Here is a 72,089-nt window from a genome sequence, read left to right on the forward strand (position 1 = left end):
CCTGGCAGTTCGGGCTGGACTGTTCCCATTGGGCAAAGGGTCAAGACTGATTTGCATATAGCTGGGTCCATACTGGAATGGCATGATGAGAAAAAAAACGATGGAATTAGGCCCAGATCTCTGTACTGGGGTGAATGTATGACATTGTTCTGCATTCTGTCCATCAATAGTTCCTTTCGCATTTGTCACCCCGAGTGGGAGGGGTATGCTCAGATGTGGGTCCCATGCTCTCCATGCCACTGGAATCAAGCTAACCAGGCTGAAGAGGGGTGAAACCCCGAAACCGGTCCTAGGTTTCTTGTTTCCAGTCCAGGGAGGACCTGGCCTGGCAGTTCGGGCTGGACTGTTCCCATTGGGCACAGAGTCAAGCTTGATTTGCATATGGCTGGGTCCAAACTGGAGTGGCATGGCGAGCAAAAAAACGATGGAATTAGGCCCACATCTCTGTACTGGGGTGAATGTATGACATTGTTCTGCATTCTGTCCATCAATAGTTCTTTTTGCATTTGTCACCCCGAGTGGGACGGGTATGCTCAGACGTGGGTCCCATGCTCTCCATGCCACTGGAATCAAGCTAACCAGGCTGAAGAGGGGTGAAACCCCAAAACCGGTCCTAGGTTGCTTGTTTCCAGTCCAGGGAGGACCTGACCTGGCAGTTCAGGCTGGACTGTTCCCATTGGGCACAGGGTCAAGACTGATTTGCATATGGCTGGGTCCAAACTGGAATGGCATGGTGAGCAAAAATACGATGGAATTAGGCCCAGATCTCTGTACTGGGGTGAATGTATGACATTGTTCTGCATTCTGTCCATCAATAGTTCTTTTTGCATTTGTCACCCCGAGTGGGACGGGTATGCTCAAACGTGAGTCCTGTGCTCTCCATGCCACTGGAATCAAGTTACCCTGGCTGAAGAGGGGTGAAACACCGAAACCGGTCCTAGGATGCTTGTTTCCAGTCCATGGAGGATCTGGCCTGGCAGTTTGGGCTGGACTGTTCCCATTGGGCCCAGGGTCAAGACTGATTTGCATATGGCTGGGTCCAAACTGAAATGGCATGGTGAGCAAAAATACGATTGAATTAGGCCCAGATCTCTGTACTGGGGTGAATGTATGACATTGTTCTGCATTATGTCCATCAATAGTTCCTTTCGCATTTGTCACCCCGAGTGGGACAGGTATGCTCAGACGTGAGTCCCATGCTCTTCATGCCACTGGAATCAAGCTACCCTGGCTGAAGAGGGGTAAAACCCCGAAACCAGTCCAAGGAGGCTTGTTTCCAGTCCAGGGAGGACCTGGCCTGTCAGTTTCGGCTGTACTTTTTCCATTGGGTACAGGGTCAAGACTGATTTGCATATTGCTGGGTCCAAATTGAAATGGCATAGTGAGCAAAAAAAGGATGGAATTAGGCCCAGATCTCTGTACTGGGGTGAATGTATGACATTGTTCTGCATTATGCCCATCAATAGTTCTTTTTGCATTTGTCACCCCGAGTGGGACAGGTATGCTCAGACCTGAGTCCCGTGCTCTCCAAACCACTGGAATCAAGCTACCCTGGCTGAAGAGGGGTGAAACCCCAAAACCAGTCCTAGGATGCTTCTTTCCAGTCCAGGGAGGACCTGGCCTGGCAGTTCGGGCTGGACTGTTCCCATTGGGCAAAGGGTCAAGACTGATTTGCATATAGCTGGGTCCATACTGGAATGGCATGATGAGAAAAAAAACGATGGAATTAGGCCCACATCTCTGTACTGGGGTGAATGTATGACATTGTTCTGCATTCTGTCCATCAATAGTTCTTTTTGCATTTGTCACCCCGAGTGGGACGGGTATGCTCAGACGTGGGTCCCATGCTCTCCATGCCACTGGAATCAAGCTAACCAGGCTGAAGAGGGGTGAAACCCCGAAACCGGTCCTAGGTTGCTTGTTTCCAGTCCAGGGAGGATCTGACCTGGCAGTTCAGGCTGGACTGTTCCCATTGGGCACAGGGTCAAGACTGATTTGCATATGGCTGGGTCCAAACTGGAATGGCATGGTGAGCAAAAATACGATGGAATTAGGCCCAGATCTCTGTACTGGGGTGAATGTATGACATTGTTCTGCATTCTGTCCATCAATAGTTCTTTTTGCATTTGTCACCGCGAGTGGGACGGGTATGCTCAAACGTGAGTCCCGTGCTCTCCATGCCACTGGAATCAAGCTACCCTGGCTGAAGAGGGCTGAAACCCCGAAACCGGTCCTAGGATGCTTGTTTCCAGTCCAGGGAGGACCTGGCCTGGCAGTTCGGGCTGGACTGTTCCCATTGGGACAGGGTCAAGACAGATTTGCATATGGCTGTCTCCAAATTGGAATGGCATGGTGAGCAAAAAACCGATTGAATTAGGCCCTGATCTCTGTACTGGGGTGAATGTATGACAGTGTTCTGCATTCTGTCCATCAATAGTTCTTTTTGCATTTGTCACCCCGAGTGGGACGGGTATGCTCAGACGTGAGTCCCGTGCTCTCCATGCCACTGGAATTAAGCTACCCTGGCTGAAGAGGGGTGAAACCCCGAAACCGGTCCTAGGATGCTTGTTTCCAGTCCAGGGAGGACCTGGCCTGGCAGTTCGGGCTGGACTGTTCCCATTGGGCACAGGGTCAAGACTGATTGCATATGGCTTGGTCCAAACTGGAATGGAATGGTGAGCAAAAAAACGATGGAATTAGGCCCAGAACTCTGTACTGGGGTGAATGTATGACATTGTTCTGCATTCTGTCCATCAATAGTTCTTTTTGCATTTGTCACCCCGAGTAGGACGGGTATGCTCAGACGTGAGTCCCGTGCTCTCCATGCCACTGGAATCAAGCTACCCTGGCTGAAGAGGGGTGAAACCCCGAAACAGGTCTTAGGATGCTTGTTTCCAGTCCAGGAAGGACCTGGCCTAGCAGTTCGGGCTGGACTGTTCCCATTGGGCACAGGGTCAAGACTGATTTGCATATAGCTGGGTCCAAACTGGAGTGGCATGGCGAGCAAAAAAACGATGGAATTAGGCCCAGATCTCTGTACTGGGGTGAATGTATGATATTGTTCTGCATTCTGTCCATCAATAGTTCTTTTTGCATTTGTCACCCCGAGTGGGACGGGTATGCTCAGACGGGAGTCCCATGCTCTCCATGCCACTGGAATCAAGTTACCCTGGCTGAAGAGGGGTGAAACACCGAAACCGGTCCTAGGATGCTTGTTTCCAGTCCAGGGAGGATCTGGCCTGGCAGTTTGGGCTGGACTGTTCCCATTGGGCCCAGGGTCAAGACTGATTTGCATATGGCTGGGTCCAAACTGAAATGGCATGGTGAGCAAAAATACGATTGAATTAGGCCCAGATCTCTGTACTGGGGTGAATGTATGACATTGTTCTGCATTATGTCCATCAATAGTTCCTTTCGCATTTGTCACCCCGAGTGGGACAGGTATGCTCAGACGTGAGTCCCATGCTCTCCATGCCACTGGAATCAAGCTACCCTGGCTGAAGAGGGGTGAAACCCCGAAACCAGTCCAAGGAGGCTTGTTTCCAGTCCAGGGAGGACCTGGCCTGTCAGTTTTGGCTGTACTTTTTCCATTGGGTACAGGGTCAAGACTGATTTGCATATTGCTGGGTCCAAACTGAAATGGCATAGTGAGCAAAAAAAGGATGGAATTAGGCCCAGATCTCTGTACTGGGGTGAATGTATGACATTGTTCTGCATTATGCCCATCAATAGTTCTTTTTGCATTTGTCACCCCGAGTGGGACAGGTATGCTCAGACCTGAGTCCCGTGCTCTCCAAACCACTGGAATCAAGCTACCCTGGCTGAAGAGGGGTGAAACCCCAAAACCAGTCCTAGGATGCTTCTTTCCAGTCCAGGGAGGACGTGGCCTGGCAGTTCGGGCTGGACTGTTCCCATTGGGCAAAGGGTCAAGACTGATTTGCATATAGCTGGGTCCATACTGGAATGGCATGATGAGAAAAAAAACGATGGAATTAGGCCCAGATCTCTGTACTGGGGTGAATGTATGACATTGTTCTGCATTCTGTCCATCAATAGTTCCTTTCGCATTTGTCACCCCGAGTGGGGCAGGTATGCTCAGACGTGAGCCCCATGCTCTCCATGCCACTGGAATCAAGCTACCCTGGCTGAAGAGGGGTGAAACCCCGAAACCCGTCCAAGGAGGCTTGTTTCCAGTCCAGGGAGGACCTGGCCTGGCAGTTCGGGCTGGACTGTTCCCATTGGGCAAAGGGTCAAGACTGATTTGTATATAGCTGGGTCCAAACTGAAATGGCATGGTGAGCAAAAATACGATTGAATTAGGCCCAGATCTCTGTACTGGGGTGAATGTATGACATTGTTCTGCATTATGTCCATCAATAGTTCCTTTCGCATTTGTCACCCCGAGTGGGACAGGTATGCTCAGACGTGAGTCCCATGCTCTCCATGCCACTGGAAACAAGCTACCCAGGCTGAAGAGGGGTGAAACCCCAAAACCAGTCCTAGGAAGCTTGTTTCCAGTCCAGGGAGGACCTGGCCTGGCAGTTTGGGCTGGACTGTTCCCATTGGGCACAGGGTCAAGACTGATTTGCATTTGGCTGTGTACAAACTGGAATGGCATAGTGAGAAAAAAACAGGATGGAATTAGGCCCAGATCTGTGCACTGGGTTGAATGTATGACATTGTTCTGCATTATGTCCATCAATAGTTCTTTTTGCATTTGTCACCCCGAGTGGGACAGGTATGCTCAAACGTGAGTCCCGTGCTCTCCATGCCACTGGAATCAAGCTACCCTGGCTGAAGAGGGGTGAAACCCCGAAACCGGTCCTAGGATGCTTGTTTCCAGTCCAGGGAGGACCTGGCCTGGCAGTTCGGGCTGGACTGTTCCCATTGGGCACAGGGTCAAGACTGATTTGCATATGGCTGAGTCCAAACTGGAATGGCATGGTGAGCAAAAAAACGATGGAATTAGGCCCAGATCTCTGTACTGGGGTGAATGTATGACATTGTTCTGCATTCTGTCCATCAATAGTTCTTTTTGCAATTCTCACCCCGAGTGGGACGGGTATGCTCAGACGTGAGTCCCGTGCTCTCCATGCCACTGGAATCCAGCTACCCTGGCTGAAGAGGGGTGAAACCCCGAAACCGGTCCTAGGATGCTTGTTTCCAGTCCAGGGAGGACCTGGCCTGGCAGTTCAGGCTGAACTGTTCCCATTGGGCACAGGGTCAAGACTGATTTGCATATGGCTGGGTCCAAACTGGAATGGCATGGTGAGCAAAAATACGATGGAATTAGGCCCAGATCTCTGTACTGGGGTGAATGTATGACATTGTTCTGCATTATGTCCATCAATAGTTCCTTTTGCATTTGTCACCCCGAGTGGGACAGGTATGCTCAGACGTGAGTCCCATGCTCTCCATGCCACTGGAATCAAGCTACCCTGGCAGAAGAGGGGTGAAACCCCGAAACCGGTCCAAGGATGCTTGTTTCCAGTCCAGGGAGGACCTGGCCTGGCAGTTTCGGCTGGACTGTTCCCATTGGGCACAGGGTCAAGACTGATTTGCATTTGGCTGTGTACAAACTGAAATGGCATAGTGAGCAAAAAAAGGATGGAATTAGGCCCAGATCTCTGTACTGGGGTGAATGTATGACATTGTTCTGCATTATGCCCATCAATAGTTCCTTTTGCATTTGTCACCCCGAGTGGGACGGGTATGCTCAGACTTGAGTCCCATGCTCTCCATGCCAATGGAATCAAGCTAACCAGGCTGAAGAGGGGTGAAACCCCGAAACCGGTCCTAGGATGCTTGTTTCCAGTCCAGGGAGGATATGGCCTGGCAGTTCGGGCTGTACTTTTTCCATTGGGCACAGGGTCAACACTGATTTGCATATGGCTGGGTCCAAACTGGAATGGCATGTTGAGCAAAAAAACGATGGAAATAGGCCCAGATCTCTGTACTGGGGTTAATGTATGAGATTGTTCTGCATTCTGTCCGTCAATAGTTCTTTTTGCATTTGTCATCCCGAGTGGGACGGGTATGCTTAGACGGGAGTCCCGTGCTCTCCATGCCACTGGAATCAAGCTAGCCTGGCTGAAGAGGGGTGAAACCCCGATACCGGTCCTAGGATGATTGTTTCCAGTCCAGGGAGGACCTGGCCTGTCAGTTTCGGCTTTACTTTTTCCATTGGGTACAGGGTCAAGACTGATTTGCATATGGCTGGGTCCAAACTGAAATGGCATAGTGAGCAAAAAAAGGATGGGATTAGGCCCAGATCTCTGTACTGGGTTGAATGTATGACATTGTTCTGCATTATGCCCATCAATAGTTCTTTTTGCATTTGTCACCCCGAGTGGGACAGGTATGCTCAGACGTGAGTCCCGTGCTCTCCAAACCACTGGAATCAAGCTACCCTGGCTGAAGAGGGGTGAAACCCCAAAACCAGTCCTAGGATGCTTCTTTCCAGTCCAGGGAGGACCTGGCCTGGCAGTTCGGGCTGGACTGTTCCCATTGGGCAAAGGGTCAAGACTGATTTGCATATAGCTGGGTCCATACTGGAATGGCATGATGAGAAAAAAAACGATGGAATTAGGCCCAGATCTCTGTACTGGGGTGAATGTATGACATTGTTCTGCATTCTGTCCATCAATAGTTCTTTTTGCATTTGTCACCCCGAGTGGGACGGGTATGCTCAGACGTGAGTCCCGTGCTCTCCATGCCACTGGAAACAAGCTACATAGGCTGAAGAGGGGTGAAACCCCAAAACCAGTCCTAGGAAGCTTGTTTCCAGTCCAGGGAGGACCTGGCCTGGCAGTTTGGGCTGGACTGTTCCCATTGGGCACAGGGTCAAGACTGATTTGCATTTGGCTGTGTACAAACTGGAATGGCATAGTGAGAAAAAAACAGGATGGAATTAGGCCCAGATCTGTGTACTGGGGTGAATGTATGACATTGTTCTGCATTATGTCCATCAATAGTTCTTTTTGCATTTGTCACCCCGAGTGGGACAGGTATGCTCAAACGTGAGTCCCGTGCTCTCCATGCCACTGGAATCAAGCTACCCTGGCTGAAGAGGGGTGAAACCCCGAAACTGGTCCTAGGATGCTTGTTTCCAGTCCAGGGAGGACCTGGCCTGGCAGTTCGGGCTGGACTGTTCCCATTGGGCACAGGGTCAAGACTGATTTGCATATGGCTGAGTCCAAACTGGAATGGCATGGTGAGCAAAAAAACGATGGAATTAGGCCCAGATCTCTGTACTGGGATGAATGTATGACATTGTTCTGCATTCTGTCCATCAATAGTTCTTTTTGCAATTCTCACCCCGAGTGGGACAGGTATGCTCAGATGTGAGTCCCGTGCTCTCCATGCCACTGGAATCCAGCTACCCTGGCTGAAGAGGGGTGAAACCCCGAAATCGGTCCTAGGATGCTTGTTTCCAGTCCAGGGAGGACCTGGCCTGGCAGTTCAGGCTCAACTGTTCCCATTGGGCACAGGGTCAAGACTGATTTGCATATGGCTGGGTCCAAACTGGAATGGCATGGTGAGCAAAAATACGATGGAATTAGGCCCAGATCTCTGTACTGGGGTGAATGTATGACATTGTTCTGCATTATGTCCATCAATAGTTCCTTTTGCATTTGTCACCCCGAGTGGGACAGGTATGCTCAGACGTGAGTCCCATGCTCTCCATGCCACTGGAATCAAGCTACCCTGGCAGAAGAGGGGTGAAACCCCGAAACCGGTCCAAGGATGCTTGTTTCCAGTCCAGGGAGGACCTGGCCTGGCAGTTTCGGCTGGACTGTTCCCATTGGGCACAGGGTCAAGACTGATTTGCATTTGGCTGTGTACAAACTGAAATGGCATAGTGAGCAAAAAAAGGATGGAATTAGGCCCAGATCTCTGTACTGGGGTGAATGTATGACATTGTTCTGCATTATGCCCATCAATAGTTCCTTTTGCATTTGTCACCCCGAGTGGGACGGGTATGCTCAGACTTGAGTCCCATGCTCTCCATGCCACTGGAATCAAGCTAACCAGGCTGAAGAGGGGTGAAACCCCGAAACCGGTCCTAGGATGCTTGTTTCCAATCCAGGGAGGATATGGCCTGGCAGTTCGGGCTGTACTTTTTCCATTGGGCACAGGGTCAACACTGATTTGCATATGGCTGGGTCCAAACTGGAATGGCATGTTGAGCAAAAAAACGATGGAAATAGGCCCAGATCTCTGTACTGGGGTTAATGTATGACATTGTTCTGCATTCTGTCCGTCAATAGTTCTTTTTGCATTTGTCACCCCGAGTGGGACGGGTATGCTCAGACGGGAGTCCTGTGCTCTCCATGCCACTGGAATCAAGCTAGCCTGGCTGAAGAGAGGTGAAACCCCGATACCGGTCCTAGGATGATTGTTTCCAGTCCAGGGAGGACCTGACCTGGCAGTTCAGGCTGGACTGTTACCATTGGGCACAGGGTCAAGACTGATTTGCATATGGCTGGTTCCAAACTGGAATGGCATGGTGAGCAAAAATACGATGGAATTAGGCCCAGATCTCTGTACTGGGGTGAATGTATGACATTGTTCTGCATTATGTCCATCAATAGTTCCTTTTGCATTTGTCACCCCGAGTGGGACAGGTATGCTCAGACGTGAGTCCCATGCTCTCCATGCCACTGGAATCAAGCTACCCTGGCTGAAGAGGGGTGAAACACCGAACCCGGTCCACGGATGCTTGTTTCCAGTCCAGGGAAGACCTGGCATGGCAGTTTGGGCTGGACTGTTCCCATTGGGCACATGGTCAAGACTGATTTGCATTTGGCTGTGTACAAACTGGAATGGCATAGTGAGCAAAAAAAGGATGGAATTAGGCCCAGATCTGTGTACTGGGGTGAATGTATGACATTGTTCTGCATTGTGTCCATCAATAGTTCTTTTTGCATTTGTCACCCCGAGTGGGACGGGTATGCTCAAACTGAGTCCCATGCTCTCCATGCCACTGGAATCAAGCTACCCTGGCTGAAGAGGGGTGAAACCCCGAAACCGATCCTAGGATGCTTGTTTCCAGTCCGGGGGGGACCTGGCCTGGCAGACCGGGCTGGACTTTTCCCATTGGGCACAGGGTCAAGACTGATTTGCTTATGGCTGGGTCCAAATTGGAATGGCATGGTGAGCAAAAAAATGATGGAATTAGGCCCAGATCTCTGTACTGGGGTGAATGTATGACATTGTTCTGCATTCTGTCCATCAATAGTTCTTTTTGCATTTGTCACCCCGAGTGGGACGGGTATGCTCAGACGTGAGTCCCGTGCTCTCCATGACACTGGAATCAAGCTACCCTGGCTGAAGAGGGGTGAAACCCCGAAACCGGTCCTAGGATGCTTGTTTCCAGTCCGGGGGGGACCTGGCCTGGCAGATCGGGCTGGACTGTTCCCATTGGGCACAGGGTCAAGACTGATTTGCATATGGCTGGGTCCAAACTGGAATGGCATGGTGAGCAAAAAAACGATGGAATTAGGCCCAGATCTCTGTACTGGGGTGAATTTATGACATTGTTCTGCATTATGTCCATCAATAGTTCTTTTTGCATTTGTCACCCCGAGTGGGATGGGTATGCTCAGACGTGAGTCCCATGCTCTCCATGCCACTGGAATCAAGCTAACCAGGCTGAAGAGGGGTGAAACCCCGAAACCGGTCCTAGGTTTCTTGTTTCCAGTCCAGGGAGGACCTGGCCTGGCAGTTCGGGCTGGACTGTTCCCATTGGGCACAGAGTCAAGCTTGATTTGCATATGGCTGGGTCCAAACTGGAGTGGCATGGCGAGCAAAAAAACGATGGAATTAGGCCCACATCTCTGTACTGGGGTGAATGTATAACATTGTTCTGCATTCTGTCCATCAATAGTTCTTTTTGCATTTGTCACCCCGAGTGGGACGGGTATGCTCAGACGTGGGTCCCATGCTCTCCATGCCACTGGAATCAAGCTAACCAGGCTGAAGTGGGGTGAAACCCCGAAACCGGTCCTAGGTTGCTTGTTTCCAGTCCAGGGAGGACCTGACCTGGCAGTTCAGGCTGGACTGTTCCCATTGGGCACAGGGTCAAGACTGATTTGCATATGGCTGGGTCCAAACTGGAATGGCATGGTGAGCAAAAATACGATGGAATTAGGCCCAGATCTCTGTACTGGGGTGAATGTATGACATTGTTCTGCATTCTGTCCATCAATAGTTCTTTTTGCATTTGTCACCCCGAGTGGGACGGGTATGCTCAAACGTGAGTCCCGTGCTCTCCATGCCACTGGAATCAAGCTACCCTGGCTGAAGAGGGCTGAATCCCCGAAACCGGTCCTAGGATGCTTGTTTCCAGTCCAGGGAGGACCTGGCCTGGCAGTTTGGGCTGGACTGTTCCCATTGGGACAGGGTCAAGACAGATTTGCATTTGGCTGTGTCCAAATTGGAATGGCATGGTGAGCAAAAAACCGATTGAATTAGGCCCTGATCTCTGTACTGGGGTGAATGTATGACAGTGTTCTGCATTCTGTCCATCAATAGTTCTTTTTGCATTTGTCACCCCGAGTGGGACGGGTATGCTCAGACGTGAGTCCCGTGCTCTCCATGCCACTGGAATTAAGCAACCATTCCTGAAGAGGGGTGAAACCCCGAAACCGGTCCCAGGATGCTTGTTTCCAGTCCAGGGAGGACCTGGCCTGGCAGTTCGGGCTGGACTGTTCCCATTGGGCACAGGGTCAAGACTGATTTGCATATGGCTTGGTCCAAACTGGAATGGAATGGTGAGCAAAAAAACGATGGAATTAGGCCCAGAACTCTGTACTTGGGTGAATGTATGACATTGTTCTGCATTCTGTCCATCAATAGTTCTTTTTGCATTTGTCACCCCGAGTGGGACGGGTATGCTCAGACGTGAGTCCCGTGGTCTCCATGCCACTGGAATCAAGCTACCCTCGCTGAAGAGGGGTGAAACCCCGAAACAGGTCTTAGGATGCTTGTTTCCAGTCCAGGAAGGACCTGGCCTAGCAGTTCGGGCTGGACTGTTCCCATTGGGCACAGGGTCACGACTGATTTGCATATGGCTGGGTCCAAACTGGAGTGGCATGGCGAGCAAAAAAACGATGGAATTAGGCCCAGATCTCTGTACTGGGGTGAATGTATGATATTGTTCTGCATTCTGTCCATCAATAGTTCTTTTTGCATTTGTCACCCTGAGTGGTATGGGTATGCTCAGACGTGAGTCCCGTGCTCTCCATGCCACTGGAATCAAGCTACCCTGGCTGAAGAAGGGTGAAACCCCGAAACCGGTCCTAGGATGCTTGTTTCCAGTCCGGGGGGGGCCTGGCCTGGCAGATCGGGCTGGACTGTTCCCATTGGGCACAGGGTCAAGACTGATTTGCATATGGCTGGGTCCAAACTGGAATGGCATGGTGAGCAAAAAAACGATGGAATTAGGCCCAGATCTCTGTCCTGGGGTGAATGTATGACATTGTTCTGCATTCTGTCCATCAATAGTTCTTTTTGCATTTGTCACCCCGAGTGGGACGGGTATGCTCAGACGTGAGTCCCGTGCTCTCCATGCCACTGGAATCAAGCTACCCTGGCTGAAGAGGGGTGAAACCCCGAAACCGGTCCTAGGATGCTTGTTTCCAGTCCAGGGAGGACCTGGCCTGGCAGTTCGAGCTGGACTGTTCCCATTGGGCACAGGGTCAAGCTTGATTTGCATATGGCTGGGTCCAAACTGGAGTGGCATGGCGAGCAAAAAAACGATGGAATTAGGCCCACATCTCTGTACTGGGGTGAATGTCTGACATTGTTCTGCATTCTGTCCATCAATAGTTCTTTTTGCATTTGTCACCCTGAGTGGTACGGGTATGCTCAGACGTGAGTCCCGTGCTCTCCATGCCACTGGAATCAAGCTACCCTGGCTGAAGAAGGGTGAAACCCCGAAACCGGTCCTAGGATGCTTGTTTCCAGTCCGGGGGGGACCTGGCCTGGCAGATCGGGCTGGACTGTTCCCATTGGGCACAGGGTCAAGACTGATTTGCATATGGCTGGGTCCAAACTGGAATGGCATGGTGAGCAAAAAAACGATGGAATTAGGCCCAGATCTCTGTACTGGGGTGAATTTATGACATTGTTCTGCATTTTGTCCATCAATAGTTCTTTTTGCATTTGTCACCCCGAGTGGGATGGGTATGCTCAGACGTGAGTCCCATGCTCTCCATGCCACTGGAATCAAGCTACCCTGGATGAAGAAGGGTGAAACCCCGAAACCGGTCCTAGGATGCTTGTTTCCAGTCCAGGGAGGACCTGGCCTGGCAGTTCGGGCTGGACTGTTCCCATTGGGCACAGTGTCAAGCTTGATTTGCATATGGCTGGGTCCAAACTGGAGTGGCATGGCGAGAAAAAAAAAATGGAATTAGGCCCACATCTCTGTACTGGGGTGAATGTATGACATTGTTCTGCATTCTGTCCATCAATAGTTCTTTTTGCATTTGTCACCCCGAGTGGGAGGGGTATGCTCAGACGTGGGTCCCATGCTCTCCATGCCACTGGAATCAAGCTAACCAGGCTGGAGAGGGGTGAAACCCCGAAACCGGTCCTAGGTTGCTTGTTTCCAGTCCAGGGAGGACCTGACCTGGCAGTTCAGGCTGGACTGTTCCCATTGGGCACAGGGTCAAGACTGATTTGCATATGGCTGGGTCCAAACTGGAATGGCGAGCAAAAATACGATGGAATTAGGCCCAGATCTCTGTACTGGGGTGAATGTATGACATTGTTCTGCATTCTGTCCATCAATAGTTCTTTTTGCATTTGTCACCCCGAGTGGGACGGGTATGCTCAAACGTGAGTCCCGTGCTCTCCATGCCACTGGAATCAAGCTACCCTGGCTGAAGAGGGCTGAAACCCCGAAACCGGTCCTAGGATGCTTGTTTTCAGTCCAGGGAGGACCTGGCCTAGCAGTTCGGGCTGGACTGTTCCCATTGGGCACAGGGTCAAGACTGATTTGCATATGGCTGGGTCCAAACTGAAATGGCATGGTGAGCAAAAATACGATTGAATTAGGCCCAGATCTCTGTACTGGGGTGAATGTATGACATTGTTCTGCATTATGTCCATCAATAGTTCCTTTCGCATTTGTCACCCCGAGTGGGACAGGTATGCTCAGACGTGAGTCCCCTGCTCTCCATGCCACTGGAATCAAGCTACCCTGGCTGAAGAGGGGTAAAACCCCGAAACCAGTCCAAGGAGGCTTGTTTCCAGTCCAGGGAGGACCTGGCCTGTCAGTTTCGGCTGTACTTTTTCCATTGGGTACAGGGTCAAGACTGATTTGCATATTGCTGGGTCCAAATTGTAATGGCATAGTGAGCAAAAAAAGGATGGAATTAGGCCCAGATCTCTGTACTGGGGTGAATGTATGACATTGTTCTGCATTATGCCCATCAATAGTTCTTTTTGCATTTGTCACCCCGAGTGGGACAGGTATGCTCAGACCTGAGTCCCGTGCTCTCCAAACCACTGGAATCAAGCTACCCTGGCTGAAGAGGGGTGAAACCCCAAAACCAGTCCTAGGATGCTTCTTTCCAGTCCAGGGAGGACCTGGCCTGGCAGTTCGGGCTGGACTGTTCCCATTGGGCAAAGGGTCAAGACTGATTTGCATATAGCTGGGTCCATACTGGAATGGCATGATGAGAAAAAAAACGATGGAATTAGGCCCAGATCTCTGTACTGGGGTGAATGTATGACATTGTTCTGCATTCTGTCCATCAATAGTTCCTTTCGCATTTGTCACCCCGAGTGGGAGGGGTATGCTCAGATGTGGGTCCCATGCTCTCCATGCCACTGGAATCAAGCTAACCAGGCTGAAGAGGGGTGAAACCCCGAAACCGGTCCTAGGTTTCTTGTTTCCAGTCCAGGGAGGACCTGGCCTGGCAGTTCGGGCTGGACTGTTCCCATTGGGCACAGAGTCAAGCTTGATTTGCATATGGCTGGGTCCAAACTGGAGTGGCATGGCGAGCAAAAAAACGATGGAATTAGGCCCACATCTCTGTACTGGGGTGAATGTATGACATTGTTCTGCATTCTGTCCATCAATAGTTCTTTTTGCATTTGTCACCCCGAGTGGGACGGGTATGCTCAGACGTGGGTCCCATGCTCTCCATGCCACTGGAATCAAGCTAACCAGGCTGAAGAGGGGTGAAACCCCAAAACCGGTCCTAGGTTGCTTGTTTCCAGTCCAGGGAGGACCTGACCTGGCAGTTCAGGCTGGACTGTTCCCATTGGGCACAGGGTCAAGACTGATTTGCATATGGCTGGGTCCAAACTGGAATGGCATGGTGAGCAAAAATACGATGGAATTAGGCCCAGATCTCTGTACTGGGGTGAATGTATGACATTGTTCTGCATTCTGTCCATCAATAGTTCTTTTTGCATTTGTCACCCCGAGTGGGACGGGTATGCTCAAACGTGAGTCCCGTGCTCTCCATGCCACTGGAATCAAGCTACCCTGGCTGAAGAGGGCTGAAACCCCGAAACCGGTCCTAGGATGCTTGTTTCCAGTCCAGGGAGGACCTGGCCTAGCAGTTCGGGCTGGACTGTTCCCATTGGGCACAGGGTCAAGACTGATTTGCATATAGCTGGGTCCAAACTGGAGTGGCATGGCGAGCAAAAAAACGATGGAATTAGGCCCAGATCTCTGTACTGGGGTGAATGTATGATATTGTTCTGCATTCTGTCCATCAATAGTTCTTTTTGCATTTGTCACCCCGAGTGGGACGGGTATGCTCAGACGGGAGTCCCATGCTCTCCATGCCACTGGAATCAAGTTACCCTGGCTGAAGAGGGGTGAAACACCGAAACCGGTCCTAGGATGCTTGTTTCCAGTCCATGGAGGATCTGGCCTGGCAGTTTGGGCTGGACTGTTCCCATTGGGCCCAGGGTCAAGACTGATTTGCATATGGCTGGGTCCAAACTGAAATGGCATGGTGAGCAAAAATACGATTGAATTAGGCCCAGATCTCTGTACTGGGGTGAATGTATGACATTGTTCTGCATTATGTCCATCAATAGTTCCTTTCGCATTTGTCACCCCGAGTGGGACAGGTATGCTCAGACGTGAGTCCCATGCTCTCCATGCCACTGGAATCAAGCTACCCTGGCTGAAGAGGGGTAAAACCCCGAAACCAGTCCAAGGAGGCTTGTTTCCAGTCCAGGGAGGACCTGGCCTGTCAGTTTCGGCTGTACTTTTTCCATTGGGTACAGGGTCAAGACTGATTTGCATATTGCTGGGTCCAAATTGAAATGGCATAGTGAGCAAAAAAAGGATGGAATTAGGCCCAGATCTCTGTACTGGGGTGAATGTATGACATTGTTCTGCATTATGCCCATCAATAGTTCTTTTTGCATTTGTCACCCCGAGTGGGACAGGTATGCTCAGACCTGAGTCCCGTGCTCTCCAAACCACTGGAATCAAGCTACCCTGGCTGAAGAGGGGTGAAACCCCAAAACCAGTCCTAGGATGCTTCTTTCCAGTCCAGGGAGGACCTGGCCTGGCAGTTCGGGCTGGACTGTTCCCATTGGGCAAAGGGTCAAGACTGATTTGCATATAGCTGGGTCCATACTGGAATGGCATGATGAGAAAAAAAACGATGGAATTAGGCCCACATCTCTGTACTGGGGTGAATGTATGACATTGTTCTGCATTCTGTCCATCAATAGTTCTTTTTGCATTTGTCACCCCGAGTGGGACGGGTATGCTCAGACGTAGGTCCCATGCTCTCCATGCCACTGGAATCAAGCTAACCAGGCTGAAGAGGGGTGAAACCCCGAAACCGGTCCTAGGTTGCTTGTTTCCAGTCCAGGGAGGATCTGACCTGGCAGTTCAGGCTGGACTGTTCCCATTGGGCACAGGGTCAAGACTGATTTGCATATGGCTGGGTCCAAACTGGAATGGCATGGTGAGCAAAAATACGATGGAATTAGGCCCAGATCTCTGTACTGGGGTGAATGTATGACATTGTTCTGCATTCTGTCCATCAATAGTTCTTTTTGCATTTGTCACCGCGAGTGGGACGGGTATGCTCAAACGTGAGTCCCGTGCTCTCCATGCCACTGGAATCAAGCTACCCTGGCTGAAGAGGGCTGAAACCCCGAAACCGGTCCTAGGATGCTTGTTTCCAGTCCAGGGAGGACCTGGCCTGGCAGTTCGGGCTGGACTGTTCCCATTGGGACAGGGTCAAGACAGATTTGCATATGGCTGTCTCCAAATTGGAATGGCATGGTGAGCAAAAAACCGATTGAATTAGGCCCTGATCTCTGTACTGGGGTGAATGTATGACAGTGTTCTGCATTCTGTCCATCAATAGTTCTTTTTGCATTTGTCACCCCGAGTGGGACGGGTATGCTCAGACGTGAGTCCCGTGCTCTCCATGCCACTGGAATTAAGCTACCCTGGCTGAAGAGGGGTGAAACCCCGAAACCGGTCCTAGGATGCTTGTTTCCAGTCCAGGGAGGACCTGGCCTGGCAGTTCGGGCTGGACTGTTCCCATTGGGCACAGGGTCAAGACTGATTGCATATGGCTTGGTCCAAACTGGAATGGAATGGTGAGCAAAAAAACGATGGAATTAGGCCCAGAACTCTGTACTGGGGTGAATGTATGACATTGTTCTGCATTCTGTCCATCAATAGTTCTTTTTGCATTTGTCACCCCGAGTGGGACGGGTATGCTCAGACGTGAGTCCCGTGCTCTCCATGCCACTGGAATCAAGCTACCCTGGCTGAAGAGGGGTGAAACCCCGAAACAGGTCTTAGGATGCTTGTTTCCAGTCCAGGAAGGACCTGGCCTAGCAGTTCGGGCTGGACTGTTCCCATTGGGCACAGGGTCAAGACTGATTTGCATATAGCTGGGTCCAAACTGGAGTGGCATGGCGAGCAAAAAAACGATGGAATTAGGCCCAGATCTCTGTACTGGGGTGAATGTATGATATTGTTCTGCATTCTGTCCATCAATAGTTCTTTTTGCATTTGTCACCCCGAGTGGGACGGGTATGCTCAGACGGGAGTCCCATGCTCTCCATGCCACTGGAATCAAGTTACCCTGGCTGAAGAGGGGTGAAACACCGAAACCGGTCCTAGGATGCTTGTTTCCAGTCCAGGGAGGATCTGGCCTGGCAGTTTGGGCTGGACTGTTCCCATTGGGCCCAGGGTCAAGACTGATTTGCATATGGCTGGGTCCAAACTGAAATGGCATGGTGAGCAAAAATACGATTGAATTAGGCCCAGATCTCTGTACTGGGGTGAATGTATGACATTGTTCTGCATTATGTCCATCAATAGTTCCTTTCGCATTTGTCACCCCGAGTGGGACAGGTATGCTCAGACGTGAGTCCCATGCTCTCCATGCCACTGGAATCAAGCTACCCTGGCTGAAGAGGGGTGAAACCCCGAAACCAGTCCAAGGAGGCTTGTTTCCAGTCCAGGGAGGACCTGGCCTGTCAGTTTTGGCTGTACTTTTTCCATTGGGTACAGGGTCAAGACTGATTTGCATATTGCTGGGTCCAAACTGAAATGGCATAGTGAGCAAAAAAAGGATGGAATTAGGCCCAGATCTCTGTACTGGGGTGAATGTATGACATTGTTCTGCATTATGCCCATCAATAGTTCTTTTTGCATTTGTCACCCCGAGTGGGACAGGTATGCTCAGACCTGAGTCCCGTGCTCTCCAAACCACTGGAATCAAGCTACCCTGGCTGAAGAGGGGTGAAACCCCAAAACCAGTCCTAGGATGCTTCTTTCCAGTCCAGGGAGGACGTGGCCTGGCAGTTCGGGCTGGACTGTTCCCATTGGGCAAAGGGTCAAGACTGATTTGCATATAGCTGGGTCCATACTGGAATGGCATGATGAGAAAAAAAACGATGGAATTAGGCCCAGATCTCTGTACTGGGGTGAATGTATGACATTGTTCTGCATTCTGTCCATCAATAGTTCCTTTCGCATTTGTCACCCCGAGTGGGGCAGGTATGCTCAGACGTGAGCCCCATGCTCTCCATGCCACTGGAATCAAGCTACCCTGGCTGAAGAGGGGTGAAACCCCGAAACCCGTCCAAGGAGGCTTGTTTCCAGTCCAGGGAGGACCTGGCCTGGCAGTTCGGGCTGGACTGTTCCCATTGGGCAAAGGGTCAAGACTGATTTGTATATAGCTGGGTCCAAACTGAAATGGCATGGTGAGCAAAAATACGATTGAATTAGGCCCAGATCTCTGTACTGGGGTGAATGTATGACATTGTTCTGCATTATGTCCATCAATAGTTCCTTTCGCATTTGTCACCCCGAGTGGGACAGGTATGCTCAGACGTGAGTCCCATGCTCTCCATGCCACTGGAAACAAGCTACCCAGGCTGAAGAGGGGTGAAACCCCAAAACCAGTCCTAGGAAGCTTGTTTCCAGTCCAGGGAGGACCTGGCCTGGCAGTTTGGGCTGGACTGTTCCCATTGGGCACAGGGTCAAGACTGATTTGCATTTGGCTGTGTACAAACTGGAATGGCATAGTGAGAAAAAAACAGGATGGAATTAGGCCCAGATCTGTGTACTGGGTTGAATGTATGACATTGTTCTGCATTATGTCCATCAATAGTTCTTTTTGCATTTGTCACCCCGAGTGGGACAGGTATGCTCAAACGTGAGTCCTGTGCTCTCCATGCCACTGGAATCAAGCTACCCTGGCTGAAGAGGGGTGAAACCCCGAAACCGGTCCTAGGATGCTTGTTTCCAGTCCAGGGAGGACCTGGCCTGGCAGTTCGGGCTGGACTGTTCCCATTGGGCACAGGGTCAAGACTGATTTGCATATGGCTGAGTCCAAACTGGAATGGCATGGTGAGCAAAAAAACGATGGAATTAGGCCCAGATCTCTGTACTGGGGTGAATGTATGACATTGTTCTGCATTCTGTCCATCAATAGTTCTTTTTGCAATTCTCACCCCGAGTGGGACGGGTATGCTCAGACGTGAGTCCCGTGCTCTCCATGCCACTGGAATCCAGCTACCCTGGCTGAAGAGGGGTGAAACCCCGAAACCGGTCCTAGGATGCTTGTTTCCAGTCCAGGGAGGACCTGGCCTGGCAGTTCAGGCTGAACTGTTCCCATTGGGCACAGGGTCAAGACTGATTTGCATATGGCTGGGTCCAAACTGGAATGGCATGGTGAGCAAAAATACGATGGAATTAGGCCCAGATCTCTGTACTGGGGTGAATGTATGACATTGTTCTGCATTATGTCCATCAATAGTTCCTTTTGCATTTGTCACCCCGAGTGGGACAGGTATGCTCAGACGTGAGTCCCATGCTCTCCATGCCACTGGAATCAAGCTACCCTGGCAGAAGAGGGGTGAAACCCCGAAACCGGTCCAAGGATGCTTGTTTCCAGTCCAGGGAGGACCTGGCCTGGCAGTTTCGGCTGGACTGTTCCCATTGGGCACAGGGTCAAGACTGATTTGCATTTGGCTGTGTACAAACTGAAATGGCATAGTGAGCAAAAAAAGGATGGAATTAGGCCCAGATCTCTGTACTGGGGTGAATGTATGACATTGTTCTGCATTATGCCCATCAATAGTTCCTTTTGCATTTGTCACCCCGAGTGGGACGGGTATGCTCAGACTTGAGTCCCATGCTCTCCATGCCAATGGAATCAAGCTAACCAGGCTGAAGAGGGGTGAAACCCCGAAACCGGTCCTAGGATGCTTGTTTCCAGTCCAGGGAGGATATGGCCTGGCAGTTCGGGCTGTACTTTTTCCATTGGGCACAGGGTCAACACTGATTTGCATATGGCTGGGTCCAAACTGGAATGGCATGTTGAGCAAAAAAACGATGGAAATAGGCCCAGATCTCTGTACTGGGGTTAATGTATGAGATTGTTCTGCATTCTGTCCGTCAATAGTTCTTTTTGCATTTGTCATCCCGAGTGGGACGGGTATGCTTAGACGGGAGTCCCGTGCTCTCCATGCCACTGGAATCAAGCTAGCCTGGCTGAAGAGGGGTGAAACCCCGATACCGGTCCTAGGATGATTGTTTCCAGTCCAGGGAGGACCTGACCTGGCAGTTCAGGCTGGACTGTTACCATTGGGCAAAGGGTCAAGACTGATTTGCATATGGCTGGTTCCAGACTGGAATGGCATGGTGAGCAAAAATACGATGGAATTAGGCCCAGATCTCTGTACTGGGGTGAATGTATGACATTGTTCTGCATTATGTCCATCAATAGTTCCTTTTGCATTTGTCACCCCGAGTGGGACAGGTATGCTCAGACGTGAGTCCCATGCTCTCCATGCCACTGGAATCAAGCTACCCTGGCTGAAGAGGGTTGAAACACCGAACCCGGTCCACGGATGCTTGTTTCCAGTCCAGGGAAGACCTGGCCTGGCAGTTTGGGCTGGACTGTTCCCATTGGGCACATGGTCAAGACTGATTTGCATTTGGCTGTGTACAAACTGGAATGGCATAGTGAGCAAAAAAAGGATGGAATTAGGCCCAGATCTGTGCGATCTGGATGAATGTATGACATTGTTCTGCATTGTGTCCATCAATAGTTCTTTTTGCATTTGTCACCCCGAGTGGGACGGGTATGCTCAAACTGAGTCCCATGCTCTCCATGCCACTGGAATCAAGCTACCCTGGCTGAAGAGGGGTGAAACCCCGAAACCGATCCTAGGATGCTTGTTTCCAGTCCGGGGGGGACCTGGCCTGGCAGATCGGGCTGGACTGTTCCCATTGGGCTCAGGGTCAAGACTGATTTGCATATGGCTGGGTCCAAACTGGAATGGCATGGTGAGCAAAAAAATGATGGAATTAGGCCCAGATCTCTGTACTGGGGTGAATGTATGACATTGTTCTGCATTCTGTCCATCAATAGTTCTTTTTGCATTTGTCACCCCGAGTGGGACGGGTATGCTCAGACGTGAGTCCCGTGCTCTCCATGACACTGGAATCAAGCTACCCTGGCTGAAGAAGGGTGAAACCCCGAAACCGGTCCTAGGATGCTTGTTTCCAGTCCGGGGGGGACCTGGCCTGGCAGATCGGGCTGGACTGTTCCCATTGGGCACAGGGTCAAGACTGATTTGCATATGGCTGGGTCCAAACTGGAATGGCATGGTGAGCAAAAAAACGATGGAATTAGGCCCAGATCTCTGTACTGGGGTGAATTTATGACATTGTTCTGCATTATGTCCATCAATAGTTCTTTTTGCATTTGTCACCCCGAGTGGGATGGGTATGCTCAGACGTGAGTCCCATGCTCTCCATGCCACTGGAATCAAGCTACCCTGGATGAAGAAGGGTGAAACCCCGAATCCGGTCCTAGGATGCTTGTTTCCAGTCCAGGGAGGACCTGGCCTGGCAGTTCGGGCTGGACTGTTCCCATTGGGCACAGTGTCAAGCTTGATTTGCATATGGCTGGGTCCAAACTGGAGTGGCATGGCGAGAAAAAAAAAATGGAATTAGGCCCACATCTCTGTACTGGGGTGAAAGTATGACATTGTTCTGCATTCTGTCCATCAATAGTTCTTTTTGCATTTGTCACCCCGAGTGGGAGGGGTATGCTCAGATGTGGGTCCCATGCTCTCCATGCCACTGGAATCAAGCTAACCAGGCTGAAGAGGGGTGAAACCCCGAAACCGGTCCTAGGTTTCTTGTTTCCAGTCCAGGGAGGACCTGGCCTGGCCGTTCGGGCTGGACTGTTCCCATTGGGCACAGAGTCAAGCTTGATTTGCATATGGCTGGGTCCAAACTGGAGTGGCATGGCGAGCAAAAAAACGATGGAATTAGGCCCACATCTCTGTACTGGGGTGAATGTATGACATTGTTCTGCATTCTGTACATCAATAGTTCTTTTTGCATTTGTCACCCCGAGTGGGACGGGTATGCTCAGACGTGGGTCCCATGCTCTCCATGCCACTGGAATCAAGCTAACCAGGCTGAAGAGGGGTGAAACCCCGAAACCGGTCCTAGGTTGCTTGTTTCCAGTCCAGGGAGGACCTGACCTGGCAGTTCAGGCTGGACTGTTCCCATTGGGCACAGGGTCAAGACTGATTTGCATATGGCTGGGTCCAAACTGGAATGGCATGGTGAGCAAAAATACGATGGAATTAGGCCCAGATCTCTGTACTGGGGTGAATGTATGACATTGTTCTGCATTCTGTCCATCAATAGTTCTTTTTGCATTTGTCACCCTGAGTGGGACGGGTATGCTCAAACGTGAGTCCCGTGTTCTCCATGCCACTGGAATCAAGCTACCCTGGCTGAAGAGGGCTGAATCCCCGAAACCGGTCCTAGGATGCTTGTTTCCAGTCCAGGGAGGACCTGGCCTGGCAGTTTGGGCTGGACTGTTCCCATTGGGACAGGGTCAAGACAGATTTGCATTTGGCTGTGTCCAAATTGGAATGGCATGGTGAGCAAAAAACCGATTGAATTAGGCCCTGATCTCTGTACTGGGGTGAATGTATGACAGTGTTCTGCATTCTGTCCATCAATAGTTCTTTTTGCATTGGTCACCCCGAGTGGGACGGGTATGCTCAGACGTGAGTCCCGTGCTCTCCATGCCACTGGAATTAAGCAACCATTCCTGAAGAGGGGTGAAACCCCGAAACCGGTCCTAGGATGCTTGTTTCCAGTCCAGGGAGGACCTGGCCTGGCAGTTCGGGCTGGACTGTTCCCATTGGGCACAGGGTCAAGACTGATTTGCATATGGCTTGGTCCAAACTGGAATGGAATGGTGAGCAAAAAAACGATGGAATTAGGCCCATAACTCTGTACTTGGGTGAATGTATGACATTGTTCTGCATTCTGTCCATCAATAGTTCTTTTTGCATTTGTCACCCCGAGTGGGACGGGAATGCTCAGACGTGAGTCCCGTGCTCTCCATGCCACTGGAATCAAGCTATCCTCGCTGAAGAGGGGTGAAACCCCGAAACAGGTCTTAGGATGCTTGTTTCCAGTCCAGGAAGGACCTGGCCTAGCAGTTCGGGCTGGACTGTTCCCATTGGGCACAGGGTCAAGACTGATTTGCATATGGCTGGGTCCAAACTGGAATGGCATGGCGAGCAAAAAAACGATGGAATTAGGCCCAGATCTCTGTACTGGGGTGAATGTATGATATTGTTCTGCATTCTCCTCCATCAATAGTTCTTTTTGCATTTGTCACCCTGAGTGGTACGGGTATGCTCAGACGTGAGTCCCGTGCTGTCCATGCCACTGGAATCAAGCTACCCTGGCTGAAGAAGGGTGAAACCCCGAAACCGGTCCTAGGATGCTTGTTTCCAGTTAGGGGGGACCTGGCCTGGCAGATCGGGCTGGACTGTTCCCATTGGGCACAGGGTCAAGACTGATTTGCATATGGCTGGGTCCAAACTGGAATGGCATGGTGAGCAAAAAAACGATGGAATTAGGCCCAGATCTCTGTCCTGGGGTGAATGTATGACATTGTTCTGCATTCTGTCCATCAATAGTTCTTTTTGCATTTGTCACCCCGAGTGGGACGGGTATGCTCAGACGTGAGTCCCGTGCTCTCCATGCCACTGGAATCAAGCTACCCTGGCTGAAGAGGGGTGAAACCCCGAAACCGGTCCTAGGATGCTTGTGTCCAGTCCAGGGAGGACCTGGCCTGGCAGTTCGGGCTGGACTGTTCCCATTGGGCACAGGGTCAAGCTTGATTTGCATATGGCTGGGTCCAAACTGGAGTGGCATGGCGAGCAAAAAAACGATGGAATTAGGCCCACATCTCTGTACTGGGGTGAATGTATGATATTGTTCTGCATTCTGTCCATCAATAGTTCTTTTTGCATTTGTCACCCTGAGTGGTACGGGTATGCTCAGACGTGAGTCCCGTGCTCTCCATGCTACTGGAATCAAGCTACCCTGGCTGAAGAAGGGCGAAACCCCGAAACCGGTCCTAGGATGCTTGTTTCCAGTCCGGGGGGGACCTGGCCTGGCAGATCGGGCTGGACTGTTCCCATTGGGCACAGGGTCAAGACTGATTTGCATATGGCTGGGTCCAAACTGGAATGGCATGGTGAGCAAATAAACGATGGAATTAGGCCCAGATCTCTGTACTGGGGTGAATTTATGACATTGTTCTGCATTCTGTCCATCAATAGTTCTTTTTGCATTTGTCACCCCGAGTGGGATGGGTATGCTCAGACGTGAGTCCCATGCTCTCCATGCCACTGGAATCAAGCTACCCTGGATGAAGAAGGGTAAAACCCCGAAACCGGTCCTAGGATGCTTGTTTCCAGTCCAGGGAGGACCTGGCCTGGCAGTTCGGGCTGGACTGTTCCCATTAAGCACAGTGTCAAGCTTGTTTTGCATATGGCTGGGTCCAAACTGGAGTGGCATGGCGAGAAAAAAAAATGGAATTAGGCTCACATCTCTGTACTGGGGTGAATGTATGACATTGTTCTGCATTCTGTCCATCAATAGTTCTTTTTGCATTTGTCACCCCGAGTGGGAGGGGTATGCTCAGATGTGGGTCCCATGCTCTCCATGCCACTGGAATCAAGCTAACTAGGCTGAAGAGGGGTGAAACCCCGAAACCGGTCCTAGGTTTCTTGTTTCCAGTCCAGGGAGGACCTGGCCTGGCAGTTCGGGCTGGACTGTTCCCATTGGGCACAGAGTCAAGCTTGATTTGCATATGGCTGGGTCCAAACTGGAGTGGCATGGCGAGCAAAAAAACGATGGAATTAGGCCCACATCTCTGTACTGGGGTGAATGTATGACATTGTTCTGCATTCTGTCCATCAATAGTTCTTTTTGCATTTGTCACCCCGAGTGGGACGGGTATGCTCAGACGTGGGTCCCATGCTCTCCATGCCACTGGAATCAAGCTAACCAGGCTGAAGAGGGGTGAAACCCCGAAACCGGTCCTAGGTTGCTTGTTTCCAGTCCAGGGAGGACCTGACCTGGCAGTTCAGGCTGGACTGTTCCCATTGGGCACAGGGTCAAGACTGATTTGCATATGGCTGGGTCCAAACTGGAATGGCATGGTGAGCAAAAATACGATGGAATTAGGCCCAGATCTCTGTACTGGGGTGAATGTATGACATTGTTTTGCATTCTGTCCATCAATAGTTCTTTTTGCATTTGTCACCCCGATTGGGACGGGTATGCTCAAACGTGAGTCCCGTGCTCTCCATGCCACTGGAATCAAGCTACCCTGGCTGAAGAGGGCTGAAACCCCGAAACCGGTCCTAGGATGCTTGTTTCCAGTCCAGGGAGGACCTGGCCTGGCAGTTTGGGCTGGACTGTTCCCATTGGGACAGGGTCAAGACAGATTTGCATATGGCTGTCTCCAAATTGGAATGGCATGGTGAGCAAAAAACCGATTGAAATAGGCCCTGATCTCTGTACTGGGGTGAATGTATGACAGTGTTCTGCATTCTGTCCATCAATAGTTCTTTTTGCATTTGTCACCCCGAGTGGGACGGGTATGCTCAGACGTGAGTCCCGTGCTCTCCATGCCACTGGAATTAAGCTACCCTGGCTGAAGAGGGGTGAAACCCCGAAACCGGTCCTAGGATGCTTGTTTCCAGTCCAGGGAGGACCTGGCCTGGCAGTTCCGGCTGGACTGTTCCCATTGGGCACAGGGTCAAGACTGATTTGCATATGGCTTGGTCCAAACTGGAATGGAATGGTGAGCAAAAAAACGATGGAATTAGGCCCAGAACTCTGTACTGGGGTGAATGTATGACATTGTTCTGCATTCTGTCCATCAATAGTTCTTTTTGCATTTGTCACCCCGAGTGGGACGGGTATGCTCAGACGTGAGTCCCGTGCTCTCCATGCCACTGGAATCAAGCTACCCTGGCTGAAGAGGGGTGAAACCCCGAAACAGGTCTTAGGATGCTTGTTTCCAGTCCAGGGAGGACCTGACCTGGCAGTTCAGGCTGGACTGTTCTCATTGGGCACAGGGTCAAGACTGATTTGCATATGGCTGGGTCCAAACTGGAATGGCATGGTGAGCAAAAATACGATAGAATTAGGCCCAGATCTCTGTACTGGGGTGAATGTATGACATTGTTTTGCATTCTGTCCATCAATAGTTCTTTTTGCATTTGTCACCCCGATTGGGACGGGTATGCTCAAACGTGAGTCCCGTGCTCTCCATGCCACTGGAATCAAGCTACCCTGGCTGAAGAGGGCTGAAACCCCGAAACCGGTCCTAGGATGCTTGTTTCCAGTCCAGGGAGGACCTGGCCTGGCAGTTTGGGCTGGACTGTTCCCATTGGGACAGGGTCAAGACAGATTTGCATATGGCTGTCTCCAAATTGGAATGGCATGGTGAGCAAAAAACCGATTGAAATAGGCCCTGATCTCTGTACTGGGGTGAATGTATGACAGTGTTCTGCATTCTGTCCATCAATAGTTCTTTTTGCATTTGTCACCCCGAGTGGGACGGGTATGCTCAGACGTGAGTCCCGTGCTCTCCATGCCACTGGAATTAAGCTACCCTGGCTGAAGAGGGGTGAAACCCCGAAACCGGTCCTAGGATGCTTGTTTCCAGTCCAGGGAGGACCTGGCCTGGCAGTTCCGGCTGGACTGTTCCCATTGGGCACAGGGTCAAGACTGATTTGCATATGGCTTGGTCCAAACTGGAATGGAATGGTGAGCAAAAAAACGATGGAATTAGGCCCAGAACTCTGTACTGGGGTGAATGTATGACATTGTTCTGCATTCTGTCCATCAATAGTTCTTTTTGCATTTGTCACCCCGAGTGGGACGGGTATGCTAAGACGTGAGTCCCGTGCTCTCCATGCCACTGGAATCAAGCTACCCTGGCTGAAGAGGGGTGAAACCCCGAAACAGGTCTTAGGATGCTTGTTTCCAGTCCAGGAAGGACCTGGCCTAGCAGTTCGGGCTGGACTGTTCCCATTGGGCACAGGGTCAAGACTGATTTGCATATAGCTGGGTCCAAACTGGAGTGGCATGGCGAGCAAAAAAACGATGGAATTAGGCCCAGATCTCTGTACTGGGGTGAATGTATGATATTGTTCTGCATTCTGTCCATCAATAGTTCTTTTTGCATTTGTCACCTCGAGTGGGACGGGTATGCTCAGACGGGAGTCCCATGCTCTCCATGCCACTGGAATCAAGTTACCCTGGCTGAAGAGGGGTGAAAAACCGAAACCGGTCCTAGGATGCTTGTTTCCAGTCCAGGGAGGATCTGGCCTGGCAGTTTGGGCTGGACTGTTCCCATTGGGCCCAGGGTCAAGACTGATTTGCATATGGCTGGGTCCAAACTGAAATGGCATGGTGAGCAAAAATACGATTGAATTAGGCCCAGATCTCTGTACTGGGGTGAATGTATGACATTGTTCTGCATTATGTCCATCAATAGTTCCTTTCGCATTTGTCACCCCGAGTGGGACAGGTATGCTCAGACGTGAGTCCCATGCTCTCCATGCCACTGGAATCAAGCTACCCTGGCTGAAGAGGGGTGAAACCCCGAAACCAGTCCAAGGAGGCTTGTTTCCAGTCCAGGGAGGACCTGGCCTGTCAGTTTCGGCTGTACTTTTTCCATTGGGTACAGGGTCAAGACTGATTTGCATATTGCTGGGTCCAAACTGAAATGGCATAGTGAGCAAAAAAAGGATGGAATTAGGCCCAGATCTCTGTACTGAGGTGAATGTATGACATTGTTCTGCATTATGCCCATCAATAGTTCTTTTTGCATTTGTCACCCCGAGTGGGACAGGTATGCTCAGACCTGAGTCTCGTGCTCTCCAAACCACTGGAATCAAGCTACCCTGGCTGTAGAGGGGTGAAACCCCAAAACCAGTCCTAGGATGCTTCTTTCCAGTCCAGGGAGGACCTGGCCTGGCAGTTCGGGCTGGACTGTTCCCATTGGGCAAAGGGTCAAGACTGATTTGCATATAGCTGGGTCCATACTGGAATGGCATGATGAGAAAAAAAACGATGGAATTAGGCCCAGATCTCTGTACTGGGGTGAATGTATGACATTGTTCTGCATTCTGTCCATCAATAGTTCCTTTCGCATTTGTCACCCCGAGTGGGGCAGGTATGCTCAGGCGTGAGTCCCATGCTCTCCATGCCACTGGAATCAAGCTACCCTGGCTGAAGAGGGGTGAAACCCCGAAACCCGTCCAAGGAGGCTTGTTTCCAGTCCAGGGAGGACCTGGCCTGGCATGTTCGGGCTGGACTGTTCCCATTGGGCAAAGGGTCAAGACTGATTTGCATATAGCTGGGTCCAAACTGAAATGGCATGGTGAGCAAAAATACGATTGAATTAGGCCCAGATCTCTGTACTGGGGTGAATGTATGACATTGTTCTGCATTATGTCCATCAATAGTTCCTTTCGCATTTGTCACCCCGAGTGGGACAGGTATGCTCAGACGTGAGTCCCATGCTCTCCATGCCACTGGAATCAAGCTACCCTGGCTGAAGAGGGGTGAAACCCCGAAACCAGTCCAAGGAGGATTGTTTCCAGTCCAGGGAGGACCTGGCCTGTCAGTTTCGGCTGTACTTTTTCCATTGGGTACAGGGTCAAGACTGATTTGCATATGGCTGGGTCCAAACTGAAATGGCATAGTGAGCAAAAAAAGGATGGGATTAGGCCCAGATCTCTGTACTGGGTTGAATGTATGACATTGTTCTGCATTATGCCCATCAATAGTTCTTTTTGCATTTGTCACCCCGAGTGGGACAGGTATGCTCAGACGTGAGTCCCGTGCTCTCCAAACCACTGGAATCAAGCTACCCTGGCTGAAGAGGGGTGAAACCCCAAAACCAGTCCTAGGATGCTTCTTTCCAGTCCAGGGAGGACCTGGCCTGGCAGTTCGGGCTGGACTGTTCCCATTGGGCAAAGGGTCAAGACTGATTTGCATATAGCTGGGTCCATACTGGAATGGCATGATGAGAAAAAAAACGATGGAATTAGGCCCAGATCTCTGTACTGGGGTGAATGTATGACATTGTTCTGCATTCTGTCCATCAATAGTTCTTTTTGCATTTGTCACCCCCAGTGGGACGGGTATGCTCAGACGTGAGTCCCGTGCTCTCCATGCCACTGGAAACAAGCTACATAGGCTGAAGAGGGGTGAAACCCCAAAACCAGTCCTAGGAAGCTTGTTTCCAGTCCAGGGAGGACCTGGCCTGGCAGTTTGGGCTGGACTGTTCCCATTGGGCACAGGGTCAAGACTGATTTGCATTTGGCTGTGTACAAACTGGAATGGCATAGTGAGAAAAAAACAGGATGGAATTAGGCCCAGATCTGTGTACTGGGGTGAATGTATGACATTGTTCTGCATTATGTCCATCAATAGTTCTTTTTGCATTTGTCACCCCGAGTGGGACAGGTATGCTCAAACGTGAGTCCCATGCTCTCCATGCCACTGGAATCAAGCTACCCTGGCTGAAGAGGGGTGAAACCCGGAAACCGGTCCTAGGATGCTTGTTTCCAGTCCAGGGAGGACCTGGCCTGGCAGTTCGGGCTGGACTGTTCCCATTGGGCACAGGGTCAAGACTGATTTGCATATGGCTGAGTCCAAACTGGAATGGCATGGTGAGCAAAAAAACGATGGAATTAGGCCCAGATCTCTGTACTGGGATGAATGTATGACATTGTTCTGCATTCTGTCCATCAATAGTTCTTTTTGCAATTCTCACCCCGAGTGGGACAGGTATGCTCAGATGTGAGTCCCGTGCTCTCCATGCCACTGGAATCCAGCTACCCTGGCTGAAGAGGGGTGAAACCCCGAAACCGGTCCTAGGATGCTTGTTTCCAGTCCAGGGAGGACCTGGCCTGGCAGTTCAGGCTCAACTGTTCCCATTGGGCACAGGGTCAAGACTGATTTGCATATGGCTGGGTCCAAACTGGAATGGCATGGTGAGCAAAAATACGATGGAATTAGGCCCAGATCTCTGTACTGGGGTGAATGTATGACATTGTTCTGCATTATGTCCATCAATAGTTCCTTTTGCATTTGTCACCCCGAGTGGGACAGGTATGCTCAGACGTGAGTCCCATGCTCTCCATGCCACTGGAATCAAGCTACCCTGGCAGAAGAGGGGTGAAACCCCGAAACCGGTCCAAGGATGCTTGTTTCCAGTCCAGGGAGGACCTGGCCTGGCAGTTTCGGCTGGACTGTTCCCATTGGGCACAGGGTCAAGACTGATTTGCATTTGGCTGTGTACAAACTGAAATGGCATAGTGAGCAAAAAAAGGATGGAATTAGGCCCAGATCTCTGTACTGGGGTGAATGTATGACATTGTTCTGCATTATGCCCATCAATAGTTCCTTTTGCATTTGTCACCCCGAGTGGGACGGGTATGCTCAGACTTGAGTCCCATGCTCTCCATGCCACTGGAATCAAGCTAACCAGGCTGAAGAGGGGTGAAACCCCGAAACCGGTCCTAGGATGCTTGTTTCCAATCCAGGGAGGATATGGCCTGGCAGTTCGGGCTGTACTTTTTCCATTGGGCACAGGGTCAACACTGATTTGCATATGGCTGGGTCCAAACTGGAATGGCATGTTGAGCAAAAAAACGATGGAAATAGGCCCAGATCTCTGTACTGGGGTTAATGTATGACATTGTTCTGCATTCTGTCCGTCAATAGTTCTTTTTGCATTTGTCACCCCGAGTGGGACGGGTATGCTCAGACGGGAGTCCTGTGCTCTCCATGCCACTGGAATCAAGCTAGCCTGGCTGAAGAGAGGTGAAACCCCGATACCGGTCCTAGGATGATTGTTTCCAGTCCAGGGAGGACCTGACCTGGCAGTTCAGGCTGGACTGTTACCATTGGGCACAGGGTCAAGACTGATTTGCATATGGCTGGTTCCAAACTGGAATGGCATGGTGAGCAAAAATACGATGGAATTAGGCCCAGATCTCTGTACTGGGGTGAATGTATGACATTGTTCTGCATTATGTCCATCAATAGTTCCTTTTGCATTTGTCACCCCGAGTGGGACAGGTATGCTCAGACGTGAGTCCCATGCTCTCCATGCCACTGGAATCAAGCTACCCTGGCTGAAGAGGGGTGAAACACCGAACCCGGTCCACGGATGCTTGTTTCCAGTCCAGGGAAGACCTGGCCTGGCAGTTTGGGCTGGACTGTTCCCATTGGGCACATGGTCAAGACTGATTTGCATTTGGCTGTGTACAAACTGGAATGGCATAGTGAGCAAAAAAAGGATGGAATTAGGCCCAGATCTGTGTACTGGGGTGAATGTATGACATTGTTCTGCATTGTGTCCATCAATAGTTCTTTTTGCATTTGTCACCCCGAGTGGGACGGGTATGCTCAAACTGAGTCCCATGCTCTCCATGCCACTGGAATCAAGCTACCCTGGCTGAAGAGGGGTGAAACCCCGAAACCGATCCTAGGATGCTTGTTTCCAGTCCGGGGGGGACCTGGCCTGGCAGACCGGGCTGGACTTTTCCCATTGGGCACAGGGTCAAGACTGATTTGCTTATGGCTGGGTCCAAATTGGAATGGCATGGTGAGCAAAAAAATGATGGAATTAGGCCCAGATCTCTGTACTGGGGTGAATGTATGACATTGTTCTGCATTCTGTCCATCAATAGTTCTTTTTGCATTTGTCACCCCGAGTGGGACGGGTATGCTCAGACGTGAGTCCCGTGCTCTCCATGACACTGGAATCAAGCTACCCTGGCTGAAGAAGGGTGAAACCCCGAAACCGGTCCTAGGATGCTTGTTTCCAGTCCGGGGGGGACCTGGCCTGGCAGATCGGGCTGGACTGTTCCCATTGGGCACAGGGTCAAGACTGATTTGCATATGGCTGGGTCCAAACTGGAATGGCATGGTGAGCAAAAAAACGATGGAATTAGGCCCAGATCTCTGTACTGGGGTGAATTTATGACATTGTTCTGCATTATGTCCATCAATAGTTCTTTTTGCATTTGTCACCCCGAGTGGGATGGGTATGCTCAGACGTGAGTCTCATGCTCTCCATGCCACTGGAATCAAGCTAACCAGGCTGAAGAGGGGTGAAACCCCGAAACCGGTCCTAGGTTTCTTGTTTCCAGTCCAGGGAGGACCTGGCCTGGCAGTTCAGGCTGGACTGTTCCCATTGGGCACAGAGTCAAGCTTGATTTGCATATGGCTGGGTCCAAACTGGAGTGGCATGGCGAGCAAAAAAACGATGGAATTAGGCCCACATCTCTGTACTGGGGTGAATGTATAACATTGTTCTGCATTCTGTCCATCAATAGTTCTTTTTGCATTTGTCACCCCGAGTGGGACGGGTATGCTCAGACGTGGGTCCCATGCTCTCCATGCCACTGGAATCAAGCTAACCAGGCTAAAGTGGGGTGAAACCCCGAAACCGGTCCTAGGTTGCTTGTTTCCAGTCCAGGGAGGACCTGACCTGGCAGTTCAGGCTGGACTGTTCCCATTGGGCACAGGGTCAAGACTGATTTGCATATGGCTGGGTCCAAACTGGAATGGCATGGTGAGCAAAAATACGATGGAATTAGGCCCAGATCTCTGTACTGGGGTGAATGTATGACATTGTTCTGCATTCTGTCCATCAATAGTTCTTTTTGCATTTGTCACCCCGAGTGGGACGGGTATGCTCAAACGTGAGTCCCGTGCTCTCCATGCCACTGGAATCAAGCTACCCTGGCTGAAGAGGGCTGAATCCCCGAAACCGGTCCTAGGATGCTTGTTTCCAGTCCAGGGAGGACCTGGCCTGGCAGTTTGGGCTGGACTGTTCCCATTGGGACAGGGTCAAGACAGATTTGCATTTGGCTGTGTCCAAATTGGAATGGCATGGTGAGCAAAAAACCGATTGAATTAGGCCCTGATCTCTGTACTGGGGTGAATGTATGACAGTGTTCTGCATTCTGTCCATCAATAGTTCTTTTTGCATTTGTCACCCCGAGTGGGACGGGTATGCTCAGACGTGAGTCCCGTGCTCTCCATGCCACTGGAATTAAGCAACCATTCCTGAAGAGGGGTGAAACCCCGAAACCGGTCCCAGGATGCTTGTTACCAGTCCAGGGAGGACCTGGCCTGGCAGTTCGGGCTGGACTGTTCCCATTGGGCACAGGGTCAAGACTGATTTGCATATGGCTTGGTCCAAACTGGAATGGAATGGTGAGCAAAAAAACGATGGAATTAGGCCCAGAACTCTGTACTTGGGCGAATGTATGACATTGTTCTGCATTCTGTCCATCAATAGTTCTTTTTGCATTTGTCACCCCGAGTGGGACGGGTATGCTCAGACGTGAGTCCCGTGCTCTCCATGCCACTGGAATCAAGCTACCCTCGCTGAAGAGGGGTGAAACCCCGAAACAGGTCTTAGGATGCTTGTTTCCAGTCCAGGAAGGACCTGGCCTAGCAGTTCGGGCTGGACTGTTCCCATTGGGCACAGGGTCACGACTGATTTGCATATGGCTGGGTCCAAACTGGAGTGGCATGGCGAGCAAAAAAACGATGGAATTAGGCCCAGATCTCTGTACTGGGGTGAATGTATGATATTGTTCTGCATTCTGTCCATCAATAGTTCTTTTTGCATTTGTCACCCTGAGTGGTATGGGTATGCTCAGACGTGAGTCCCGTGCTCTCCATGCCACTGGAATCAAGCTACCCTGGCTGAAGAAGGGTGAAACCCCGAAACCGGTCCTAGGATGCTTGTTTCCAGTCCGGGGGGGACCTGGCCTGGCAGATCGGGCTGGACTGTTCCCATTGGGCACAGGGTCAAGACTGATTTGCATATGGCTGGGTCCAAACTGGAATGGCATGGTGAGCAAAAAAACGATGGAATTAGGCCCAGATCTCTGTCCTGGGGTGAATGTATGACATTGTTCTGCATTCTGTCCATCAATAGTTCTTTTTGCATTTGTCACCCCGAGTGGGACGGGTATGCTCAGACGTGAGTCCCGTGCTCTCCATGCCACTGGAATCAAGCTACCCTGGCTGAAGAGGGGTGAAACCCCGAAACCGGTCCTAGGATGCTTGTTTCCAGTCCAGGGAGGACCTGGCCTGGCAGTTCGAGCTGGACTGTTCCCATTGGGCACAGGGTCAAGCTTGATTTGCATATGGCTGGGTCCAAACTGGAGTGGCATGGCGAGCAAAAAAACGATGGAATTAGGCCCACATCTCTGTACTGGGGTGAATGTCTGACATTGTTCTGCATTCTGTCCATCAATAGTTCTTTTTGCATTTGTCACCCTGAGTGGTACGGGTATGCTCAGACGTGAGTCCCGTGCTCTCCATGCCACTGGAATCAAGCTACCCTGGCTGAAGAAGGTTGAAACCCCGAAACCGGTCCTAGGATGCTTGTTTCCAGTCCGGGGGGGACCTGGCCTGGCAGATCGGGCTGGACTGTTCCCATTGGGCACAGGGTCAAGACTGATTTGCATATGGCTGGGTCCAAACTGGAATGGCATGGTGAGCAAAAAAACGATGGAATTAGGCCCAGATCTCTGTACTGGGGTGAATTTATGACATTGTTCTGCATTTTGTCCATCAATAGTTCTTTTTGCATTTGTCACCCCGAGTGGGATGGGTATGCTCAGACGTGAGTCCCATGCTCTCCATGCCACTGGAATCAAGCTACCCTGGATGAAGAAGGGTGAAACCCCGAAACCGGTCCTAGGATGCTTGTTTCCAGTCCAGGGAGGACCTGGCCTGGCAGTTCGGGCTGGACTGTTCCCATTGGGCACAGTGTCAAGCTTGATTTGCATATGGCTGGGTCCAAACTGGAGTGGCATGGCGAGAAAAAAAAAATGGAATTAGGCCCACATCTCTGTACTGGGGTGAATGTATGACATTGTTCTGCATTCTGTCCATCAATAGTTCTTTTTGCATTTGTCACCCCGAGTGGGTGGGGTATGCTCAGACGTGGGTCCCATGCTCTCCATGCCACTGGAATCAAGCTAACCAGGCTGGAGAGGGGTGAAACCCCGAAACCGGTCCTAGGTTGCTTGTTTCCAGTCCAGGGAGGACCTGACCTGGCAGTTCAGGCTGGACTGTTCCCATTGGGCACAGGGTCAAGACTGATTTGCATATGGCTGGGTCCAAACTGGAATGGCATGGTGAGCAAAAATACGATGGAATTAGGCCCAGATCTCTGTACTGGGGTGAATGTATGACATTGTTCTGCATTCTGTCCATCAATAGTTCTTTTTGCATTTGTCACCCCGAGTGGGACGGGTATGCTCAAACGTGAGTCCCGTGCTCTCCATGCCACTGGAATCAAGCTACCCTGGCTGAAGAGGGCTGAAACCCCGAAACCGGTCCTAGGATGCTTGTTTTCAGTCCAGGGAGGACCTGGCCTAGCAGTTCGGGCTGGACTGTTCCCATTGGGCACAGGGTCAAGACTGATTTGCATATGGCTGGGTCCAAACTGAAATGGCATGGTGAGCAAAAATACGATTGAATTAGGCCCAGATCTCTGTACTGGGGTGAATGTATGACATTGTTCTGCATTATGTCCATCAATAGTTCCTTTCGCATTTGTCACCCCGAGTGGGACAGGTATGCTCAGACGTGAGTCCCATGCTCTCCATGCCACTGGAATCAAGCTACCCTGGCTGAAGAGGGGTAAAACCCCGAAACCAGTCCAAGGAGGCTTGTTTCCAGTCCAGGGAGGACCTGGCCTGTCAGTTTCGGCTGTACTTTTTCCATTGGGTACAGGGTCAAGACTGATTTGCATATTGCTGGGTCCAAATTGTAATGGCATAGTGAGCAAAAAAAGGATGGAATTAGGCCCAGATCTCTGTACTGGGGTGAATGTATGACATTGTTCTGCATTCTGTCCATCAATAGTTCTTTTTGCATTTGTCACCCCGAGTGGGACGGGTATGCTCAGACGTGGGTCCCATGCTCTCCATGCCACTGGAATCAAGCTAACCAGGCTGAAGAGGGGTGAAACCCCAAAACCGGTCCTAGGTTGCTTGTTTCCAGTCCAGGGAGGACCTGACCTGGCAGTTCAGGCTGGACTGTTCCCATTGGGCATAGGGTCAAGACTGATTTGCATATGGCTGGGTCCAAACTGGAATGGCATGGTGAGCAAAAATACGATGGAATTAGGCCCAGATCTCTGTACTGGGGTGAATGTATGACATTGTTCTGCATTCTGTCCATCAATAGTTCTTTTTGCATTTGTCACCCCGAGTGGGACGGGTATGCTCAAACGTGAGTCCCGTGCTCTCCATGCCACTGGAATCAAGCTACCCTGGCTGAAGAGGGCTGAAACCCCGAAACCGGTCCTAGGATGCTTGTTTCCAGTCCAGGGAGGACCTGGCCTAGCAGTTCGGGCTGGACTGTTCCCATTGGGCACAGGGTCAAGACTGATTTGCATATAGCTGGGTCCAAACTGGAGTGGCATGGCGAGCAAAAAAACGATGGAATTAGGCCCAGATCTCTGTACTGGGGTGAATGTATGATATTGTTCTGCATTCTGTCCATCAATAGTTCTTTTTGCATTTGTCACCCCGAGTGGGACGGGTATGCTCAGACGGGAGTCCCATGCTCTCCATGCCACTGGAATCAAGTTACCCTGGCTGAAGAGGGGTGAAACACCGAAACCGGTCCTAGGATGCTTGTTTCCAGTCCAGGGAGGATCTGGCCTGGCAGTTTGGGCTGGACTGTTCCCATTGGGCCCAGGGTCAAGACTGATTTGCATATGGCTGGGTCCAAACTGAAATGGCATGGTGAGCAAAAATACGATTGAATTAGGCCCAGATCTCTGTACTGGGGTGAATGTATGACATTGTTCTGCATTATGTCCATCAATAGTTCCTTTCGCATTTGTCACCCCGAGTGGGACAGGTATGCTCAGACGTGAGTCCCATGCTCTCCATGCCACTGGAATCAAGCTACCCTGGCTGAAGAGGGGTAAAACCCCGAAACCAGTCCAAGGAGGCTTGTTTCCAGTCCAGGGAGGACCTGGCCTGTCAGTTTCGGCTGTACTTTTTCCATTGGGTACAGGGTCAAGACTGATTTGCATATTGCTGGGTCCAAATTGAAATGGCATAGTGAGCAAAAAAAGGATGGAATTAGGCCCAGATCTCTGTACTGGGGTGAATGTATAACATTGTTCTGCATTATGCCCATCAATAGTTCTTTTTGCATTTGTCACCCCGAGTGGGACAGGTATGCTCAGACCTGAGTCCCGTGCTCTCCAAACCACTGGAATCAAGCTACCCTGGCTGAAGAGGGGTGAAACCCCAAAACCAGTCCTAGGATGCTTCTTTCCAGTCCAGGGAGGACCTGGCCTGGCAGTTCGGGCTGGACTGTTCCCATTGGGCAAAGGGTCAAGACTGATTTGCATATAGCTGGGTCCATACTGGAATGGCATGATGAGAAAAAAAACGATGGAATTAGGCCCAGATCTCTGTACTGGGGTGAATGTATGACATTGTTCTGCATTCTGTCCATCAATAGTTCCTTTCGCATTTGTCACTCCGAGTGGGGCAGTTATGCTCAGACGTGAGTCCCATGCTCTCCATGCCACTGGAATCAAGCTACCCTGGCTGAAGAGGGGTGAAACCCCGAAACCCGTCCAAGGAGGCTTGTTTCCAGTCCAGGGAGGACCTGGCCTGGCAGTTCGGGCTGGACTGTTCCCATTGGGCAAAGGGTCAAGACTGATTTGCATATAGCTGGGTCCAAACTGAAATGGCATGGTGAGCAAAAATACGATTGAATTAGGCCCAGATCTCTGTACTGGGGTGAATGTATGACATTGTTCTGCATTATGTCCATCAATAGTTCCTTTCGCATTTGTCACCCCGAGTGGGACAGGTATGCTCAGACGTGAGTCCCATGCTCTCCATGCCACTGGAATCAAGCTACCCTGGCTGAAGAGGGGTGAAACCCCGAAACCAGTCCAAGGAGGATTGTTTCCAGTCCAGGAGGACCTGGCCTTTCAGTTTCAGCTGCACTTTTTCCATTGGGTACAGGGTCAAGACTGATTTGCATATGGCTGGGTCCAAACTGAAATGGCATAGTGAGCAAAAAAAGGATGGGATTAGGCCCAGATCTCTGTACTGGGTTGAATGTATGACATTGTTCTGCATTATGCCCATCAATAGTTCTTTTTGCATTTGTCACCCCGAGTGGGACAGGTATGCTCAGACGTGAGTCCCGTGCTCTCCAAACCACTGGAATCAAGCTACCCTGGCTGAAGAGGGGTGAAACCCCAAAACCAGTCCTAGGATGCTTCTTTCCAGTCCAGGGAGGACCTGGCCTGGCAGTTCGGGCTGGACTGTTCCCATTGGGCAAAGGGTCAAGACTGATTTGCATATAGCTGGGTCCATACTGGAATGGCATGATGAGAAAAAAAACGATGGAATTAGGCCCAGATCTCTGTACTGGGGTGAATGTATGACATTGTTCTGCATTCTGTCCATCAATAGTTCTTTTTGCATTTGTCACCCCGAGTGGGACGGGTATGCTCAGACGTGAGTCCCGTGCTCTCCATGCCACTGGAAACAAGCTACCCAGGCTGAAGAGGGGTGAAACCCCAAAACCAGTCCTAGGAAGCTTGTTTCCAGTCCAGGGAGGACCTGGCCTGGCAGTTTGGGCTGGACTGTTCCCATTGGGCACAGGGTCAAGACTGATTTGCATTTGTCTGTGTACAAACTGGAATGGCATAGTGAGAAAAAAACAGGATGGAATTAGGCCCAGATCTGTGTACTGGGGTGAATGTATGACATTGTTCTGCATTATGTCCATCAATAGTTCTTTTTGCATTTGTCACCCCGAGTGGGACAGGTATGCTCAAACGTGAGTCCCGTGCTCTCCATGCCACTGGAATCAAGCTACCCTGGCTGAAGAGGGGTGAAACCCCGAAACCGGTCCTAGGATGCTTGTTTCCAGTCCAGGGAGGACCTGGCCTGGCAGTTCGGGCTGGACTGTTCCCATTGGGCATAGGGTCAAGACTGATTTGCATATGGCTGAGTCCAAACTGGAATGGCATGGTGAGCAAAAAAACGATGGAATTAGGCCCAGATCTCTGTACTGGGGTGAATGTATGACATTGTTCTGCATTCTGTCCATCAATAGTTCTTTTTGCAATTCTCACCCCGAGTGGGACGGGTATGCTCAGACGGGAGTCCCATGCTCTCCATGCCACTGGAATCAAGTTACCCTGGCTGAAGAGGGGTGAAACCCCAAAACCAGTCCTAGGATGCTTCTTTCCAGTCCAGGGAGGACCTGGCCTGGCAGTTTCGGCTGGACTGTTCCCATTGGGCACAGGGTCAAGACTGATTTGCATATGGCTGGGTCCAAACTGGAATGGCATGGTGAGCAAAAATACGATGGAATTAGGCCCAGATCTCTGTACTGGGGTGAATGTATGACATTGTTCTGCATTATGCCCATCAATAGTTCTTTTTGCATTTGTCACCCCGAGTGGGACAGGTATGCTCAGACGTGAGTCCCGTGCTCTCCAAACCACTGGAATCAAGCTACCCTGGCTGAAGAGGGGTGAAACCCCAAAACCAGTCCTAGGATGCTTCTTTCCAGTCCAGGGAGGACCTGGCCTGGCAGTTCGGGCTGGACTGTTCCCATTGGGCAAAGGGTCAAGACTGATTTGCATATAGCTGGGTCCATACTGGAATGGCATGATGAGCAAAAATACGATGGAATTAGGCCCAGATCTCTGTACTGGGGTGAATGTATGACATTGTTCTGCATTATGTCCATCAATAGTTCCTTTTGCATTTGTCACCCCGAGTGGGACAGGTATGCTCAGACGTAAGTCCCATGCTCTCCATGCCACTGGAATCAAGCTACCCTGGCAGAAGAGGGGTGAAACCCCGAAACCGGTCCAAGGATGCTTGTTTCCAGTCGAGGGAGGACCTGGCCTGGCAGTTTCGGCTGGACTGTTCCCATTGGGCACAGGGTCAAGACTGATTTGCATTTGGCTGTGTACAAACTGAAATGGCATAGTGAGCAAAAAAAGGATGGAATTAGGCCCAGATCTCTGTACTGGGGTGAATGTATGACATTGTTCTGCATTATGCCCATCAATAGTTCCTTTTGCATTTGTCACCCCGAGTGGGACGGGTATGCTCAGACTTGAGTCCCATGCTCTCCATGCCACTGGAATCAAGCTAACCAGGCTGAAGAGGGGTGAAACCCCGAAACCGGTCCTAGGATGCTTGTTTCCAGTCCAGGGAGGATATGGCCTGGCAGTTCGGGCTGTACTTTTTCCATTGGGCACAGGGTCAACACTGATTTGCATATGGCTGGGTCCAAACTGGAATGGCATGTTGAGCAAAAAAAAGATGGAAATAGGCCCAGATCTCTGTACTGGGGTTAATGTATGACATTGTTCTGCATTCTGTCCGTCAATAGTTCTTTTTGCATTTGTCACCCCGAGTGGGACGGGTATACTCAGACGGGAGTCCCGTGCTCTCCATGCCACTGGAATCAAGCTAGCCTGGCTGAAGAGGGGTGAAACCCCGATACCGGTCCTATGATGATTGTTTCCAGTCCAGGGAGGACCTGACCTGGCAGTTCAGGCTGGACTGTTACCATTGGGCACAGGGTCAAGACTGATTTGCATATGGCTGGTTCCAAACTGGAATGGCATGGTGAGCAAAAATACGATGGAATTAGGCCCAGATCTCTGTACTGGGGTGAATGTATGACATTGTTCTGCATTATGTCCATCAATAGTTCCTTTTGCATTTGTCACCCCGAGTGGGACAGGTATGCTCAGACGTGAGTCCCATGCTCTCCATGCCACTGGAATCAAGCTACCCTGGCTGAAGAGGGGTGAAACACCGAACCCGGTCCACGGATGCTTGTTTCCAGTCCAGGGAAGACCTGGCCTGGCAGTTTGGGCTGGACTGTTCCCATTGGGCACATGGTCAAGACTGATTTGCATTTGGCTGTGTACAAACTGGAATGGCATAGTGAGCAAAAAAAAGATGGAATTAGGCCCAGATATGTGTACTGGGGTGAATGTATGACATTGTTCGGCATTGTGTCCATCAATAGTTCTTTTTGCATTTGTCACCCCGAGTGGGACGGGTATGCTCAAACTGAGTCCCATGCTCTCCATGCCACTGGAATCAAGCTACCCTGGCTGAAGAGGGGTGAAACCCCGAAACCGATCCTAGGATGCTTGTTTCCAGTCCGGGGGGGACCTGGCCTGGCAGATCGGGCTGGACTGTTCCCATTGGGCACAGGGTCAAGACTGATTTGCATATGGCTGGGTCCAAACTGGAATGGCATGGTGAGCAAAAAAATTATGGAATTAGGCCCAGATCTCTGTACTGGGGTGAATGTATGACATTGTTTTGCATTCTGTCCATCAATAGTTCTTTTTGCATTTGTCACCCCGAGTGGGACGGGTATGCTCAGACGTGAGTCCCGTGCTCTCCATGCCACTGGAATTAAGCTACCCTGGCTGAAGAGGGGTGAAACCCCGAAACCGGTCCTAGGATGCTTGTTTCCAGTCCAGGGAGGACCTGGCCTGGCAGTTCCGGCTGGACTGTTCCCATTGGGCACAGGGTCAAGACTGATTTGCATATGGCTTGGTCCAAACTGGAATGGAATGGTGAGCAAAAAAACGATGGAATTAGGCCCAGAACTCTGTACTGGGGTGAATGTATGACATTGTTCTGCATTCTGTCCATCAATAGTTCTTTTTGCATTTGTCACCCCGAGTGGGACGGGTATGCTCAGACGTGAGTCCCGTGCTCTCCATGCCACTGGAATCAAGCTACCCTGGCTGAAGAGGGGTGAAACCCCGAAACAGGTCTTAGGATGCTTGTTTCCAGTCCAGGGAGGACCTGACCTGGCAGTTCAGGCTGGACTGTTCTCATTGGGCACAGGGTCAAGACTGATTTGCATATGGCTGGGTCCAAACTGGAATGGCATGGTGAGCAAAAATACGATAGAATTAGGCCCAGATCTCTGTACTGGGGTGAATGTATGACATTGTTTTGCATTCTGTCCATCAATAGTTCTTTTTGCATTTGTCACCCCGATTGGGACGGGTATGCTCAAACGTGAGTCCCGTGCTCTCCATGCCACTGGAATCAAGCTACCCTGGCTGAAGAGGGCTGAAACCCCGAAACCGGTCCTAGGATGCTTGTTTCCAGTCCAGGGAGGACCTGGCCTGGCAGTTTGGGCTGGACTGTTCCCATTGGGACAGGGTCAAGACAGATTTGCATATGGCTGTCTCCAAATTGGAATGGCATGGTGAGCAAAAAACCGATTGAAATAGGCCCTGATCTCTGTACTGGGGTGAATGTATGACAGTGTTCTGCATTCTGTCCATCAATAGTTCTTTTTGCATTTGTCACCCCGAGTGGGACGGGTATGCTCAGACGTGAGTCCCGTGCTCTCCATGCCACTGGAATTAAGCTACCCTGGCTGAAGAGGGGTGAAACCCCGAAACCGGTCCTAGGATGCTTGTTTCCAGTCCAGGGAGGACCTGGCCTGGCAGTTCCGGCTGGACTGTTCCCATTGGGCACAGGGTCAAGACTGATTTGCATATGGCTTGGTCCAAACTGGAATGGAATGGTGAGCAAAAAAACGATGGAATTAGGCCCAGAACTCTGTACTGGGGTGAATGTATGACATTGTTCTGCATTCTGTCCATCAATAGTTCTTTTTGCATTTGTCACCCCGAGTGGGACGGGTATGCTAAGACGTGAGTCCCGTGCTCTCCATGCCACTGGAATCAAGCTACCCTGGCTGAAGAGGGGTGAAACCCCGAAACAGGTCTTAGGATGCTTGTTTCCAGTCCAGGAAGGACCTGGCCTAGCAGTTCGGGCTGGACTGTTCCCATTGGGCACAGGGTCAAGACTGATTTGCATATAGCTGGGTCCAAACTGGAGTGGCATGGCGAGCAAAAAAACGATGGAATTAGGCCCAGATCTCTGTACTGGGGTGAATGTATGATATTGTTCTGCATTCTGTCCATCAATAGTTCTTTTTGCATTTGTCACCTCGAGTGGGACGGGTATGCTCAGACGGGAGTCCCATGCTCTCCATGCCACTGGAATCAAGTTACCCTGGCTGAAGAGGGGTGAAAAACCGAAACCGGTCCTAGGATGCTTGTTTCCAGTCCAGGGAGGATCTGGCCTGGCAGTTTGGGCTGGACTGTTCCCATTGGGCCCAGGGTCAAGACTGATTTGCATATGGCTGGGTCCAAACTGAAATGGCATGGTGAGCAAAAATACGATTGAATTAGGCCCAGATCTCTGTACTGGGGTGAATGTATGACATTGTTCTGCATTATGTCCATCAATAGTTCCTTTCGCATTTGTCACCCCGAGTGGGACAGGTATGCTCAGACGTGAGTCCCATGCTCTCCATGCCACTGGAATCAAGCTACCCTGGCTGAAGAGGGGTGAAACCCCGAAACCAGTCCAAGGAGGCTTGTTTCCAGTCCAGGGAGGACCTGGCCTGTCAGTTTCGGCTGTACTTTTTCCATTGGGTACAGGGTCAAGACTGATTTGCATATTGCTGGGTCCAAACTGAAATGGCATAGTGAGCAAAAAAAGGATGGAATTAGGCCCAGATCTCTGTACTGAGGTGAATGTATGACATTGTTCTGCATTATGCCCATCAATAGTTCTTTTTGCATTTGTCACCCCGAGTGGGACAGGTATGCTCAGACCTGAGTCTCGTGCTCTCCAAACCACTGGAATCAAGCTACCCTGGCTGTAGAGGGGTGAAACCCCAAAACCAGTCCTAGGATGCTTCTTTCCAGTCCAGGGAGGACCTGGCCTGGCAGTTCGGGCTGGACTGTTCCCATTGGGCAAAGGGTCAAGACTGATTTGCATATAGCTGGGTCCATACTGGAATGGCATGATGAGAAAAAAAACGATGGAATTAGGCCCAGATCTCTGTACTGGGGTGAATGTATGACATTGTTCTGCATTCTGTCCATCAATAGTTCCTTTCGCATTTGTCACCCCGAGTGGGGCAGGTATGCTCAGGCGTGAGTCCCATGCTCTCCATGCCACTGGAATCAAGCTACCCTGGCTGAAGAGGGGTGAAACCCCGAAACCCGTCCAAGGAGGCTTGTTTCCAGTCCAGGGAGGACCTGGCCTGGCATGTTCGGGCTGGACTGTTCCCATTGGGCAAAGGGTCAAGACTGATTTGCATATAGCTGGGTCCAAACTGAAATGGCATGGTGAGCAAAAATACGATTGAATTAGGCCCAGATCTCTGTACTGGGGTGAATGTATGACATTGTTCTGCATTATGTCCATCAATAGTTCCTTTCGCATTTGTCACCCCGAGTGGGACAGGTATGCTCAGACGTGAGTCCCATGCTCTCCATGCCACTGGAATCAAGCTACCCTGGCTGAAGAGGGGTGAAACCCCGAAACCAGTCCAAGGAGGATTGTTTCCAGTCCAGGGAGGACCTGGCCTGTCAGTTTCGGCTGTACTTTTTCCATTGGGTACAGGGTCAAGACTGATTTGCATATGGCTGGGTCCAAACTGAAATGGCATAGTGAGCAAAAAAAGGATGGGATTAGGCCCAGATCTCTGTACTGGGTTGAATGTATGACATTGTTCTGCATTATGCCCATCAATAGTTCTTTTTGCATTTGTCACCCCGAGTGGGACAGGTATGCTCAGACGTGAGTCCCGTGCTCTCCAAACCACTGGAATCAAGCTACCCTGGCTGAAGAGGGGTGAAACCCCAAAACCAGTCCTAGGATGCTTCTTTCCAGTCCAGGGAGGACCTGGCCTGGCAGTTCGGGCTGGACTGTTCCCATTGGGCAAAGGGTCAAGACTGATTTGCATATAGCTGGGTCCATACTGGAATGGCATGATGAGAAAAAAAACGATGGAATTAGGCCCAGATCTCTGTACTGGGGTGAATGTATGACATTGTTCTGCATTCTGTCCATCAATAGTTCTTTTTGCATTTGTCACCCCCAGTGGGACGGGTATGCTCAGACGTGAGTCCCGTGCTCTCCATGCCACTGGAAACAAGCTACATAGGCTGAAGAGGGGTGAAACCCCAAAACCAGTCCTAGGAAGCTTGTTTCCAGTCCAGGGAGGACCTGGCCTGGCAGTTTGGGCTGGACTGTTCCCATTGGGCACAGGGTCAAGACTGATTTGCATTTGGCTGTGTACAAACTGGAATGGCATAGTGAGAAAAAAACAGGATGGAATTAGGCCCAGATCTGTGTACTGGGGTGAATGTATGACATTGTTCTGCATTATGTCCATCAATAGTTCTTTTTGCATTTGTCACCCCGAGTGGGACAGGTATGCTCAAACGTGAGTCCCATGCTCTCCATGCCACTGGAATCAAGCTACCCTGGCTGAAGAGGGGTGAAACCCGGAAACCGGTCCTAGGATGCTTGTTTCCAGTCCAGGGAGGACCTGGCCTGGCAGTTCGGGCTGGACTGTTCCCATTGGGCACAGGGTCAAGACTGATTTGCATATGGCTGAGTCCAAACTGGAATGGCATGGTGAGCAAAAAAACGATGGAATTAGGCCCAGATCTCTGTACTGGGATGAATGTATGACATTGTTCTGCATTCTGTCCATCAATAGTTCTTTTTGCAATTCTCACCCCGAGTGGGACAGGTATGCTCAGATGTGAGTCCCGTGCTCTCCATGCCACTGGAATCCAGCTACCCTGGCTGAAGAGGGGTGAAACCCCGAAACCGGTCCTAGGATGCTTGTTTCCAGTCCAGGGAGGACCTGGCCTGGCAGTTCAGGCTCAACTGTTCCCATTGGGCACAGGGTCAAGACTGATTTGCATATGGCTGGGTCCAAACTGGAATGGCATGGTGAGCAAAAATACGATGGAATTAGGCCCAGATCTCTGTACTGGGGTGAATGTATGACATTGTTCTGCATTATGTCCATCAATAGTTCCTTTTGCATTTGTCACCCCGAGTGGGACAGGTATGCTCAGACGTGAGTCCCATGCTCTCCATGCCACTGGAATCAAGCTACCCTGGCAGAAGAGGGGTGAAACCCCGAAACCGGTCCAAGGATGCTTGTTTCCAGTCCAGGGAGGACCTGGCCTGGCAGTTTCGGCTGGACTGTTCCCATTGGGCACAGGGTCAAGACTGATTTGCATTTGGCTGTGTACAAACTGAAATGGCATAGTGAGCAAAAAAAGGATGGAATTAGGCCCAGATCTCTGTACTGGGGTGAATGTATGACATTGTTCTGCATTATGCCCATCAATAGTTCCTTTTGCATTTGTCACCCCGAGTGGGACGGGTATGCTCAGACTTGAGTCCCATGCTCTCCATGCCACTGGAATCAAGCTAACCAGGCTGAAGAGGGGTGAAACCCCGAAACCGGTCCTAGGATGCTTGTTTCCAATCCAGGGAGGATATGGCCTGGCAGTTCGGGCTGTACTTTTTCCATTGGGCACAGGGTCAACACTGATTTGCATATGGCTGGGTCCAAACTGGAATGGCATGTTGAGCAAAAAAACGATGGAAATAGGCCCAGATCTCTGTACTGGGGTTAATGTATGACATTGTTCTGCATTCTGTCCGTCAATAGTTCTTTTTGCATTTGTCACCCCGAGTGGGACGGGTATGCTCAGACGGGAGTCCTGTGCTCTCCATGCCACTGGAATCAAGCTAGCCTGGCTGAAGAGAGGTGAAACCCCGATACCGGTCCTAGGATGATTGTTTCCAGTCCAGGGAGGACCTGACCTGGCAGTTCAGGCTGGACTGTTACCATTGGGCACAGGGTCAAGACTGATTTGCATATGGCTGGTTCCAAACTGGAATGGCATGGTGAGCAAAAATACGATGGAATTAGGCCCAGATCTCTGTACTGGGGTGAATGTATGACATTGTTCTGCATTATGTCCATCAATAGTTCCTTTTGCATTTGTCACCCCGAGTGGGACAGGTATGCTCAGACGTGAGTCCCATGCTCTCCATGCCACTGGAATCAAGCTACCCTGGCTGAAGAGGGGTGAAACACCGAACCCGGTCCACGGATGCTTGTTTCCAGTCCAGGGAAGACCTGGCCTGGCAGTTTGGGCTGGACTGTTCCCATTGGGCACATGGTCAAGACTGATTTGCATTTGGCTGTGTACAAACTGGAATGGCATAGTGAGCAAAAAAAGGATGGAATTAGGCCCAGATCTGTGTACTGGGGTGAATGTATGACATTGTTCTGCATTGTGTCCATCAATAGTTCTTTTTGCATTTGTCACCCCGAGTGGGACGGGTATGCTCAAACTGAGTCCCATGCTCTCCATGCCACTGGAATCAAGCTACCCTGGCTGAAGAGGGGTGAAACCCCGAAACCGATCCTAGGATGCTTGTTTCCAGTCCGGGGGGGACCTGGCCTGGCAGACCGGGCTGGACTTTTCCCATTGGGCACAGGGTCAAGACTGATTTGCTTATGGCTGGGTCCAAATTGGAATGGCATGGTGAGCAAAAAAATGATGGAATTAGGCCCAGATCTCTGTACTGGGGTGAATGTATGACATTGTTCTGCATTCTGTCCATCAATAGTTCTTTTTGCATTTGTCACCCCGAGTGGGACGGGTATGCTCAGACGTGAGTCCCGTGCTCTCCATGACACTGGAATCAAGCTACCCTGGCTGAAGAAGGGTGAAACCCCGAAACCGGTCCTAGGATGCTTGTTTCCAGTCCGGGGGGGACCTGGCCTGGCAGATCGGGCTGGACTGTTCCCATTGGGCACAGGGTCAAGACTGATTTGCATATGGCTGGGTCCAAACTGGAATGGCATGGTGAGCAAAAAAACGATGGAATTAGGCCCAGATCTCTGTACTGGGGTGAATTTATGACATTGTTCTGCATTATGTCCATCAATAGTTCTTTTTGCATTTGTCACCCCGAGTGGGATGGGTATGCTCAGACGTGAGTCTCATGCTCTCCATGCCACTGGAATCAAGCTAACCAGGCTGAAGAGGGGTGAAACCCCGAAACCGGTCCTAGGTTTCTTGTTTCCAGTCCAGGGAGGACCTGGCCTGGCAGTTCAGGCTGGACTGTTCCCATTGGGCACAGAGTCAAGCTTGATTTGCATATGGCTGGGTCCAAACTGGAGTGGCATGGCGAGCAAAAAAACGATGGAATTAGGCCCACATCTCTGTACTGGGGTGAATGTATAACATTGTTCTGCATTCTGTCCATCAATAGTTCTTTTTGCATTTGTCACCCCGAGTGGGACGGGTATGCTCAGACGTGGGTCCCATGCTCTCCATGCCACTGGAATCAAGCTAACCAGGCTAAAGTGGGGTGAAACCCCGAAACCGGTCCTAGGTTGCTTGTTTCCAGTCCAGGGAGGACCTGACCTGGCAGTTCAGGCTGGACTGTTCCCATTGGGCACAGGGTCAAGACTGATTTGCATATGGCTGGGTCCAAACTGGAATGGCATGGTGAGCAAAAATACGATGGAATTAGGCCCAGATCTCTGTACTGGGGTGAATGTATGACATTGTTCTGCATTCTGTCCATCAATAGTTCTTTTTGCATTTGTCACCCCGAGTGGGACGGGTATGCTCAAACGTGAGTCCCGTGCTCTCCATGCCACTGGAATCAAGCTACCCTGGCTGAAGAGGGCTGAATCCCCGAAACCGGTCCTAGGATGCTTGTTTCCAGTCCAGGGAGGACCTGGCCTGGCAGTTTGGGCTGGACTGTTCCCATTGGGACAGGGTCAAGACAGATTTGCATTTGGCTGTGTCCAAATTGGAATGGCATGGTGAGCAAAAAACCGATTGAATTAGGCCCTGATCTCTGTACTGGGGTGAATGTATGACAGTGTTCTGCATTCTGTCCATCAATAGTTCTTTTTGCATTTGTCACCCCGAGTGGGACGGGTATGCTCAGACGTGAGTCCCGTGCTCTCCATGCCACTGGAATTAAGCAACCATTCCTGAAGAGGGGTGAAACCCCGAAACCGGTCCCAGGATGCTTGTTACCAGTCCAGGGAGGACCTGGCCTGGCAGTTCGGGCTGGACTGTTCCCATTGGGCACAGGGTCAAGACTGATTTGCATATGGCTTGGTCCAAACTGGAATGGAATGGTGAGCAAAAAAACGATGGAATTAGGCCCAGAACTCTGTACTTGGGCGAATGTATGACATTGTTCTGCATTCTGTCCATCAATAGTTCTTTTTGCATTTGTCACCCCGAGTGGGACGGGTATGCTCAGACGTGAGTCCCGTGCTCTCCATGCCACTGGAATCAAGCTACCCTCGCTGAAGAGGGGTGAAACCCCGAAACAGGTCTTAGGATGCTTGTTTCCAGTCCAGGAAGGACCTGGCCTAGCAGTTCGGGCTGGACTGTTCCCATTGGGCACAGGGTCACGACTGATTTGCATATGGCTGGGTCCAAACTGGAGTGGCATGGCGAGCAAAAAAACGATGGAATTAGGCCCAGATCTCTGTACTGGGGTGAATGTATGATATTGTTCTGCATTCTGTCCATCAATAGTTCTTTTTGCATTTGTCACCCTGAGTGGTATGGGTATGCTCAGACGTGAGTCCCGTGCTCTCCATGCCACTGGAATCAAGCTACCCTGGCTGAAGAAGGGTGAAACCCCGAAACCGGTCCTAGGATGCTTGTTTCCAGTCCGGGGGGGACCTGGCCTGGCAGATCGGGCTGGACTGTTCCCATTGGGCACAGGGTCAAGACTGATTTGCATATGGCTGGGTCCAAACTGGAATGGCATGGTGAGCAAAAAAACGATGGAATTAGGCCCAGATCTCTGTCCTGGGGTGAATGTATGACATTGTTCTGCATTCTGTCCATCAATAGTTCTTTTTGCATTTGTCACCCCGAGTGGGACGGGTATGCTCAGACGTGAGTCCCGTGCTCTCCATGCCACTGGAATCAAGCTACCCTGGCTGAAGAGGGGTGAAACCCCGAAACCGGTCCTAGGATGCTTGTTTCCAGTCCAGGGAGGACCTGGCCTGGCAGTTCGAGCTGGACTGTTCCCATTGGGCACAGGGTCAAGCTTGATTTGCATATGGCTGGGTCCAAACTGGAGTGGCATGGCGAGCAAAAAAACGATGGAATTAGGCCCACATCTCTGTACTGGGGTGAATGTCTGACATTGTTCTGCATTCTGTCCATCAATAGTTCTTTTTGCATTTGTCACCCTGAGTGGTACGGGTATGCTCAGACGTGAGTCCCGTGCTCTCCATGCCACTGGAATCAAGCTACCCTGGCTGAAGAAGGTTGAAACCCCGAAACCGGTCCTAGGATGCTTGTTTCCAGTCCGGGGGGGACCTGGCCTGGCAGATCGGGCTGGACTGTTCCCATTGGGCACAGGGTCAAGACTGATTTGCATATGGCTGGGTCCAAACTGGAATGGCATGGTGAGCAAAAAAACGATGGAATTAGGCCCAGATCTCTGTACTGGGGTGAATTTATGACATTGTTCTGCATTTTGTCCATCAATAGTTCTTTTTGCATTTGTCACCCCGAGTGGGATGGGTATGCTCAGACGTGAGTCCCATGCTCTCCATGCCACTGGAATCAAGCTACCCTGGATGAAGAAGGGTGAAACCCCGAAACCGGTCCTAGGATGCTTGTTTCCAGTCCAGGGAGGACCTGGCCTGGCAGTTCGGGCTGGACTGTTCCCATTGGGCACAGTGTCAAGCTTGATTTGCATATGGCTGGGTCCAAACTGGAGTGGCATGGCGAGAAAAAAAAAATGGAATTAGGCCCACATCTCTGTACTGGGGTGAATGTATGACATTGTTCTGCATTCTGTCCATCAATAGTTCTTTTTGCATTTGTCACCCCGAGTGGGTGGGGTATGCTCAGACGTGGGTCCCATGCTCTCCATGCCACTGGAATCAAGCTAACCAGGCTGGAGAGGGGTGAAACCCCGAAACCGGTCCTAGGTTGCTTGTTTCCAGTCCAGGGAGGACCTGACCTGGCAGTTCAGGCTGGACTGTTCCCATTGGGCACAGGGTCAAGACTGATTTGCATATGGCTGGGTCCAAACTGGAATGGCATGGTGAGCAAAAATACGATGGAATTAGGCCCAGATCTCTGTACTGGGGTGAATGTATGACATTGTTCTGCATTCTGTCCATCAATAGTTCTTTTTGCATTTGTCACCCCGAGTGGGACGGGTATGCTCAAACGTGAGTCCCGTGCTCTCCATGCCACTGGAATCAAGCTACCCTGGCTGAAGAGGGCTGAAACCCCGAAACCGGTCCTAGGATGCTTGTTTTCAGTCCAGGGAGGACCTGGCCTAGCAGTTCGGGCTGGACTGTTCCCATTGGGCACAGGGTCAAGACTGATTTGCATATGGCTGGGTCCAAACTGAAATGGCATGGTGAGCAAAAATACGATTGAATTAGGCCCAGATCTCTGTACTGGGGTGAATGTATGACATTGTTCTGCATTATGTCCATCAATAGTTCCTTTCGCATTTGTCACCCCGAGTGGGACAGGTATGCTCAGACGTGAGTCCCATGCTCTCCATGCCACTGGAATCAAGCTACCCTGGCTGAAGAGGGGTAAAACCCCGAAACCAGTCCAAGGAGGCTTGTTTCCAGTCCAGGGAGGACCTGGCCTGTCAGTTTCGGCTGTACTTTTTCCATTGGGTACAGGGTCAAGACTGATTTGCATATTGCTGGGTCCAAATTGTAATGGCATAGTGAGCAAAAAAAGGATGGAATTAGGCCCAGATCTCTGTACTGGGGTGAATGTATGACATTGTTCTGCATTCTGTCCATCAATAGTTCTTTTTGCATTTGTCACCCCGAGTGGGACGGGTATGCTCAGACGTGGGTCCCATGCTCTCCATGCCACTGGAATCAAGCTAACCAGGCTGAAGAGGGGTGAAACCCCAAAACCGGTCCTAGGTTGCTTGTTTCCAGTCCAGGGAGGACCTGACCTGGCAGTTCAGGCTGGACTGTTCCCATTGGGCATAGGGTCAAGACTGATTTGCATATGGCTGGGTCCAAACTGGAATGGCATGGTGAGCAAAAATACGATGGAATTAGGCCCAGATCTCTGTACTGGGGTGAATGTATGACATTGTTCTGCATTCTGTCCATCAATAGTTCTTTTTGCATTTGTCACCCCGAGTGGGACGGGTATGCTCAAACGTGAGTCCCGTGCTCTCCATGCCACTGGAATCAAGCTACCCTGGCTGAAGAGGGCTGAAACCCCGAAACCGGTCCTAGGATGCTTGTTTCCAGTCCAGGGAGGACCTGGCCTAGCAGTTCGGGCTGGACTGTTCCCATTGGGCACAGGGTCAAGACTGATTTGCATATAGCTGGGTCCAAACTGGAGTGGCATGGCGAGCAAAAAAACGATGGAATTAGGCCCAGATCTCTGTACTGGGGTGAATGTATGATATTGTTCTGCATTCTGTCCATCAATAGTTCTTTTTGCATTTGTCACCCCGAGTGGGACGGGTATGCTCAGACGGGAGTCCCATGCTCTCCATGCCACTGGAATCAAGTTACCCTGGCTGAAGAGGGGTGAAACACCGAAACCGGTCCTAGGATGCTTGTTTCCAGTCCAGGGAGGATCTGGCCTGGCAGTTTGGGCTGGACTGTTCCCATTGGGCCCAGGGTCAAGACTGATTTGCATATGGCTGGGTCCAAACTGAAATGGCATGGTGAGCAAAAATACGATTGAATTAGGCCCAGATCTCTGTACTGGGGTGAATGTATGACATTGTTCTGCATTATGTCCATCAATAGTTCCTTTCGCATTTGTCACCCCGAGTGGGACAGGTATGCTCAGACGTGAGTCCCATGCTCTCCATGCCACTGGAATCAAGCTACCCTGGCTGAAGAGGGGTAAAACCCCGAAACCAGTCCAAGGAGGCTTGTTTCCAGTCCAGGGAGGACCTGGCCTGTCAGTTTCGGCTGTACTTTTTCCATTGGGTACAGGGTCAAGACTGATTTGCATATTGCTGGGTCCAAATTGAAATGGCATAGTGAGCAAAAAAAGGATGGAATTAGGCCCAGATCTCTGTACTGGGGTGAATGTATAACATTGTTCTGCATTATGCCCATCAATAGTTCTTTTTGCATTTGTCACCCCGAGTGGGACAGGTATGCTCAGACCTGAGTCCCGTGCTCTCCAAACCACTGGAATCAAGCTACCCTGGCTGAAGAGGGGTGAAACCCCAAAACCAGTCCTAGGATGCTTCTTTCCAGTCCAGGGAGGACCTGGCCTGGCAGTTCGGGCTGGACTGTTCCCATTGGGCAAAGGGTCAAGACTGATTTGCATATAGCTGGGTCCATACTGGAATGGCATGATGAGAAAAAAAACGATGGAATTAGGCCCAGATCTCTGTACTGGGGTGAATGTATGACATTGTTCTGCATTCTGTCCATCAATAGTTCCTTTCGCATTTGTCACTCCGAGTGGGGCAGTTATGCTCAGACGTGAGTCCCATGCTCTCCATGCCACTGGAATCAAGCTACCCTGGCTGAAGAGGGGTGAAACCCCGAAACCCGTCCAAGGAGGCTTGTTTCCAGTCCAGGGAGGACCTGGCCTGGCAGTTCGGGCTGGACTGTTCCCATTGGGCAAAGGGTCAAGACTGATTTGCATATAGCTGGGTCCAAACTGAAATGGCATGGTGAGCAAAAATACGATTGAATTAGGCCCAGATCTCTGTACTGGGGTGAATGTATGACATTGTTCTGCATTATGTCCATCAATAGTTCCTTTCGCATTTGTCACCCCGAGTGGGACAGGTATGCTCAGACGTGAGTCCCATGCTCTCCATGCCACTGGAATCAAGCTACCCTGGCTGAAGAGGGGTGAAACCCCGAAACCAGTCCAAGGAGGATTGTTTCCAGTCCAGGAGGACCTGGCCTTTCAGTTTCAGCTGCACTTTTTCCATTGGGTACAGGGTCAAGACTGATTTGCATATGGCTGGGTCCAAACTGAAATGGCATAGTGAGCAAAAAAAGGATGGGATTAGGCCCAGATCTCTGTACTGGGTTGAATGTATGACATTGTTCTGCATTATGCCCATCAATAGTTCTTTTTGCATTTGTCACCCCGAGTGGGACAGGTATGCTCAGACGTGAGTCCCGTGCTCTCCAAACCACTGGAATCAAGCTACCCTGGCTGAAGAGGGGTGAAACCCCAAAACCAGTCCTAGGATGCTTCTTTCCAGTCCAGGGAGGACCTGGCCTGGCAGTTCGGGCTGGACTGTTCCCATTGGGCAAAGGGTCAAGACTGATTTGCATATAGCTGGGTCCATACTGGAATGGCATGATGAGAAAAAAAACGATGGAATTAGGCCCAGATCTCTGTACTGGGGTGAATGTATGACATTGTTCTGCATTCTGTCCATCAATAGTTCTTTTTGCATTTGTCACCCCGAGTGGGACGGGTATGCTCAGACGTGAGTCCCGTGCTCTCCATGCCACTGGAAACAAGCTACCCAGGCTGAAGAGGGGTGAAACCCCAAAACCAGTCCTAGGAAGCTTGTTTCCAGTCCAGGGAGGACCTGGCCTGGCAGTTTGGGCTGGACTGTTCCCATTGGGCACAGGGTCAAGACTGATTTGCATTTGTCTGTGTACAAACTGGAATGGCATAGTGAGAAAAAAACAGGATGGAATTAGGCCCAGATCTGTGTACTGGGGTGAATGTATGACATTGTTCTGCATTATGTCCATCAATAGTTCTTTTTGCATTTGTCACCCCGAGTGGGACAGGTATGCTCAAACGTGAGTCCCGTGCTCTCCATGCCACTGGAATCAAGCTACCCTGGCTGAAGAGGGGTGAAACCCCGAAACCGGTCCTAGGATGCTTGTTTCCAGTCCAGGGAGGACCTGGCCTGGCAGTTCGGGCTGGACTGTTCCCATTGGGCATAGGGTCAAGACTGATTTGCATATGGCTGAGTCCAAACTGGAATGGCATGGTGAGCAAAAAAACGATGGAATTAGGCCCAGATCTCTGTACTGGGGTGAATGTATGACATTGTTCTGCATTCTGTCCATCAATAGTTCTTTTTGCAATTCTCACCCCGAGTGGGACGGGTATGCTCAGACGGGAGTCCCATGCTCTCCATGCCACTGGAATCAAGTTACCCTGGCTGAAGAGGGGTGAAACCCCAAAACCAGTCCTAGGATGCTTCTTTCCAGTCCAGGGAGGACCTGGCCTGGCAGTTTCGGCTGGACTGTTCCCATTGGGCACAGGGTCAAGACTGATTTGCATATGGCTGGGTCCAAACTGGAATGGCATGGTGAGCAAAAATACGATGGAATTAGGCCCAGATCTCTGTACTGGGGTGAATGTATGACATTGTTCTGCATTATGCCCATCAATAGTTCTTTTTGCATTTGTCACCCCGAGTGGGACAGGTATGCTCAGACGTGAGTCCCGTGCTCTCCAAACCACTGGAATCAAGCTACCCTGGCTGAAGAGGGGTGAAACCCCAAAACCAGTCCTAGGATGCTTCTTTCCAGTCCAGGGAGGACCTGGCCTGGCAGTTCGGGCTGGACTGTTCCCATTGGGCAAAGGGTCAAGACTGATTTGCATATAGCTGGGTCCATACTGGAATGGCATGATGAGCAAAAATACGATGGAATTAGGCCCAGATCTCTGTACTGGGGTGAATGTATGACATTGTTCTGCATTATGTCCATCAATAGTTCCTTTTGCATTTGTCACCCCGAGTGGGACAGGTATGCTCAGACGTAAGTCCCATGCTCTCCATGCCACTGGAATCAAGCTACCCTGGCAGAAGAGGGGTGAAACCCCGAAACCGGTCCAAGGATGCTTGTTTCCAGTCGAGGGAGGACCTGGCCTGGCAGTTTCGGCTGGACTGTTCCCATTGGGCACAGGGTCAAGACTGATTTGCATTTGGCTGTGTACAAACTGAAATGGCATAGTGAGCAAAAAAAGGATGGAATTAGGCCCAGATCTCTGTACTGGGGTGAATGTATGACATTGTTCTGCATTATGCCCATCAATAGTTCCTTTTGCATTTGTCACCCCGAGTGGGACGGGTATGCTCAGACTTGAGTCCCATGCTCTCCATGCCACTGGAATCAAGCTAACCAGGCTGAAGAGGGGTGAAACCCCGAAACCGGTCCTAGGATGCTTGTTTCCAGTCCAGGGAGGATATGGCCTGGCAGTTCGGGCTGTACTTTTTCCATTGGGCACAGGGTCAACACTGATTTGCATATGGCTGGGTCCAAACTGGAATGGCATGTTGAGCAAAAAAAAGATGGAAATAGGCCCAGATCTCTGTACTGGGGTTAATGTATGACATTGTTCTGCATTCTGTCCGTCAATAGTTCTTTTTGCATTTGTCACCCCGAGTGGGACGGGTATACTCAGACGGGAGTCCCGTGCTCTCCATGCCACTGGAATCAAGCTAGCCTGGCTGAAGAGGGGTGAAACCCCGATACCGGTCCTATGATGATTGTTTCCAGTCCAGGGAGGACCTGACCTGGCAGTTCAGGCTGGACTGTTACCATTGGGCACAGGGTCAAGACTGATTTGCATATGGCTGGTTCCAAACTGGAATGGCATGGTGAGCAAAAATACGATGGAATTAGGCCCAGATCTCTGTACTGGGGTGAATGTATGACATTGTTCTGCATTATGTCCATCAATAGTTCCTTTTGCATTTGTCACCCCGAGTGGGACAGGTATGCTCAGACGTGAGTCCCATGCTCTCCATGCCACTGGAATCAAGCTACCCTGGCTGAAGAGGGGTGAAACACCGAACCCGGTCCACGGATGCTTGTTTCCAGTCCAGGGAAGACCTGGCCTGGCAGTTTGGGCTGGACTGTTCCCATTGGGCACATGGTCAAGACTGATTTGCATTTGGCTGTGTACAAACTGGAATGGCATAGTGAGCAAAAAAAAGATGGAATTAGGCCCAGATATGTGTACTGGGGTGAATGTATGACATTGTTCGGCATTGTGTCCATCAATAGTTCTTTTTGCATTTGTCACCCCGAGTGGGACGGGTATGCTCAAACTGAGTCCCATGCTCTCCATGCCACTGGAATCAAGCTACCCTGGCTGAAGAGGGGTGAAACCCCGAAACCGATCCTAGGATGCTTGTTTCCAGTCCGGGGGGGACCTGGCCTGGCAGATCGGGCTGGACTGTTCCCATTGGGCACAGGGTCAAGACTGATTTGCATATGGCTGGGTCCAAACTGGAATGGCATGGTGAGCAAAAAAATTATGGAATTAGGCCCAGATCTCTGTACTGGGGTGAATGTATGACATTGTTTTGCATTCTGTCCATCAATAGTTCTTTTTGCATTTGTCACCCCGAGTGGGACGGGTATGCTCAGACGTGAGTCCCGTGCTCTCCATGACACTGGAATCAAGCTACCCTGGCTGAAGAAGGGTGAAACCCCGAAACCGGTCCTAGGATGCTTGTTTCCAGTCCGGGGGGAACCTGGCCTGGCAGATCGGGCTGGACTGTTCCCATTGGGCACAGGGTCAAGACTGATTTGCATATGGCTGGGTCCAAACTGGAATGGCATGGTGAGCAAAAAAACGATGGAATTAGGCCCAGATCTCTGTACTGGGGTGAATTTATGACATTGTTCTGCATTATGTCCATCAATAGTTCTTTTTGCATTTGTCACCCCGAGTGGGATGGGTATGCTCAGACGTGAGTCCCATGCTCTCCATGCCACTGGAATCAAGCTACCCTGGATGAAGAAGGGTGAAACCCCGAAACCGGTCCTAGGATGCTTGTTTCCAGTCCAGGGAGGACCTGGCCTGGCAGTTCGGGCTGGACTGTTCCCATTGGGCACAGTGTCAAGCTTGATTTGCATATGGCTGGGTCCAAACTGGAGTGGCATGGCGAGAAAAAAAAAATGGAATTAGGCCCACATCTCTGTACTGGGGTGAATGTATGACATTGTTCTGCATTCTGTCCATCAATAGTTCTTTTTGCATTTGTCACCCCGAGTGGGAGGGGTATGCTCAGATGTGGGTCCCATGCTCTCCATGCCACTGGAATCAAGCTAACCAGGCTGAAGAGGGGTGAAACCCCGAAACCGGTCCTAGGTTTCTTGTTTCCAGTCCAGGGAGGACCTGGCCTGGCAGTTCGGGCTGGACTGTTCCCATTGGGCACAGAGTCAAGCTTGATTTGCATATGGCTGGGTCCAAACTGGAGTGGCATGGCGAGCAAAAAAACGATGGAATTAGGCCCACATCTCTGTACTGGGGTGAATGTATGACATTGTTCTGCATTCTGTCCATCAATAGTTCTTTTTGCATTTGTCACCCCGAGTGGGACGGGTATGCTCAGACGTGAGTCCCGTGCTCTCCATGCCACTGGAAACAAGCTACCCTGGCTGAAGAGGAGTGAAACCCCGAAACCGGTCCTAGGATGCTTGTTTCCAGTCCAGGGAGGACCTGGCCTGGCAGTTCAGGCTGAACTGTTCCCATTGGGCACAGGGTCAAGACTGATTTGCATATGGCTGGGTCCAAACTGGAATGGCATGGTGAGCAAAAATACGATGGAATTAGGCCCAGATCTCTGTACTGGGGTGAATGTATGACATTGTTCTGCATTATGTCCATCAATAGTTCCTTTTGCATTTGTCACCCCGAGTGGGACAGGTATGCTCAGACGTGAGTCCCATGCTCTCCATGCCACTGGAATCAAGCTACCCTGGCAGAAGAGGGGTGAAACCCCGAAACCGGTCCAAGGATGCTTGTTTCCAGTCGAGGGAGGACCTGGCCTGGCAGTTTCGGCTGGACTGTTCCCATTGGGCACAGGGTCAAGACTGATTTGCATTTGGCTGTGTACAAACTGAAATGGCATAGTGAGCAAAAAAAGGATGGAATTAGGCCCAGATCTCTGTACTGGGGTGAATGTATGACATTGTTCTGCATTATGCCCATCAATAGTTCCTTTTGCATTTGTCACCCCGAGTGGGACGGGTATGCTCAGACTTGAGTCCCATGCTCTCCATGCCACTGGAATCAAGCTAACCAGGCTGAAGAGGGGTGAAACCCCGAAACCGGTCCTAGGATGCTTGTTTCCAGTCCAGGGAGGATATGGCCTGGCAGTTCGGGCTGTACTTTTTCCATTGGGCACAGGGTCAACACTGATTTGCATATGGCTGGGTCCAAACTGGAATGGCATGTTGAGCAAAAAAACGATGGAAATAGGCCCAGATCTCTGTACTGGGGTTAATGTATGACATTGTTCTGCATTCTGTCCGTCAATAGTTCTTTTTGCATTTGTCACCCCGAGTGGGACGGGTATGCTCAGACGGGAGTCCCATGCTCTCCATGCCACTGGAATCAAGCTACCCTGGCTGAAGAGGGGTGAAACACCGAACCCGGTCCACGGATGCTTGTTTCCAGTCCAGGGAAGACCTGGCCTGGCAGTTTGGGCTGGACTGTTCCCATTGGGCACATGGTCAAGACTGATTTGCATTTGGCTGTGTACAAACTGGAATGGCATAGTGAGCAAAAAAAGGATGGAATTAGGCCCAGATCTGTGTACTGGGGTGAATGTATGACATTGTTCTGCATTGTGTCCATCAATAGTTCTTTTTGCATTTGTCACCCCGAGTGGGACGGGTATGCTCAAACTGAGTCCCATGCTCTCCATGCCACTGGAATCAAGCTACCCTGGCTGAAGAGGGGTGAAACCCCGAAACCGATCCTAGGATGCTTGTTTCCAGTCCGGGGGGGACCTGGCCTGGCAGATCGGGCTGGACTGTTCCCATTGGGCACAGGGTCAAGACTGATTTGCATATGGCTGGGTCCAAACTGTAATGGCATGGTGAGCAAAAAAATGATGGAATTAGGCCCAGATCTCTGTACTGGGGTGAATGTATGACATTGTTTTGCATTCTGTCCATCAATAGTTCTTTTTGCATTTGTCACCCCGAGTGGGATGGGTATGCTCAGACGTGAGTCCCGTGCTCTCCATGACACTGGAATCAAGCTACCCTGGCTGAAGAAGGGTGAAACCCCGAAACCGGTCCTAGGATGCTTGTTTCCAGTCCGGGGGGGACCTGGCCTGGCAGATCGGGCTGGACTGTTCCCATTGGGCACAGGGTCAAGACTGATTTGCATATGGCTGGGTCCAAACTGGAATGGCATGGTGAGCAAAAAAACGATGGAATTAGGCCCAGATCTCTGTACTGGGGTGAATTTATGACATTGTTCTGCATTATGTCCATCAATAGTTCTTTTTGCATTTGTCACCCCGAGTGGGATGGGTATGCTCAGACGTGAGTCCCATGCTCTCCATGCCACTGGAATCAAGCTACCCTGGATGAAGAAGGGTGAAACCCCGAAACCGGTCCTAGGATGCTTGTTTCCAGTCCAGGGAGGACCTGGCCTGGCAGTTCGGGCTGGACTGTTCCCATTGGGCACAGTGTCAAGCTTGATTTGCATATGGCTGGGTCCAAACTGGAGTGGCATGGCGAGAAAAAAAAAATGGAATTAGGCCCACATCTCTGTACTGGGGTGAATGTATGACATTGTTCTGCATTCTGTCCATCAATAGTTCTTTTTGCATTTGTCACCCCGAGTGGGAGGGGTATGCTCAGATGTGGGTCCCATGCTCTCCATGCCACTGGAATCAAGCTAACCAGGCTGAAGAGGGGTGAAACCCCGAAACCGGTCCTAGGTTTCTTGTTTCCAGTCCAGGGAGGACCTGGCCTGGCAGTTCGGGCTGGACTGTTCCCATTGGGCACAGAGTCAAGCTTGATTTGCATATGGCTGGGTCCAAACTGGAGTGGCATGGCGAGCAAAAAAACGATGGAATTAGGCCCACATCTCTGTACTGGGGTGAATGTATGACATTGTTCTGCATTCTGTCCATCAATAGTTCTTTTTGCATTTGTCACCCCGAGTGGGATGGGTATGCTCAGACGTGGGTCCCATGCTCTCCATGCCACTGGAATCAAGCTAACCAGGCTGAAGAGGGGTGAAACCCCGAAACCGGTCCTAGGTTGCTTGTTTCCAGTCCAGGGAGGACCTGACCTGGCAGTTCAGGCTGGACTGTTCCCATTGGGCACAGGGTCAATACTGATTTGCATATGGCTGGTTCCAAACTGGAATGGCATGGTGAGCAAAAATACGATGGAATTAGGCCCAGATCTCTGTACTGGGGTGAATGTATGACATTGTTCTGCATTCTGTCCATCAATAGTTCTTTTTGCATTTGTCACCCCGAGTGGGACGGGTATGCTCAAACGTGAGTCCCGTGCTCTCCATGCCACTGGAATCAAGCTACCCTGGCTGAAGAGGGCTGAATCCCCGAAACCGGTCCTAGGATGCTTGTTTACAGTCCAGGGAGGACCTGGCCTGGCAGTTTGGGCTGGACTGTTCCCATTGGGACAGGGTCAAGACAGATTTGCATATGGCTGTGTCCAAATTGGAATGGCATGGTGAGCAAAAAACCGATTGAATTAGGCCCTGATCTCTGTACTGGGGTGAATGTATGACAGTGTTCTGCATTCTGTCCATCAATAGTTCTTTTTGCATTTGTCACCCCGAGTGGGACGGGTATGCTCAGACGTGAGTCCCGTGCTCTCCATGCCACTGGAATTAAGCAACCATTCATGAAGAGGGGTGAAACCCCGAAACCGGTCCTAGGATGCTTGTTTCCAGTCCAGGGAGGACCTGGCCTGGCAGTTCGGGCTGGACTGTTCCCATTGGGCACCGGGTCAAGACTGATTTGCATATGGCTTGGTCCAAACTGGAATGGAATGGTGAGCAAAAAAACGATGGAATTAGGCCCAGAACTCTGTACTTGGGTGAATGTATGACATTGTTCTGCATTCTGTCCATCAATAGTTCTTTTTGCATTTGTCACCCCGAGTGGGACGGGTATGCTCAGACGTGAGTCCCGTGCTCTCCATGCCACTGGAATCAAGCTACCCTCGCTGAAGAGGGGTGAAACCCCGAAACAGGTCTTAGGATGCTTGTTTCCAGTCCAGGAAGGACCTGGCCTAGCAGTTCGGGCTGGACTGTTCCCATTGGGCACAGGGTCAAGACTGATTTGCATATGGCTGGGTCCAAACTGGAGTGGCATGGCGAGCAAAAAAACGATGGAATTAGGCCCAGATCTCTGTACTGGGGTGAGTGTATGATATTGTTCTGCATTCTGTCCATCAATAGTTCTTTTTGCATTTGTCACCCTGAGTGGTACGGGTATGCTCAGACGTGAGTCCCGTGCTCTCCATGCCACTGGAATCAAGCTACCCTGGCTGAAGAAGGGTGAAACCCCGAAACCGGTCCTAGGATGCTTGTTTGCAGTCCGGGGGGGACCTGGCCTGGCAGATCGGGCTGGACTGTTCCCATTGGGCACAGGGTCAAGACTGATTTGCATATGGCTGGGTCCAAACTGGAATGGCATGGTGAGCAAAAAAACGATGGAATTAGGCCCAGATCTCTGTCCTGGGGTGAATGTATGACATTGTTCTGCATTCTGTCCATCAATAGTTCTTTTTGCATTTGTCACCCCGAGTGGGACGGGTATGCTCAGACGTGAGTCCCGTGCTCTCCATGCCACTGGAATCAAGCTACCCTGGCTGAAGAGGGGTGAAACCCCGAAACCGGTCCTAGGATGCTTGTTTCCAGTCCAGGGAGGACCTGGCCTGGCAGTTCGGGCTGGAATGTTCCCATTGGGCACAGGGTCAAGCTTGATTTGCATATGGCTGGGTCGAAACTGGAGTGGCATGGCGAGCAAAAAAACGATGGAATTAGGCCCACATCTCTGTACTGGGGTGAATGTATGACATTGTTCTGCATTCTGTCCATCAACAGTTCTTTTTGCATTTGTCACCCTGAGCGGTACGGGTATGCTCAGACGTGAGTCCCGTGCTCTCCATGCCACTGGAATCAAGCTACCCTGGCTGAAGAAGGGTGAAACCCCGAAACCGGTCCTAGGATGCTTGTTTCCAGTCCGGGGGGGACCTGGCCTGGCAGTTCGGGCTGGACTGTTCCTATTGGGCACAGAGTCAAGCTTGATTTGCATATGGCTGGGTCCAAACTGGAGTGGCATGGCGAGAGAAAAAAAATGGAATTAGGCCCACATCTCTGTACTGGGGTGAATGTATGACATTGTTCTGCATTCTGTCCATCAATAGTTCTTTTTGCATTTGTCACCCCGAGTGGGAGGGGTATGCTCAGATGTGGGTCCCATGTTCTCCATGCCACTGGAATCAAGCTAACCAGGCTGAAGAGGGGTGAAACCCCGAAACCGGTCCTAGGTTTCTTGTTTCCAGTCCAGGGAGGACCTGGCCTGGCAGTTCGGGCTGGACTGTTCCCATTGGGCACAGAGTCAAGCTTGATTTGCATATGGCTGGGTCCAAACTGGAGTGGCATGGCGAGCAAAAAAACGATGGAATTAGGCCCACATCTCTGTACTGGGGTGAATGTATGACATTGTTCTGAATTCTGTCCATCAATAGTTCTTTTTGCATTTGTCACCCCGAGTGGGACGGGTATGCTCAGACGTGGGTCCCATGCTCTCCATGCCACTGGAATCAAGCTAACCAGGCTGAAGAGGGGTGAAACCCCGAAACCGGTCCTAGGTTGCTTGTTTCCAGTCCAGGGAGGACCTGACCTGGCAGTTCAGGCTGGACTGTTCCCATTGGGCACAGGGTCAAGACTGATTTGCATATGGCTGGGTCCAAACTGGAATGGCATGGTGAGCAAAAATACGATGGAATTAGGCCCAGATCTCTGTACTGGGGTGAATGTATGACATTGTTCTGCATTCTGTCCATCAATAGTTCTTTTTGCATTTGTCACCCCGAGTGGGACGGGTATGCTCAAACGTGAGTCCCGTGCTCTCCATGCCACTGGAATCAAGCTACCCTGGCTGAAGAGGGCTGAATCCCCGAAACCGGTCCTAGGATGCTTGTTTCCAGTCCAGGGAGGACCTAGCCTGGCAGTTTGGGCTGGACTGTTCCCATTGGGACAGGGTCAAGACAGATTTGCATATGGCTGTGTCCAAATTGGAATGGCATGGTGAGCAAAAAACCGATTGAATTAGGCCCTGATCTCTGTACTGGGGTGAATGTATGACAGTGTTCTGCATTCTGTCCATCAATAGTTCTTTTTGCATTTGTCACCCCGAGTGGGACGGGTATGCTCAGACGTGAGTCCCGTGCTCTCCATGCCACTGGAATTAAGCAACCATTCCTGAAGAGGGGTGAAACCCCAAAACCGGTCCTAGGATGCTTGTTTCCAGTCCAGGGAGGACCTGGCCTGGCAGTTCGGGCTGGACTGTTCCCATTGGGCACAGGGTCAAGACTGATTTGCATATGGCTTGGTCCAAACTGGAATGGAATGGTGAGCAAAAAAACGATGGAATTAGGCCCAGATCTCTGTACTTGGGTGAATGTATGACATTGTTCTGCATTCTGTCCATCAATAGTTCTTTTTGCATTTGTCACCCCGAGTGGGACGGGTATGCTCAGACGTGAGTCCCGTGCTCTCCATGCCACTGGAATCAAGCTACCCTCGCTGAAGAGGGGTGAAACCCCGAAACAGGTCTTAGGATGCTTGTTTCCAGTCCAGGAAGGACCTGGCCTAGCAGTTCGGGCTGGACTGTTCCCATTGGGCACAGGGTCAAGACTGATTTGCATATGGCTGGGTCCAAACTGGAGTGGCATGGCGAGCAAAAAAACGATGGAATTAGGCCCAGATCTCTGTACTGGGGTGAATGTATGATATTGTTCTGCATTCTGTCCATCAATAGTTCTTTTTGCATTTGTCACCCTGAGTGGTATGGGTATGCTCAGACGTGAGTCCCGTGCTCTCCATGACACTGGAATCAAGCTACCCTGGCTGAAGAAGGGTGAAACCCCGAAACCGGTCCTAGGATGCTTGTTTCCAGTCCGGGGGGGACCTGGCCTGGCAGATCGGGCTGGACTGTTCCCATTGGGCACAGGGTCAAGACTGATTTGCATATGGCTGGGTCCAAACTGGAATGGCATGGTGAGCAAAAAAACGATGGAATTAGGCCCAGATCTCTGTCCTTGGGTGAATGTATGACATTGTTCTGCATTCTGTCCATCAATAGTTCTTTTTGCATTTCTCACCCCGAGTGGGACGGGTATGCTCAGACGTGAGTCCCGTGCTCTCCATGCCACTGGAATCAAGCTACCCTGGCTAAAGAGGGGTGAAACCCCGAAACCGGTCCTAGGATGCTTGTTTCCAGTCCAGGGAGGACCTGGCCTGGCAGTTCGGGCTGGACTGTTCCCATTGGGCACAGGGTCAAGCTTGATTTGCATATGGCTGGGTCCAAACTGGAGTGGCATGGCGAGCAAAAAAACGATGGAATTAGGCCCACATCTCTGTACTGGGGTGAATGTATGACATTGTTCTGCATTCTGTCCATCAATAGTTCTTTTTGCATTTGTCACCCCGAGTGGGACGGGTATGCTCAGACGTGGGTCCCATGCTCTCCATGCCACTGGAATCAAGCTAACCAGGCTGAAGAGGGGTGAAACCCCGAAACCGGTCCTAGGTTGCTTGTTTCCAGTCCAGGGAGGACCTGACCTGGCAGTTCAGGCTGGACTGTTCCCATTGGGCACAGGGTCAAGACTGATTTGCATATGGCTGGGTCCAAACTGGAATGGCATGGTGAGCAAAAATACGATGGAATTAGGCCCAGATCTCTGTACTAGGGTGAATGTATGACATTGTTCTGCATTCTGTCCATCAATAGTTCTTTTTGCATTTGTCACCCCGAGTGGGACGGGTATGCTCAAACGTGAGTCCCGTGCTCTCCATGCCACTGGAATCAAGCTACCCTGGCTGAAGAGGGCTGAAACCCCGAAACCGGTCCTAGGATGCTTGTTTCCAGTCCAGGGAGGACCTGGCCTGGCAGTTTGGGCTGGACTGTTCCCATTGGGACACGGTCAAGACAGATTTGCATATGGCTGTGTCCAAATTGGAATGGCATGGTGAGCAAAAAATCGATTGAATTAGGCCCTGATCTCTGTACTGGGGTGAATGTATGACAGTGTTCTGCATTCTGTCCATCAATAGTTCTTTTTGCATTTGTCACCCTGAGTGGGACGGGTATGCTCAGACGTGAGTCCCGTGCTCTCCATGCCACTGGAATTAAGCTACCCTGGCTGAAGAGGGGTGAAACCCCGAAACCGGTCCTAGGATGCTTGTTTCCAGTCCAGGGAGGACCTGGCCTGGCAGTTCGGGCTGGACTGTTCCCATTGGGCACAGGGTCAAGACTGATTTGCATATGGCTTGGTCCAAACTGGAATGGAATGGTGAGCAAAAAAACGATGGAATTAGGCCCAGATCTCTGTACTTGGGTGAATGTATGACATTGTTCTGCATTCTGTCCATCAATAGTTCTTTTTGCATTTGTCACCCCGAGTGGGACGGGTATGCTCAGACATGAGTCCCGTGCTCTCCATGCCACTGGAATCAAGCTACCCTCGCTGAAGAGGGGTGAAACCCCGAAACAGGTCTAAGGATGCTTGTTTCCAGTCCAGGAAGGCCCTGGCCTAGCAGTTCGGGCTGGACTGTTCCCATTGGGCACAGGGTCAAGACTGATTTGCATATGGCTGGGTCAAAACTGGAGTGGTATGGCGAGCAAAAAAACGATGGAATTAGGCCCAGATCTCTGTACTGGGGTGAATGTATGATATTGTTCTGCATTCTGTCCATCAATAGTTCTTTTTGCATTTGTCACCCTGAGTGGTATGGGTATGCTCAGACGTGAGTCCCGTGCTCTCCATGCCACTGGAATCAAGCTACCCTGGCTGAAGAAGGGTGAAACCCCGAAACCGGTCCTAGGATGCTTGTTTCCAGTCCGGGGGGGACCTGGCCTGGCAGATCGGGCTGGACTGTTCCCATTGGGCACAGAGTCAAGACTGATTTGCATATGGCTGGGTCCAAACTGGAATGGCATGGTGAGCAAAAAAACGATGGAATTAGGCCCAGATCTCTGTCCTTGGGTGAATGTATGACATTGTTCTGCATTCTGTCCATCAATAGTTCTTTTTGCATTTCTCACCCCGAGTGGGACGGGTATGCACAGACGTGAGTCCCGTGCTCTCCATGCCACTGGAATCAAGCTACCCTGGCTAAAGAGGGGTGAAACCCCGAAACCGGTCCTAGGATGCTTGTTTCCAGTCCAGGGAGGACCTGGCCTGGCAGTTCGGGCTGGACTGTTCCCATTGGGCACAGGGTCAAGCTTGATTTGCATATGGCTGGGTCCAAACTGGAGTGGCATGGCGAGCAAAAAAACGATGGAATTAGGCCCACATCTCTGTACTGGGGTGAATGTATGACATTGTTCTGCATTCTGTCCATCAATAGTTCTTTTTGCATTTGTCACCCCGAGTGGGACGGGTATGCTCAGACGTGGGTCCCATGCTCTCCATGCCACTGGAATCAAGCTAACCAGGCTGAAGAGGGGTGAAACCCCGAAACCGGTCCTAGGTTGCTTGTTTCCAGTCCAGGGAGGACCTGACCTGGCAGTTCAGGCTGGACTGTTCCCATTGGGCACAGGGTCAAGACTGATTTGCATATGGCTGGGTCCAAACTGGAATGGCATGGTGAGCAAAAATACGATGGAATTAGGCCCAGATCTCTGTACTGGGGTGAATGTATGACATTGTTCTGCATTCTGTCCATCAATAGTTCTTTTTGCATTTGTCACCCCGAGTGGGACGGGTATGCTCAAACGTGAGTCCCGTGCTCTCCATGCCACTGGAATCAAGCTACCCTGGCTGAATAGGGCTGAAACCCCGAAACCGGTCCTAGGATGCTTGTTTCCAGTCCAGGGAGGACCTGGCCTGGCAGTTTGGGCTGGACTGTTCCCATTGGGACACGGTCAAGACAGATTTGCATATGGCTGTGTCCAAATTGGAATGGCATGGTGAGCAAAAAATCGATTGAATTAGGCCCTGATCTCTGTACTGGGGTGAATGTATGACAGTGTTCTGCATTCTGTCCATCAATAGTTCTTTTTGCATTTGTCACCCTGAGTGGGACGGGTATGCTCAGACGTGAGTCCCGTGCTCTCCATGCCACTGGAATTAAGCTACCCTGGCTGAAGAGGGGAGAAACCCCGAAACCGGTCCTAGGATGCTTGTTTCCAGTCCAGGGAGGACCTGGCCTGGCAGTTCGGGCTGGACTGTTCCCATTGGGCACAGGGTCAAGACTGATTTGCATATGGCTTGGTCCAAACTGGAATGGAATGGTGAGCAAAAAAACGATGGAATTAGGCCCAGAACTCTGTACTGGGGTGAATGTATGACATTGTTCTGCATTCTGTCCATCAATAGTTCTTTTTGCATTTGTCACCCCGAGTGGGACGGGTATGCTCAGACGTGAGTCCCGTGCTCTCCATGCCACTGGAATCAAGCTACCCTGGCTGAAGAGGGGTGAAACCCCGAAACAGGTCTTAGGATGCTTGTTTCCAGTACAGGAAGGACCTGGCCTAGCAGTTCGGGTTGGACTGTTCCCATTGGGCACAGGGTCAAGACTGATTTGCATATAGCTGGGTCCAAACTGGAGTGGCGTGGCGAGCAAAAAAACGATGGAATTAGGCCCAGATCTCTGTACTGGGGTGAATGTATGATATTGTTCTGCATTCTGTCCATCAATAGTTCTTTTTGCATTTGTCACCGCGAGTGGGACGGGTATGCTCAGACGGGAGTCCCATGCTCTCCATGCCACTGGAATCAAGTTACCCTGGCTGAAGAGGGGTGAAACAAAGAAACCGGTCCTAGGATGCTTGTTTCCAGTCCAGGGAGGATCTGGCCTGGCAGTTTGGGCTGGACTGTTCCCATTGGGCACAGGGTCAAGACTGATTTGCATATGGCTGGGTCCAAACTGGAATGGCAAGCAAAAAAATGCTGGATTAAGGCCCAGATCTCTGTACTGGGGAGAATGTATGACATTGTTCTGCATTCTGTCCATCAATAGTTCTTTTTGCATTTGTCACCCGAGTGGGACGGGTATGCTCAGACGTGAGTCCCATGCTCTCCATGCCACTGGAATCAAGCCACACTGGCTGAAGAGGGGTGAAACCCCAAAACCGGTCCTAGGTTGCTTGTTTCCAGTCCAGGGAGGACCTGACCTGGCAGTTCAGGCTGGACTGTTCCCATTGGGCACAGGGTCAAGACTGATTTGCATATGGCTGGGTCCAAACTGGAATGGCATGGTGAGCAAAAATACGATGGAATTAGGCCCAGATCTCAGTACTGAGGTGAATGTATGACATTGTTCTGCATTATGTCCATCAATAGATCTTTTTGCATTTGTCACCCCGAGTGGGACAGGTATGCTTAGACGTGAGTCCCATGCTCTCCATGCCACTGGAATCAAGCTATCCTGGCTGAAGAGGGGTGAAACCCCGAAAACGGTCCAAGGATGCTTGTTTCCAGGCCAGGGAGGACCTGGCCTGGCAGTTTGGGCTCGACTGATCCCATTGGGCACAGGGTCAAGACTGATTTGCATTTGGCTGTGTACAAACTGGAATGGCATAGTGAGCAAAAAAAGGATGGAATTAGGCCCATATCTCTGTACTGGGGTGAATGTATGACATTGTTCTGCATTATGTCCATCAATAGTTCCTTTTGCATTTGTCACCCCGAGTGGGACGGGAATGCTCAGACGTGAGTCCCATGCTCTCCATGCCACTGGAATCAAGCTAACCAGGTTGAAGAGGGGTGAAACCCCGAAATCAGTCCTAGGATGCTTTATTCCAGTCCAGGGAGGATATGGCCTGGCAGTTCGGGCTGTACTTTTCCCATTGGGCACAGGGTCAAGACTGATTTGCATATGGCTGGGTCCAAACTGGAATGGCATGTTGAGCAAAAAAACGATGGAAATAGGCCCAGATCTCTGTACTGGGGTTAATGTATGACATTGTTCTGCATTCTGTCCATCAATAGTTCTTTTTGCATTTGTCACCCCGAGTGGGACAGGTATGCTAAGACGTGAGTCCCGTGCTCTCCATGCACTGGAATCAAGCTAGCCTGGCTGAAGAGGGGTGAAACCCCGATACCGGTCCTAGGATGATTGTTTCCAGTCCAGGGAGGACCTGACCTGGCAGTTCAGGCTGGACTGTTCCCATTGGGCACAGGGTCAAGACTGATTTGCATATAGCTGGGTCCAAACTGGAATGGCATGGTGAGCAAAACAACGATGGAATTAGGCCCAGATCTCTGTACTGGGGTGAATGTATGACATTGTTCTGCATTCTGTCCATCAATAGTTCATTTTGCATTTGTCACCCCGAGTGAGACGGGTATGCTCAGACGTGGGTCCCATGCTCTCCATGCCACTGGGATCAAGCTAACTAGGCTGAAGAGGGGTGAAACCCCGAAACCGGTCCTAGGTTGCTTGTTTCCAGTCCAGGGAGGACCTGACCTGGCAGTTCAGGCTGGACTGTTCCCATTGGGCACAGGGTCAAGACTGATTTGCATATGGCTGGGTCCAAACTGGAATGGCATGGTGAGCAAAAATACGATGGAATTAGGCCCAGATCTCTGTACTGGGGTGAATGTATGACATTGTTCTGCATTCTGTCCATCAATAGTTCTTTTTGCATTTGTCATCCCGAGTGGGACGGGTATGCTCAAACGTGAGTCCCGTGCTCTCCATGCCACTGGAATCAAGCTACCCTGGCTGAAGAGGGCTGAAACCCCGAAACCGGTCCTAGGATGCTTGTTTCCAGTGCAGGGAGGACCTGGCCTGGCAGTTTGGGCTGGACTGTTCCCATTGGGACACGGTCAAGACAGATTTGCATATGGCTGTGTCCAAATTGGAATGGCATGGTGAGCAAAAAATCGATTGAATTAGGCCCTGATCTCTGTACTGGTGTGAATGTATGACAGTGTTCTGCATTCTGTCCATCAATAGTTCTTTTTGCATTTGTCACCCCGAGTGGGACGGGTATGCTCAGACGTGAGTCCCGTGCTCTCCATGCCACTGGAATTAATCTACCCTGGCTGAAGAGGGGTGAAACCCCGAAACCGGTCCTAGGATGCTTGTTTCCAGTCCAGGGAGGACCTGGCCTGGCAGTTCGGGCTGGACTGTTCCCATTGGGCACAGGGTCAAGACTGATTTGCATATGGCTTGGTCTAAACTGGAATGGAATGGTGAGCAAAAAAACGATGGAATTAGGCCCAGAACTCTGTACTGGGGTGAATGTATGACATTGTTCTGCATTCTGTCCATCAATAGTTCTTTTTGCATTTGTCACCCCGAGTGGGACGGGTATGCTCAGACGTGAGTCCCGTGCTCTCCATGCCACTGGAATCAAGCTACCCTGGCTGAAGAGGGGTGAAACCCCGAAACAGGTCTTAGGATGCTTGTTTCCAGTCCAGGAAGGACCTGGCCTAGCAGTTCGGGTTGGACTGTTCCAATTGGGCACAGGGTCAAGACTGATTTGCATATAGCTGGGTCCAAACTGGAGTGGCGTGGCGAGCAAAAAAACGATGGAATTAGGCCCAGATCTCTGTACTGGGGTGAATGTATGATATTGTTCTGCATTCTGTCCATCAATAGTTCTTTTTGCGTTTGTCACCCCGAGTGGGACGGGTATGCTCAGACGGGAGTCCCATGCTCTCCATGCCACTGGAATCAAGTTACCCTGGCTGAAGAGGGGTGAAACAAAGAAACCGGTCCTAGGATGCTTGTTTCCAGTCCAGGGAGGATCTGGCCTGGCAGTTTGGGCTGGACTGTTCCCATTGGGCACAGGGTCAAGACTGATTTGCATATGGCTGGGTCCAAACTGGAATGGCATGGTGAGCAAAAATACAATGGAATTAGGCCCAGATCTCAGTACTGAGGTGAATGTATGACATTGTTCTGCATTATGTCCATCAATAGTTCTTTTTGCATTTGTCACCCCGAGTGGGACAGGTATGCTTAGACGTGAGTCCCATGCTCTCCATGCCACTGGAATCAAGCTATCCTGGCTGAAGAGGGGTGAAACCCCGAAACCGGTCCAAGGATGCTTGTTTCCAGTCCAGGGAGGATCTGGCCTGGCAGTTTGGGCTGGACTGTTCCCATTGGGCACAGGGTCAAGACTGATTTGCATATGGCTGGGTCCAAACTGGAATGGCATGGTGAGCAAAAATACGATGGAATTAGGCCCAGGTCTCAGTACTGAGGTGAATGTATGACATTGTTCTGCATTATGTCCATCAATAGTTCTTTTTGCATTTGTCACCCCGAGTG

This window comes from Triturus cristatus, chromosome 1_1 (genome assembly GCF_964204655.1).
Source record: "Triturus cristatus chromosome 1_1, aTriCri1.1, whole genome shotgun sequence".
Lineage (NCBI taxonomy): Eukaryota > Metazoa > Chordata > Amphibia > Caudata > Salamandridae > Triturus > Triturus cristatus.